Source organism: Oryx dammah, unplaced genomic scaffold, assembly GCF_014754425.2.
Source record: "Oryx dammah isolate SB20612 unplaced genomic scaffold, SCBI_Odam_1.1 HiC_scaffold_8, whole genome shotgun sequence".
In the NCBI taxonomy this organism is placed as follows: Eukaryota; Metazoa; Chordata; class Mammalia; order Artiodactyla; family Bovidae; genus Oryx; species Oryx dammah.
Genome location: NW_024070192.1, coordinates 6,257,171 through 6,323,882, shown reverse-complemented (window position 1 = coordinate 6,323,882; position 66,712 = coordinate 6,257,171). Strand labels below are relative to the sequence as shown.

The 66,712-nt window shown below is 50.9% G+C and overlaps 2 protein-coding genes across 3 annotated transcripts; one reads left to right on the top strand and one right to left on the bottom strand.

The window, feature by feature from the left end:
* The first annotated feature begins 7,453 nt into the window (after positions 1-7,453).
* On the top strand, positions 7,454-19,892 carry LOC120866703 (CMRF35-like molecule 7). Its single transcript, XM_040244485.1, has 4 exons — positions 7,454-7,595; positions 16,847-17,176; positions 18,553-18,640; positions 19,285-19,892. Exons 1-4 carry the CDS (start codon positions 7,556-7,558, stop codon positions 19,448-19,450), a joined length of 624 nt encoding a protein of 207 aa, XP_040100419.1. The 5' UTR covers positions 7,454-7,555; the 3' UTR covers positions 19,451-19,892.
* Positions 19,893-39,094: 19,202 nt separating this feature from the next.
* On the bottom strand, positions 39,095-60,172 carry CD300A (CD300a molecule). Of its 2 annotated transcripts, none has more exons than XM_040244480.1 (7): positions 59,713-60,172; positions 53,985-54,314; positions 53,106-53,271; positions 49,460-49,554; positions 44,245-44,282; positions 43,703-43,810; positions 39,095-41,687 (listed from the first exon to the last, which is right to left on the bottom strand). In XM_040244480.1, exons 1-7 carry the CDS (start codon positions 59,771-59,773, stop codon positions 41,568-41,570), a joined length of 918 nt encoding a protein of 305 aa, XP_040100414.1. In that variant the 5' UTR covers positions 59,774-60,172; the 3' UTR covers positions 39,095-41,567. The 2 variants fall into 2 exon arrangements, with proteins under 2 accessions (XP_040100414.1, XP_040100415.1); XM_040244481.1 differs by having other exon boundaries at positions 53,106-53,265.
* Positions 60,173-66,712: the final 6,540 nt, after the last annotated feature.

Below are 66,712 nucleotides of genomic sequence, written 5' to 3'. Positions count from 1 at the left end.
GGGGAGCTGGCTGTGGGTGGTGTCTTGGGCCCATGTTCGTTTGCACACAGGCGCATCTCTGTCTCTGGCTGGGGCCACCCTAGAGCTACACGGGGACACCATCAAGGTGGGCGTCTTCCTGCTTCACGGGCTGGCGGGCATCCTGCTCTGGGGTCCAGGCTGCCTGTTCTCCTCACAAGGGCACATCCACTCTCAAGGGGCCCGTGTCTCTTTCTGGCCTGTGCAGGGTCCTGCCTACGGGGGGTGCACTCTCACAAGGCCCCACTGCATACAGGCTGGCCTTGACCTTGGGGCCCTGAGGACCTGAGACAGGCCTGCCCCTGAGCCCAGGGGTGGGACCTGCTCCAGAGCCCGCACCTGCACCGGGCTTCTCCACCACGATCCCTGCGTCCAGTACCCGCCCTGCCCTTGTGCTGGCCCAGAGGCCACCAGTGGCCCTACAGTGTTCTGGAAGGACATCCTGGCGTTCTGGGGGTTTCTCTTGTAATCCCAAGGAAAGCTTATAAAGGAGCCCCTACTCTGTCCCTCGGGACTTGCCCTTCCCTGCCAGGCTGACCCTGTCTGCCCCTCTTGCTTTCCACTTGGCATTGACAGTGCCCACCTGGCCAGGGTGCATCTGGAGGGGTGGGGGCGGGGTTCCCAGGGTGCTGGAGGCCTGGGTGAGGCCATGGGGGGCGGTGGACACGCACATCTGACCAGATGGCCTGAGTGACCTTGACTGTGTGAGTCACAGCCACACGGGGACGGAGTGTGGGACCCGGGGAAGGAAACGGGGCCTGCCTTGTGATTCTCCCGCAGCCCCTGCTGCAGCCACCGGCCCCGAGAGGTCCACAGGCTCCCCAGCCTCTCCCACGACCCTGCCAGTGCCCACCCGGAGCACCGCTTCTGGTCAGGAGACCCCTGACCCCGGCCAACCTCTGCGGTAAGGGGCCCACGTCCCAGGACATTGGCCCCTGGGTGGTTCCTCCTCTGGGTGAGGGGACAGGTGGGGGATTTGGGTCTCCCGTCTCTGGGCCCCTCATTTATTCCCACGCCTGACTGTGAAGGCCCTACTACGTGCCTGGTGCTCTGCTGTGGATGCAGGTAAGACCACCCAGACAGGATCCAGCTCTGCTGAGAGTTGTGCTGTAAGGGGGAAGTCACGCCGTGGACGAGTCCACACAGAGCTCCTATGTAAATATAGTGGATTGTGATGGGTACTACGGAGAGATACCAGTCACTGGGGTTTTGGTGAGAGTGTGTGTGGGAAGGTGATTAGATTTGTTATCTGATACATGATAATCAGGGATGCCTGGCTGAATCCTTTGAGGGGAGACCTGCAGGATCTGGGGAGCCTGGCATTCAGGTTTCTGCAGAAATAAGGCTCCAGGTAGAGAGAAAAGTGAGTGCAAATGTCCCAAAAAAGGAAGCTTCAGGACCCGGTCCAGGGCAGAGCAGGTGGCAGAAGCTCTGGGCATCAGTGGCCCCTGCACTGTGGCCCCTGCCCCCCACAAGCTCTGGTCAGACGAGTTATCCTGTCGAAGAACCCCAGCCGCCAGGGGCGGAGAGAGCTCAGGAGCCATTCATTCATCCATCAGCTACTACCATCACTTTTTTTTTAACGTTCACCATGACTTTTTTAAATTTAATTTTTATTTCATGTTAGAGTATGAACGTTTTTTTAACGTGAACGTTGAAAAAAAAAAGTGACGGTAGCAGTTGATGAATGAGTGAGTGACTCCTGAGCTCTCTCTGCCCCGCATATATGCCGTATATATGTTAGAGGACACAGCAGATATTTAAAGGCTGATCTTCAGAGGTATCAGGCTGGTACGAGTTTCTCCCTGAATAGAACAGTTCCTTCCTTCATGGAAAACGCTGTTTGTAGGAGAGGAGACACGACTGATTACTGTACCCCGGATAGGGTAGTCCCACGCATGGAGGGCCTTGGAAGGAATCCTCCTGCCCAGATCCCGCCGGGATCCCTGGTCTCCCTCACGTGATTCTCGCCCTCATGCTCACAGGCCTAATTCTCAAACGGATTGTTAAGCAGAGAGAAGGGGAGCAGAGGGCCTTAGAGGGGGGGCTTCCCTGTCCAGGGGTGATCTTCGTGTGGATTGCCGTGGCCTCAGCTCGGGGGGGCGGGGGTGGAGAGACCAGGGCGTTTCTCTAAGGATGTGGTGCACTGTCCCCGTGTCCCGCACAGGCCCCCGCTGGGCAGCGCCCACTTCCTGCTGCTGGTCTTCCTGAAGGTGCCCCTGCCCCTGGGCATGCTCGGTGCGGCCCTCTGGGTCCGCAGGCCCTCGAGAAGCTGAGAACCAGTGACATCTGTTGCTATGCCTGTCCAGGGTCACAGCCCCCTCTGGTGGATGGAAATGACTCCTGACCAATAAATTCAGTGCCAGCTCACTCTCAGAACACTCAGTGAACTTTTGGGAAACTTTTTCTTGCAATATATCATACAAACAAAAGAATATACCTAATAAATGCCTACTCTTTAAACCAGGAATACTCTAAAACTCTTGAGTGTATACCTTGCAGCTTAAGTAAGAGACATCATTAAAACTTTTGAAGCCCTAACGAAGTTCCTCCTTTAACTCTGGATTTTACATTCATCTCCTTTCTTCATGGTTTTACCATATATACGCACATGATTTTCCAGAGTGTGTATGTATACACACATACAGGTTTGTCAACCCAGCACTTTCTTTGTCAATTTAATTTACTGTTTGTTTTATAATGGAATAGAGTTGATTTACAATGTTGTGTTAACTTTAGGTGTATAGTAAAATGATTCTGTTATACATATATATCAGTTCAGTTCTCAGTTCAGTCGCTCAGTCGTGTCCGACTCTTTGTGACCCCATGAATCACAGCATGCCAGGCCTCCCTGTCCATCACCAACTCCCAGAGTTCACCCAAACTCACGTCCATCAAGTTGGTGATGCCATCCAGCCATCTCATCCTCTGTCATCCCCTTCTCCTCCTGCCCCCAATTCCTCCCAGCATCAGAGTCTTTTCCAATGAGTCAACTCTTCACATGAGGTGGCCAAAGTATTGGAGTTTCAGCTTTAGCATCAGTCCTTCCAATGCAGAGTTCCAAAGAATAGCAAGGAGAGATAAGAAAGTTTTCCTCAGCAATCAATGCAATACATACATATACATATATCCAATTTTTAGATTCTTCTCCCATAGAGGTTGTTCCAGAGTATTGACTAGAGGTCCCTGTGCTCTGCAGTAGGTCCTTGTCGATTAACTATTTTATTCAATATATATATAGTAATATGTATATGTTAACCTGAAGCTCCTAATTTATCCTCCCCTCAAAACATTCATATATTTTAACAGTCCCCAAGATTACTTTATTTTCATTTTTTCCAGATATTTTTAGATATAACTGGTGTATAGCATCAATTTCTCCGTGTGTGCACACCATGCCTTCTTCATCTCTTCATCTGCTGTTATTGCAGTGAACACGGGTGTGTGGCTATTCTTTGAGATCCTGGTTTCACTTCCTTCTGATACACACCTAGAAGCGGGGTGACCAGGTGATATGGTAGTTCTTCTCTTCAGGTTTTGAGGAGCCTCCATACTTTTTTCCATAGTGGTAACAATGCCCAGCGATTCCCTTTTCTCCACACTCTTGCCAGCACTTGTTGACTGTCGTCTTCTTGGTGATTGCCATTCTACAGGCGTGAAGCGATTTGCATTTCCCTGGTGGTTAGTGATGTTGACTATCTTCTCATGGACCTGTTGGCCATGGAATAGACACTTTGGAAAACTGTCTACTCGATTTCTCTGCCATTTTTCTTTTTGGCCACACCTCTTGGCTTGTGGGATCTTAGTTCCCCAAGCAGGAATTGAACCCATGCCCTAGGCAGTGAAAGGGTGGCATGCTCATCACTGGGCTGCAGAGACGGAATTCCTCACTGCAATTTTTAAATTGGATTTTTTTTTCGTGTTGAGTTGTATGATTTCTTTATGTATTTGAGATATTACCCCTTATCCCGAAGTATGGTTTGCAAATTTTTTCTCCCATTCTGTAAGTTTCCTTTTCATTTTTGTTGATTGCCTCTTTACTGTGCATAAGCTTTAAAATTTGAAGCAGTCCCACTTAATAATTTTTGCTTTTATTGATTATACTTTGGGTGTTATATTAAAAAAATCATTGCCAAGACCAATGTCACAGAGCTTTTTCCCTACGTTTGATTTTTGTGCATTCTTGGACTTTTTTCCTAGACTCTTTATCCTGTTTTATTTGTCTAATTGACTCTGAAAACTGGTACAGCATTGTTACAGCTTTATTAAAATTCTTGTTATCTGATAGGACATTACTGCACATGGTTGTCTGACATTAGGAGTCTTTGCAAATATTGGCCATTCCCTCGTCCATATAAATTTTACAATTAATCAAATTTAAAAGGAAGAATAAACTATGTTGAGAAAAAAAAACCCACAAGATCATTTCAATTGAAGCAGAAAAAATATTTGATAAAAGTTAGCACCTTTTCATCATGAAAAACACTCACAAAACTAGAAATAAAAAGAGAAACTACAGTATATAGCAGCCCTGCTAAAACCTGACTTGCTCCTTCTGGCTTTATGTGTAGACAATCAAATCACCTATAATAATTTGAAATTTGGTTTCTTCGTTTCCTGTTCTCATTTCGTTTCTTGTTCTGTTTATTCCATGAGCCAATCAAAGCCTTGCGTTGAAGTCATCCTTATGAACACCCTGGTCTTCCTCCTGCTTTTAAAGGGAAGCCTTTTCACGGTTTGTCTTTTTTTCCTTTGGCCGTGCCCTGAGGCTTGTGGGACTTCCCTCGTGGCTCAGCTGGTAAAGAATCTGCCTGCAGTGCGGGAGACCTGGGTTTGATCCCTGGGTTGGGAAGATCCCCTGGAGGAGGAAACGGCTACCCACTCCAGTATTCTGGCCTGGAGAATTCCACAGACTATATAGTCCACAGGGTTGCAAAGAGCTGGACATGACTGAGCGACTTTCACTTTTGGCATTGAAAGTGTAGATTCCTACCTACTCGATCCCCAGGGAAGTCCCTACCACTGGTTTTAATGTTTGCAGAATGTTTCCTTATAGATATCTTTTCATTCCTAGCTTATCATGAAAAGTACTGGATTTTTATATAATGCTTTGCATGTTGTTCAGTCATCCAGTCGTGTCCAACTCTTTACGACTCCATGGACTGCAGCACACCAGGCCTCCTTGTCCCTCACCACCTCCTGGAGTTCACCCAAGTTCATGTCCATTGAATTGGTGATGCCATCCAACCATCTCATCCTCTGTCACCCCCTTCTCCTGCCCTCAACCTTTCCCAGCATCATGGTCTTTTCCAGTGAGTTGGCTCTTTGCATCAGGTGGCCAGAGTATTGGAGCTTCAACTTCAGCATCAGTCCTTCCAATGAGTATTCAGGGTAATGTGGTTTCTCTCCTTTATTACATTCAGTTCAGTTCCGCTCAGTCCCTCAGTTGTGTCCGACTTCTTTGCAACCCCATGAACCGCAGCACACCAGGCCTCCCTGTCCATCACCAGCTCCTGGAATCCACCCAAACCCATGTCCATTGAGTCAGTGATGCCATCCAACCATCTCATCCTCTGTTGTCCCCTTCTCCTCCTGCCCCCAATCCCTCCCAGCATCAGAGTCTTTTCCAATGAGTCAACTCTTCTCATGAAGAGTACTGGAGTTTCAGCTTTAGCATCAGTCCTTCCAAAGAAATCCCAGGGCTGATCTCCTTCAGAATGGACTGGTTGGATCTCCTTGCAGTCCAAGAGGCTCTCAAGAGTCTTCTCCAAAACTACAGTTCAAAAGCATCAGTTCTTAGGGGCTCAGCCTTCTTCACAGTCAAACTCTCACATCCATACATGACTACTGGAAAAACCAAAGATTTGACCAGATGGACCTTTGCTGGCAAAGTAATGTCTCTGCTTCTTAATATGCTGTCTAGATTGATCATAACTTTTCTTCCAAGTAGCAAGCGTCTTTTAATTTCATGGCTGCAATCACCATCTGCAGTGATTTTGGAGCCCCCCCCCGCCCCCACCAAAATAAAGTCTCTCACTGTTTCCATTGTTTCCCCATCTATTTGCCATGAAGTGATGGGATCACATGCCATGATCTTAGTTTTCTGAATGTTGAGTTTGAAGCCAAGTTTTTCACTCTGCTCTTTCACTTTCATCAAGAGGCTCTTTAGTTCTTCCTCGCTTTCTTCCATAAGAGTGATGTCATCTGCGTATCCAAGGGAACTCCCTAAATTTTTTATACTAGCAACAGACTTGCTCCACCTTCCCAGAGAAGTGAAGATGCTGGGGCAGTGAACTGACTGATTGTGAGAAAACTGGGGAGACTCATATCCCAAACCCTTTCCTACTTCCCATCACTTTCTTGGTGCCCATTGCGCCCTGGTACGTGACTAAGGTCCTTTTACTCCTCCCAGCACTTCTGAACATGTGCTGAGCCACCAAAGCACAGGCCTTCCAGGGACAGCTCCCCGTCCAGTTTGGGTCCAGACACCTGGGAAGAAATACCCACACCTGCCTCTCAGAACTGCTCTTGAAGAGTTTTACACCTGGGTTATATATATTGTGATGTGAATTAAATGATATCTGGTTAAGATTAGAATTTGTCCTATTATTAGTGAGGAAACCCAGTCTACTGGCTTCTTCTCAACCTCTTGTCCTGGGCTTTTTTCTTTTTTGGCTACACCCTGTGGCATGCAGGATCTTAGTTCCTGGACCAGGGATGGAGCCCAAGCCCCCTGCAGTGGGAGCACAGAGTCTTAAGCCCTGGACCGCCAGGGAAGCCCCTGTCCTGTGCTTATTTTAATCATACTCTTCATCTAGTGTCTGAAGTCTTGCCCAGGGTACGAATAAGCACACTGTGCTAACCATAGGCCAGAACTCTGGTTTTGGAACTTCTCATACATTTCCTCATTAAATTCTCATAACAACTCTTACTAGTCCATTTTACAGATATAAACACAGAGGCTCAGAAAGATTAAGTAAATTGTCCATAGTTATATGGCTTATATGTGGTGCTTATGGGGTTAGAGCCCTGGTTTGTCTCACTTCGTACCGGCACATTTATGCGCTTGGTTGTAACACCTGGACAGAGGCATCAGCAGGTGTGCCAGCATGGACACCCGACATGCGAGTTGGAGAGTTTCCTGATGCTGGGACCCATTGCTGTTATGGAGAATCATTTCTGGAGCAGACACCAGATCCAAGGCCTGCTAGGTCAGATATGCGCTCCTCTGACCCTTCTGCAGACACAGGCCCCCTTTCTCCCTTGCACAGCTTCCTAGCTTCCTCTTTCTTACCTAGTGCGGACTCTCATGCCCTGTGACCCAGCCCCGCCAAGCAAGAGCACTGCTTATGCTGAATAATTAAAAGCAGGAAACACTCACTCTATAAAAGGAAGCGAATGAGTAAGAAACTCAAAGGCGGTCTGGACCGGCAGAGGGCACCAGCCTGCCTGTGCCCAGAGCTTTGAGAGTCAGCTGGCACCTGGACATGCTTCCCAGTTTGTGAGTCAGCGGGGAGAAGAACCCGGAGGCAGGACCATGTGGCTGCCCCCAGCTTTGCTTCTTCTCATTCTCCCAGGTGAGCAGGCTGGGGCCCTGCAGGGGGTGACAGGGTAGAGGGTCTGTCCCAGATATGTCTGCATGCTACGTCACTAAGTCGTGTCCAACTCTTTGCTACCCCGTAGACTATCCCACCAGGCTCCTCTGTCCATGGGGTTCTCCAGGCAAGAATACTGGAGTGGGTTGCCATGCCCTCCTCCAGAGCGTCTTCCTGACCCAGGATTCGAATCCACATCTCTTGCATCTCCTGCCTTGGCAGGCGGGTTCTTTACCACTGTGCCACCTGAGATGCCCTTGTCCCAGGTACAAGGAAGAATATCCTGGGGAAGTGAGAGGTGGCTTTGTTAATTCATCCAGCGAAAGCTCACTAGGTTCCTCTTTGTACCAGGCAGGCATCTGGCCCTGAGGAAGGAAAAAGAGAAATAGGACTAACCGTTAAAAAGAGGAGCTGGGAGTTCCCTGGAGGCCCAGTTGTTAGGACCCTGCACTTTCACTGCTGAGGGCCCGAGTTCAATTCCTGGTCAGGGAACTAAGTTCTCACAAGCTGAGCAGAACAGTCTCGTGGCAACCATCCATCTGATGAGCCTGGGAGAATGTGAGGATCAGCTCTTCACATGGAGAAGAGGGACCTCAGAGAGGGAACTGCATGCCCAGGGTTGGAGGCTTGAGAAAGGATGCTGGAGTCACGAAGAGGGAGCTCTGAATTCTCAGAGAGCCTTGGGGTGACTGGTTGGAACTGAGGCTGGGAGCGCCACAGGCAGGGATACCCTGCCCAGGAACGGAGGCTTTCAAAGAGGAAACTGCTGGGTGACTGGAGGGGCTTCTCTTCTATGGAAAACCACTGCCCTAGTGTCCAGGAATCAGTGTGGAAGCTTGCACAATGTAGGCAGTAGGTGTGGGTCACAGTGCTCTCTCTCCAGGCCTGGGGACTGACCATGTGATGCTCACAGACCACTCTGTAGAGGGGCCACAGGAAGGAGCACGGCCAAGGAGTCTGGAGAGCCGAGTTCCAGTCCCCTGTTGGATTTCCAGTGGGATGGGAGTCCTTGAGCCCTTTCTAGCTCTAATGATGTAGGACTTTGCCAATCAGATGGTAGGGCTGTGGGCATCCCCAAATTCTCACTGCCATTGTTGATGGTACTGATGCTGAAGAAGCCTTCCAATGATACCTGTGGACAGCTTGTGGACTGGCTTGTCTGTGACGGCCACTTTCACTAACAGTGACCCCAGATGGCCCAGACTCCCAAAGGACAGCTGCTCAGAATGTCTGCATCTCCCCCTGGGCTCCAGCTTTCCATCTGAGTCCCAAGCCCAGCCCTCCATCTCCTCTCTCTCTTAACCTCAACGTCCAGCTCACTGGGAGGCCAAGGAGAAGGGCATGGGTGGACTGTGCTGGGATCACATGCTCTTACACGCATGTACACAACACACTCACCCATACATACCTATGGAATCACATGCCAGTTCACGTCTATATTCTCACACGCTCATAATACACACACACACTCGTATAGACACACAGACACACATGTATATTCACTCACAGGGACACAGAATAACACACACACTTGCACAGCTACACACACACTCAGGCTGATCGGTGGGTTGCGGGGAGGGTTGGCCTTGAGAGAGGGGATGGGTCCCTCCTCTTCCACTTCTGAATGAACTTGGGCATGAAGTTAGTCAAGGATGAAACAAAAGCAAGCCAGTCAAGTTTTCACCTCCAGACACCATCAGCTGCCCTGGGTTTCCTCTGTGAAAGGCAGGAGAGAAGGTGGACATGGTGAAGTCACAACGACCCAGCTTCCGGTTGGATATTCATCTGCTTGGTATCCTGACCCCCAACAACCCCAAGAATGGAATAAGAGATTTCTGTTCTCCAAAGAGCAAAGTGTTGCAAGAATAGCCAGGGGCCCAGATCTGCACCCCAGAAACTATTTCTCTTAGCTTGGGCTGGCATGATGTCTGGGGAACACCAGCCCAGACCCCCAGCCCCATAAGTGCAAACTAAGACAGGATCAAACCCCACTGCACAACTCACGTTCCCCAGGACCTCTGCTCTGAGCCCCCCTTGGGTGAATTTGACTCATTTTTATGTCTCATTTGTCCCTCGTTATCAGCCTAGATGTGGAGATTAACCATGATCTCGATTTTGAGACAGGACTGTCCACCCAAGAGTTTTGCACAGAGGGAAAACTTTCCTGAAAGATTGACATGGAAAAGAAAGTTTATATCTCAAATTCACGAAAGCAAAAAAAAAAAAAAATGAAATTCAAACAGCCAGGCTCCTCTGTCCATGAAGTTCTCCAGGCAAGAATACCGGATTGGGTAGCCATTCCCTTCTCCTGGGGATCTTCTCGATGGATGCACGGATCAGACCTGGGTCTCCCGCATTGCAGGCAGATTATTTACTGTCTGAACCACCAGGGAAGCCCCAAACAAGCTTAGGCTTTTAAAACCCATCAGCTACGTTTCTCAGAGTTCTGCTCCCAGGTCAGAAGTACTGTCGTATCATTTTTCTCTCTTCCTTCAGACCAGTTCTTGGGGGACTTCCCTGGAGGTTCGGTAGTTAGGACTTCTCGCTTTCACTGCTGGGCCCCGGAGGTTCAATCCCTGGTCAGGAGCTAAGATCTTGCAAGCTGCAGTGGGATGGCCAAAAATCAACAATGACAAAAAAACTCTTGAAAATACACATAGGTCTAATGAACAGTTTATTATCCATCATAATCTCTGTTTATACCCCCCCCATGTATTTTTAAAAAACAAGCCCCATCACATTATGAGTTCTTGACCATTCTGTTAAATTCCCTACCCTGGGGTGGGTGGCATTTCTGTTTCCAAGTATCCACACCTGTTTTCTGTTGTTTATGATCACCAGCAGATAGAATCTATTCATTGTGCTTTTGCTTCCTACTATGCTGCTGCTTCTGCTTCTAAGTTGCTTCAGTCGTGTCCGACTCTGTGCGACCCCATAGACAGCAGCCCACCAGGCTCCCCTGTCCCTGGGATTCTCCAGGCAAGAACACTGGAGTGGGTTGCCATTTCCTTCTCCAATGCATGAAAGTGAAAAGTGAAAGTGAAGTTGCTCAGTCGTGTCCGACTCTTAGCGACCCCATGGACTGCAGCCTACCGGGGTCCTCTGTCCGTGGGATTTTCCAGGCAAGAGTACTGGAGTGGGCTGCCATTGCCTTCTCCACTTCCTACTATAGCTGTGTTATTTATTTTTAAGGGGAAAAAAATGACCCTTTCTGCTGACTCTTACATTAGATTTTAATTTACATCAATTCCTGTCTTTTTTAGCAATTCTCTTAATTGACTCCTTTTAATGGAAAAAAAGCTGTTAATTATGTTCATTATTATTATCAGTTAATTATGTTTTTTAAGATTTTGACAAAATAGAAATGTATGACTTAGAAAGTGAAATTCCCACTCAAAAACCTCAAACTCAACACTAATCACTTATTAAAGATTGATTATTCCCCCCACGCATGGGCAATCAAAATACTAAGGAAGTGGAATCACACACTCTCTGTCCGGAAACTTGTTTTAACCTAATAGCAATATATCTGGGACGTCTTTCCCATCATTATGATCTGTCTTTTCTTTTAACGTGTATGTAGTTATTTGGTCGCACTGGGTATTAGCTGCAGCGTGTGGGATCTAGTTCCCTGACTGGGGATTGAACCTGGGCCACCTGCTTTGGGAGTGGGGAATCAGCCACTGGACCACCAGCGAAGTCCCTGTCTCTTTCTTGTAACCATGTGTTGGATAGATCACAGTCTATTAGCCCAGCCTCCCACTGGTGGCGTTTGATTTGTTTCCAGTGTCCACTGTTTGGTTAGCAATGCAGCTAGCACGCTTACACTTCATTTCTCATTGGAGTGGAAACTATAGTTGATCCTAGACTTGGATGAGTCTGTCTGAGATCACAATGACCAGCTTCTTTTCAAAATTAATCATAAACTTCAACAGTACCAATCAGGATCCAGACACTGTGTGAGTCACATGGGCTGGGGCTGGAGCTGGGAAGAGAGAAAAAAAAAAAAAAAAAAAAACCAAGTTCTGTGCTCCTTGGAACAGAGCATCCTAGCAAGGGAGGCAGAGAGAGAGACTGCTAAGGATGGTAAAACCCCAGGGCAGCATTCAGCTTCCTGTAAAGGGTTGTGGAGCAGTGGCGGGAAGAGGAGGAAGGCTGCAGAGGAGGCTGAACCTTGAAGGAGACCTGGAGAATGACCAGGAGACAGGCAGGGCTGGGAGCAGGGGTTTCTAGCTGGAAGGAAGGAGAAGGGCAGTGACGCAGCCTCTTAGGAGGCAGCGTCAGAGTCAGGGAAAGAGGAAAGTGGGGGTGGGCAGAGTGGGAGGCAGGGAGCCACAGGAAGCGGCAGTGGACAGAGAAGGGGGGTCAAGAGTGTAAAAGACCTAAGGACCACACTGAGCCATTAAAAAAACCTTTATCTTGTTTTGGAGCAGAGCAGATTACCAGTGTTGTAACAGTTTCACATGAACAGAGAAGCGACTCAGCCATACACACAATGTATCCATTCTCGCCCAAGCTCTCCTCCCATCCAGGCTGCCCGGTAACATGGAGCAGAGTTCCTTGTGCTGGACAGTAGGTCTTTGCGTATCCATTTTAAGTATAGCGAGCTCAGGCATTTAAAATTCCAAGGCAGTGGGAAGTGGCTGTAGGAGAGGCCCTGAAAGATTTTAAGTGCTCATGGCAAGTGTCCTTGAGGAGGATCTGGGGACAGTTTTGGTACAATACTCCAGTGGCGATGTGCAGAGGAGACAGGAGGAGGGGTGCGGTGGGGGCTGGGGGAAGCCCGCGGGGTGCTGCTGCTGTGACCCAGGCAGCAGAGCAGGGCTGCGGCCAGGCTACCGCTGATGGGGCAACTCCTGAGTGTTGAGGGCTGCACACATCCCCAAGAAGAACCTGCAAGGTGGAAAGCAGCTAGCCAGTTTACAAACACTGAAGCAAGGCTCAGAGATGAAGCAACCCGAAGTCTCCCAACTAGTCTGTGGCCGGCAGGTCTTTCTGGGTCCAAAGCTCAGTCTCTTTCTAGCATGTCAGGCTGTCCCCGTGGATCTTGACAGCAGAGGAAACAAAACAATCATTTGGATAAGCATTTTTGAGGTGTCCTGTGCTAAGTCGCTCAATCCTGTCTGACTCTGTGACACGGTGGATTGTAGCCCGCCAGGCTCCTCTGTCCATGGGATTTCCCAGGTAAGAATACTGGAGTGGGTTGACAATTTCTTCTCCAGAAGTCTTCCTGGCCCAGGGATCAAACCCGAGTCCCCTGCATTGGCAGGTGGATTCTTTCCCACTGAGCCACCAGGGAAGCCCCCGTTTTTGAGGGAGAGCTGACTAATTGGTTACCCGTTAGTTGTGGAGGGGGAGAGAGGGGACAGGGCAATGAAGGTGCCAGGGTCTCCAGTTAGAGGTGCTCGTGGTAGTGCTGGTTTGAGGAGAGAGTAGCATTAGTTCTGCTGATTGAAATCTACATTACTTTCTTATTATAACTGAAAGCAGGGTCAGGCTGCTCGCTGCTCAAAAGCCATTAAAGACACCAGGTTGGTGGAAAGTTTGCTTTAGTTTGGATGCCAGCAACGGGGCAGGGTGGGTGCTGGGCATGGATGCCTGTCAAAAGGCTGACCCGCCTCCCACTGGCAGTCAAGAGGCCAGAGCTTTTATAGACTGGAGGGGGCTCCATGCAGAAACAGCACAGTCTGCTCTGACAGTCAACTTGAAGTTGGTCATCAGTGGTCTGACCAGCATCATTGTATTATTTTAAGTACAGTTAGTCTTCAGTTCCAGGGTCGGGTTGTTCCCATTTCCCTGAGGCCAGTTCTTGGAACTGTAGTAGCTTCAATTCAGTTCAGTTCAGTCACTCAGTCGTGTCTGACTCTTTGTGACCCCATGGACTGCAGCACGCCAGGCTTCCCTGTCCATCACCAACTCCTGGAGTTCACCCAAACTCATGTCCATCGAGTCAGTGATGCCATCCAGCCATCTCATCCTCTGTCATCCCCTTCTCCTCCTGCCCCCAATCTCTCCCAGCATCAGAGTCTTTTCCAATGAGTCAACTCTTCGCATGAGGTGGCCAAAGTACTGGAGTTTCAGCTTCAGCATCAGTCCTTTCAAAAAACACCCAGGACTGATCTTTAGAATGGACTGGTTGGATCTCCTTGCAGTCCAAGGGACTCTCAAGAGTCTTCTCCAACACTACAGTTCAAAAGCATCAATTCTTAGTGCTCAACTTTCTTCACAGTCCAACTCTTACATCCATACATGACCACTGGAAAAACCATAGCCTTGACTAGACAGACCTTTGTTTGCAAGGTAATGTCTCTGCTTTTGAATATACTATCTAGGTTGGTCATAACTTTCCTTCCAAGGAGTAAGCGTCTTTTAATTTCATGGCTGCAATCACCATCTGCAGTGATTTTGGAGCCCAAAAAATAAAGTCTGACACTGTTTCCACTGTTTCCCCATCTATTTCCCATGAAGTGATGGGACCAGATGCCATGATCTTCATTTTCTGAATGTTGAGTTTTAAGCCAACTTTTCACTCTCTACTTTCACTTTCATCAAGAGGCTTTTTAGTTCTTCTTTACTTTTTGCCATAAGGGTGGTGTCATCTGCATATCTGAGGTTATTGATATTTCTCCCAGCAATCTCGATTCCAGCTTGTGCTTCTTCCAGCCCAGCGTTTCTCATGATGTACTCTGCATATAAGTTAAATAAGCAGGGTAACAATATACAGCCTTGACGTACATCATGGCTATAATCTGGTCATCTGTAATTAACTTTTCCACCTGGCGAGGGGCTCATCATAAGATTGCTCACAGAGCACAGCTCAGAATGGTATCTATAGCCCTTGGGAAGGAACTGAAGGTCTCTGACTGTGCTTAAGGACGGCATCACGATCATCTGGTCTCTCCTGACGGTTTCTCTTGGCTTCTGCGTATTCTCACTTCTCTAATGAAACTTATTCATGGCCTAAAGTTTTTCCACAGATGAAAGGCAGGCAGAGGATATGAGGGGCAGGCACCACAGGGTTCCGCTCCACTTCACTGTGGCTGCTGTAACAAATTACCACAAGCCTCAGGGGCTTGCAAGGACACAAATTTATTTTCTTACAGTTCTGAAGGTCAGAAGTCCAAAATGGTCTTACTGGCTTGCACGCAGGAGGTCAGCAAGATTTCATTCCTTCCAGATGCCCTACAGAAGAACCTGTCTGCTCACGTTTCCCAGTTTCTAGAAGCCGCCCACATTCCTTGGCTCGAGAGCCCCTTCTCTGTCTTCAAATCTCTGATGCTGATACCACCTCTCCTTCAGCTCTTTCACTTTTTTTTTTTCTTTTTTGATCACGTGGCTGGTGGGAATCTGTGTTCCCTGACCAGGGATTGAACCCGGGGGTGCAGTGGAAGCGTGGAGTCCTGGCCACTGAGCGCCCGGGAAGTCCCTTCTGCTTTCACTTTTAAGGACCCTTGTGATTACAACGGACGCAGCTGGATAACCCAGGATAAGCTTGCCCTCTTGAGAGCCTTGTTTCAGTCACATCTGTGAATTCCTGGCAATTAGGATGCGTGCTTAGTCGCTCAGTGAATCTGACTCTTTGTGACCCCATGGACTGTAGCCCAACAGGTTCCTCTGTCCATGGGATTTTCTAGGCAAGATTATTGAAGTAGGTTACCATTTCCTACTCCAGGGGATCTTCCTGGCCCAGGAATCAAACTTGCGTCTCTGATATCACCTGCATCGCAGGCGGATTCTCTGCCACAGAACCATAGGGGAAGCCCAGGACGTGAGCGTCTTGGGAGGGAATTATTCTGCTTCCATAAGTGCAAACCCCAAGTAACTAAAATAGTTCCAGGGAGAAGGTCTGAGGTGTGAGAGGTGACACCTGGTGCAACGCACCTGACTGCTTCCTTCCTGCACAGACCCCAGCCCTCGCCCTGGCCCTGGGGCTCTGGGGCCGTGGGATGGGCAAGAGGGGCTTCCCGTGAGCCTCTCTTGGTGTATCGCCCCGCAGTCAGTGCACAAATGGTCCTGGCACAGAGTGTGTGTGTATCTGAACACAGTGAGTTTAAACGCTCAGTTCACAGAAAACAGAACACCTAGTTCCACTCCCAGCAGACCCTCGCTGGTTCCTCCACGCCCACCCTCCACGAGAGAGAGGAAGTGTCAAAGGAGAGTGGGTCCAGATGGAAGAAGCGACGCATTCGGTTCTGTGACTGTCGGGACGGCCCTTGTGGCCCAGGCGTTGGGACTCTGTGCTTTCACTACTGGGGCCCAGGTTCAGTCCCTGGTCGGGGAACTGAGATCCCCAAACCTGTGCGCCGCAGCTCCCCTCAAAAGCGTCATAGCTCTGTAACTAGGCTGGGGCCGGGGCTTCCCAGGTGGCACTAGTGGTAAAGAAATCTGCCTGCAATGCAGGAGACGTAAGAGATGTAGCTTCCATCCCTGGGTCGAGACGACCCCCTGGAGGAGGGCATGGCAACCCACTCCAGTATTCTTGTCTGGAGAATCCTACGGACAGAGGAGCTTGGCAGGCTACAGTCCATGGGGTCACAAAGAGTTGGACAGGACCGAAGTGACTTAGCATGCGCACAGGCAGGCTGCGGCCAAGGGGAGAGCTGGGGCTACAAACGTGGATTTGGGAATCATCAGCATATAGACAAGAACTGAAACCAAAGGAACGGAGAGTCACTCTCTGGGGGCGTAATACAGTGAGACAAGATAAAGGCTGGAGGGGGGACCCTGGCTCCTCCTCGGGAGAGCTGGCTCAGACTGGGGATGCCTCTTCCCACCTCAGTGCCCAGTGACGTCACGTGGGTAGCCTGACGTCAGCCACGGGAATATTTACACTCTGGAAATTGGAAAGCACTCCAAACCGGAGATTATTTTTACCCCCCGAGGATGGGTTGTTAGGTATTTACCAACACAGCGACACTGTTGACACCAAGATTTAAAGAGGAAGGGAGGGAAGAGAACCCATAGAGGCCTTGGGGACTGGGTGGTTGGAGAAGAGGAGGAGCCGGTTGAGAACAGTGTTGAGAGTACACGGGAAGAAAGTGCCAGAAAAGCAGATGCGGTGAGCGGGTGTAGGGACACGGGGACCAAAGAGACCAAGGCAGCTGGTGGGGAGAAGAAGGTGGACTTGAGGCATCAGCTGGGGGGTTCTGGGAGGGCCGGGCACCCGGGTGCAAGCTCGGACATCAGTCTGGCCCAGCTCTGGCAGGAGCTGGATTCTGGGTTCTGTTTTCCAGGCTGTTTGTCCCTCCGAGGCCCAGCGTCCGTTTGGGGCCGGGAGTGGGAGTCGGTGAGCGTGCAGTGTCACTACAACTCTGGATGGGAGACCCATAGGAAGTGGTGGTGCCGGGGAGCACAGTGGACCTCATGCCAGATCCTCGTGCAAACCCAGGGATCAGAGCGAGAAGAGAGCGGAGCCCGTGTGTCCATCAAGGACGATCAGAGAAACCACTCGTTCACAGTGACCATGCAGGAACTCAGGCAGGACGATGCAGACACTTACTGGTGCAGGATTGAGAACCCTGGAGCCAACCTGGGGACGCAAATTAAAGTGACTGTTGCTCCAAGTAAGACCAAGGGACAGACGGATGGGGAGGAAGGGGAAGAGACCAAGGCAGAGCATCACTTCCCAGCCCGGCTGCCCACCGCCTCCCCGAGGTCTCTCCCAGGCCCCTGCAGTGATGTCCCAGAGCATCACTCTAGGGAGCGGCCAACCTCTGGTCATCACACCCGGGACCTGTCATTACGCAGAGGGGCACAGAGGGACATCTGGGGTGACCCAGCACATCCCAGGGCCACCCAGTGTGCTCTGGGGCCTCTGCTCTCTGGAGACCGGGCTGCTCACAATAAATCATCTCCATAGTTTCTCATAATGAGATATATATCTCCTTCATCACTGTCACTGTTCACTATTTCACTGGAAGGGGTCCTCTTATCCACCAGCCTTCCAGAATCCCCCTCGCTCATTTCCATGCCAGTAACTAGATGCCCTGTTTCCAGAACTGTATGTTCTTGAGCCCTGTTTGCTTGGGCATTATTGAGCAGAAAGGACCAGGGATTCCCACCACCTTCATCCAAAAAGTTCCACTTGAGATGTGATTCTTCTCTCTCCCCAGAATAAAACGCAGTGCTTACTTTTATTTCATTTTCTCTTGGATTCTGTTTTAATCAGAATGTAATTTTTTTTCATCTTAAAAATTTATTTTTTTTGAAGCACAGTTGATTTGTGGAAGCGTTAGTTGTTCAGTCATGCCCCAACTCTGCAGCCCCACGGACTATAGCCCGCTCTGCCCTTGGGATTCTCCAGGCAAGAATACAGAAGTGGGCAGCCGTGCCCTCCTCCAGGGGATCTTCCCAACCCAGGGATCCAACTCCATGGTTGATTTACAGTGCTGTGTTAATTTCCACTGTGCAGCAAAGGGATTCAGCTGGTCATATATTAATATATACATCCTTTTTCTTCTTTTAAATTTCTAATTGGAGGATACTTGCTTTACAATGTTGTGTTGGTTTCTTCTGTACAGTGAAGTAAATCAACCATATGCATACAATTTCCCATCCCTTCTGAACCTCCTTCTCATCACCCCCTCTTCCCATGTCATCACAGAGCACCCATCTGAGCTCCCGGGGTTACATAGCAGCTTCCCACTAGCTATCTGTTTCACACACGGAGGATGGGACGAACTGGGAGACTGGGATTGACATATTTGATTTTATTCCTTTTGGCCACACCTGGAAACGAGTGGGGAGATGACTGTGTATTGTGGTTCAGATGACTTGGTAGAAAGGGGAGAAACCAGAGGGACTGCAGCCAGAGAGAGGAAGCCCCCTGGACCAGGGGAAGGGGGTCTCCTGAGAGGGCTGAGCACGGTAGGGCATGGCGAGGGGAGCACGCACACCAGGTCTGTGCTGATGACTCTGGGGCGACTTTGCCTGTGTGTAGGGGAAGCTGCTCTGACTGTAGTAGGAAGCCAGGTCTCCAGGAGGACGACCACCAGCCGTCTAGCCGCGTCCTCCCGTCCCCACAGCAGGTAAGTAGCTGTGGTCCTTTCTCCTGCAGCCTCTCCTGTGGGGCCGTCAACCCTCATGCAGTCAGTCACCTTATCCTGGAGCCCACCATGGTCAGAGCCAAGGCCCCAAGCCCACCCACCGTGCCCCTCCGCCCAGGCCCCTCCTCATCCTCTATCTTCCCATTCGAGCCCCGGCCAGACGTCTGCTCTGCAGACTCCTCCTCTATTAGCTTCCCTGCTGGAGGGGAGGTCGCAGGTCCTCTGCCCATTCAACAAAACAGCACAGATGACTTTTGAATGCGGAGGGAGACGAGACACCAACCTCCAGGTTTAGCAGCATGGAGCTGGCAGTCGTAGCAGCGGTGAGAACACAGAGCCAGCCTGCCTTGGGTGACCGGCAGGTGCATCTCCTGCGCTGAGATGTGCTTCAGGCAAAGGTGAAATTGGAGAGGGAAGTGGGCACAATACAGAGCAAAGTGCAAAGCTGAGCTATTCCAAGGGGCCCTCAGGACTGAGCCGTGAAGCCGGTCCCTGGGAGTCTTCAGACGGGGCTGCCGAGCGCAGGGCCACAGGCGTTGCTCCCCGTAAGGCTCCCCGGTGTCCGAGTTCTGGGCGGGTGGGCATGGAGGGGCCCGGGGCTCTGACTGCTCTGCGCCCCCTCCCAGGACCCACTACGTGCTCCTGGTGTTCCTGAAGGTGCCTTTCTTGCTCGGCTTGGTCGGTGCTGTGCTCTGGTTGGAGGAACGTCAGAGGGACCCTGCGGCACAGTGGGAAGAGTCCATCTATGCGAACTTGTCCTCTGAGCTTCTGACCAAGGACGCCCCCGTTTAGACAGTCGGATGAGCAGAGCCTGCCAACACCGCACTCCATTTCCAGAGGAAACGCCGCTATGGAAGAAACACCCCAGAGTCCCAGGAGGCATCCGCCCCGCCCCGCCCTGCCCGGCTCAGGGCCACCGCTCCTGATGTGCGGTCCCCACCTGGAGGGCCAGCATCTTGTTCCTGCTTCTCCGGGTCGGAAGTGCCCTGCCTGGACCCACACTTGGGGTTCAGGGTTCTCAGTTGGGAGCTGCTGGGCTAGAGCCCAAGTTCAGGCCATTGTGCCCCCACTGCTGGAAGAACTGGGGTGCAGGGCCTGGGACCAAAGTCCAGAGAGAAGCCACAGGGGTGCAGGAAAGGGGAGGGGCCCTCCTTCCTGAGACCAGCTCAGCGCGCTCCTGTACTGGGCTTCCGACATATGGGATTTTGTAGTCTTTAAAAGCTAGTTGAGCTGGGGTTTTTTTTTAATTAGTTTTTTAAGCTTAAGCTTAAAAAAGCTAGTTGAGCTGGGTTTTTTTTAATTTATTTTTTAATTGAAGGATAATTGCTTTACAGAATTTTGTTGTTTTCTGTCAAACATCAACATGAATCTCAAGCTGGGTTTTGATGGCTCGTGACCATCACTTGACTTGATGCACTCACGCGCACACACATGTGTGTGTGATTCTGGGGAGAGTCCTGGTTCTGGACCTTGACAGGTTGATGTCCGCTCTGCCCAGGGAGGACACTGCTCTGTGTCCAGGGGCCTGAGGAGGGGCCCTGGGGCTGGCCTTTCTCTTCCCCTTCATCCTCTCCTCCCCTCCCCTTCTTCCCCCTCCTCCTCCCCTCCCCTTCATCCTCCCCCTTCATCCTCCACCTCCCCACTCTGCTCTGGCTCCCCAAGCCCCCTGCCCCCCATCTCTCAGGGGCTGCGCTCCCCCAGGGGCTGAGCCCAGCCTTCACTTCCTCCCGTCAGCAGGACCGCAGGGTCTCCATGGGGCCGCGGGGCCTCAGAAACCACCTCAAGGTCAGGGAGGGTGATATAAAAGCTGTCTTAGGGAAGGGGTGGAGTCTCTTTTAGACAACGTGTGCGTCAGGTTAATGAAAGTTGTCTGAGGGAGATCTTGTTGCCTCTCTGAGGTGTTGTCCTTCAGGGACTTCCCTGCTGGCTCAGAACTCTGAGCTCCCACTGCAGGGGCCGTGGGTTCGAGCCCTGGTTGGGAAACTAGGATCCCACATGTTGTGTGGCTCAAAAGTTAAAAAAAAAAAGTTATATGCTTTAAAGTCATCATAATAATTTAAATGTCTGAGGGAAAGTCGCCTCTTTGAAGCTCCTCACGTGCGTCAAGGACGCTCTGGGATTCGGTCTCTCTGTGTCACGGGTCACAGTCCTCACACCAACGGCAGCCTCACTTCACTGAGGAGAAGCAGCTCCACCTGAGATGTGTCCCTCCACACCTAGACAGGCAAGCACGAGGGTAGACACACGTTTGGAATGTTCCCTTTGGCTGTTCCCCCAGCTTTACTGGACTTCCCTGGGGGCTCAGTGGTAAAGAACCTGCCTGCCAATGCAGGAGACACAGGTTCGATCCCTGGGTCGGGAAGATCCCCTGGAGAAGGACATGGCAACCCACTCCAGTATTCTTGCCTGGAGAATCCCATGGACAGAGGAGCCTGGCGGGCTGCAGTCCATGGGGTCCCAAAGAGTTGGATACGACCAAGCATATTCAAAAGCAGAGATATTACTTTGCCGACTTGTCAAGGCTATGGTTTTTCCAGTGGTCGTGTATGGATGTGAGAGTTGGACTGTGAAGAAGGCTGAGCGCCGAAGAATTGATGCTTTTGAATTGTGGTGTTGGAGAAGACTCTTGAGAGTCCCTTGGACTGCAAGGAGATCCAACCAGTCCATTCTAAAGGAGATCAGCCGTGGGATTTCTTTGGAAGGACTGATGCTAAAGCTGAAACTCCAGTACTTTGGCCACATCATGCGAAGAGTTGACTCATTGGGAAAGACTTTGATGCTGGGAGGGATTGGGGGCAGGAGGATAAGGGGATGACAGAGGATGAGATGGCTGGATGGTATCACGGACTCGAAGGAGGTGAGTCTGAGTGAACTCCGGGAGTTGGTGATGGACAGGGAGGCCGGCGTGCTGCAGTCCATGGGGTCGCAAAGAGTCGGACACGACTGAGCGACTGAACTGAACTGAACTGAAGCAACTCAACAGCGACATATAAAAACTGTATATTTAAGGTGTGAATGTGATTTTTTTTAAAAGGTGCACAATGTGCTAATTTAATATACATATACACTGTGAAATGAGTATCCCAATCAAGTTAACACAGTCACCACTTTACACACTTATTTTTTTAAACCAGTTTTAATATTTTTTGTGCAATGAGAACATGAGCTCTACCCTCTTACAAATCCCCGGGATACAGCACAGTCTGATGAGCTGAAGTCCTCACACTCTTGGAGCCCAGATTTACTCATCTCAGACCTGGAAGTCTGTGTCCTTTGGTCAGCCTCTCCCATTCCTCCCCATCCCCTCCAGCCCCTTCCCACCGCCAACCACGTTCCATTCCCTGGTTCTACATGGAATATTTCTTTCTGAATGCCTGTGAAGACCCAGCAATCCTGCCCTTTGTCCTAATAGGTGGGCCCTGGTTCTCAGCCCCGAGAGGCCACTGGAAGATGCCTCACCTGAGGGTAAAGGAGAAGGGAATCTTCCCTGTCCCAGTAAGGTGGCTGGGACCTCCCCTCTCCCACCTCCCCAGGGGTACTGTAATCCCCTCTCTTTGTCCTTTGGCCAGTGAGAAACCTTCTCCCTCTTTGCACTTGGTTTAGGGTTCTGGTCAGTGATGGGCCTGCAAGTTCCCAGAAAGAACAGAATTTGAGCCAGAGTTGGTGATGGACAGGGAGGCCTGGCGTGCTGCAGTCCATGGGGTCGCAAAGAGTCAGACACAACTGAGAGACTGAACTGAGCTGACTGAAGACTCTCCAAGTCACCCTGTTGGGAACCCACAGTCTACCAGCTCCCGAGTCCCCCCCTCTGTGAATATGTCCTGGATCCAGCCTTCCGAAGATCCAACCAGATAGATTCAGGTAACATAGCAGCTCTGCTCTGCAGGAGGCAAAGCCAGAGTCCAGCTGCCTCATCGGCTCCGGTGGCTGAGGGGCCATCGGCAGTTGTCAACCTGGTGACAGTGATTTTCCCACAGTTCTTTGCAGCTGATATTCGCTTAGCCCCTGATTTCTATGGAGAAACTGTGGATGAGTTGTTACTCACACAGTGTCATCAAAGAAAATCCACCAGAGTAGGCATCCCCTGTCTGTCCTGAACCCCATCTCTGCCACACACACACACACACACACATACAATCACACACACACTCACACACACACTCACGCTTCTAGCAATTGCCTCTTGGGTGCCGATGAAAGCTGTCAGGCAACACTTGACTAAGACGCCCACTCTCCAGGGCAGGGAGAGAGACAGAAATGAAGGAGGTCAGCACTACAGCTGGGATGGTATTTTCCAGCCAGTGTGTTTCTAGCAGGGGCCTGGTACCCAAGCCCTCATGCCCTCCAATAGCTGGAGACTCAGATGGTTTCTCGTGTGTGGTTTTAGCAGGTTCTGTAACCAAGTGTTGGCTGAGGTAGAGAGGGCGGATGCGGATTGCTCTTTAGAGGAAAGCACAACTTCTTCTGCCCTGTGAGTTCCTACTCATGGGCCTTTACTTCTGAGCATCTGTGCAACCGCAGAGGAAGCTCACCGAGAGCAGAGAGAAATGAGTCAGGGGCGGGAGAAGTAACAGGAACCCAAGCCAGGACTCGGGGAGCTTTCTTCTTGACGACGGATGCGTCCTGAATGATGTTTTCCTAATGAGTGTGTGTTAAGTTGCTTCAGTTGCGTCCGACTCTGTGTGACCCCATGGACTGTAGCCCACCAGGCTCCTCTGTCCATGGGATTCTCTAGGCAAGAATACTGGAGCGGGTAGCCATGCCCGTCTCCAGGGGGTCTTCCTGACCCAGGGATGGAACGCGGGTATCCTGCATTGCAGGCAGATTCTTTATCATCTGAGCCACTAGGGAAGCCCTGTCTTCTTAATAAATGAGGCGAAAGGAGTAAGTTTTCAGCACTTCGCGCACCTATTCTCTGCAACTCTGTTCTCCACAGCTGGCTTGTCCGCCTGGCTTTGCTCCACCTGCCCCAAACTTCCCAGATCCTCATGGCTGCCTTTGCTTCTGTCCTTATCTGGGGACCCTGCCTCCTGTGAAGCTGGGAGTCAAGGTTCCTCCCAGAAGGGGAGCCCAGATGCACCTCTAGGGGCTTTCCTGAGCTCCCCCTACACTCACGCTGGGAGAGTTAGCAGGGAGGGGACCTGGAACCTGGGTCCCTCTGGGCAGCCCTCTCCCACCCGCTTGCTGCTGGGCACTACCTTCCTCCTCGCTCCTCCTATGCCAGTCATCTCTGTTGCTCCGCAACATGTGGGCTCTTAGTTCCCAGACCAGAGATCGAACTGCCATACCTTTGCAATGCAAGGCCATTCTTAACCACTGGACCACCAGGGAAGTTCCAAACTAATCTCAATAAAGCAAATGTGGGAAGGAAAAAAAAAATCCAACACTAATCATACCCTAGTCCTCAAACCAGAAAGATGGGTAGAATCTTCGCTTTGAAGACTTCTATTTAGGGCATTGCCCTGACCACAGAGAGAAAAAGTGGGAACCTTGGAGGGGAAGGGCAGCTGGCCAGAGGCAGGAGGGGGCTGTGATGGGGCGTCAGGAGGATGGACACTGTCTGTAGTTGAAACACAACTCTGCATGCATTCTGCTTATTCCATTACCAAGACAAAAGCTCGTAGTCTGGTTTGCATCAGGCTCTCAACCCTGTACGCGGAGTTTTCTGTCACCGCTGCATCTTTTAATATTTGAAATTAAGACACAGCTGGAGGAGGTGGGAGAAGAAACTAGAGGAAAGAGAAACACCAAGGAGATCTGGGTTGGAGGTTTGGGAGCCAGGTAACCAGCATCCAGACCAATATGGCGGCCACAGGACGCATGTGGCTACCAAGCTCGTGAGGTTGCGGCTGGTCTGCCTTGAGGTGCGCTGCAAGAGTCAAATGCACACTAGCTGCTGAAGACTTGTGTGGAAAAAAGAATTGAAAATATCTCCAATGCCACTGAAATGATAATATTTTGAGTCTATCGAGTCAGTTCAGTTCCATTTAGTCGCTTAGTCATGTCTGACTCTTCGCAACCTCATGGACTGCAGCATACCAGGCCTCCCTGTCCAACACTAACTCCTGGAGTCCACCCAAACCCATGTCCCTCGAGTCGGTGATGCCATCCAACCATCTCATCCTCTGTCATCCCCTTCTCCTCCTGCCCTCAATCTTTCCCAGCATCAGGGTCTTTTCAAATGAGTCAGCTCTTTGCACCAGGTGGCCAAAGTATTGGAGTTTCAGCTTCAACATCAGTCCTTCCAATGAACACCCAGCACTGATCTCCTTTAGGATGGACTGGTTGGATCTCCTTGCAGTCCAAGGGACTCTCAAGAGTCTTCTCCAGTGTATTGGGTAATACTACTAAAATTAATTTCAACTTTTTAAAAGTGTTTTTAAGGTGGCCAATAGAAAAAATTTTAATGGCACTGGAGTAAAATCCACATAAGATTGAGATTTGCTACTGTTTTTATATCAAGACACGCAAGAGCTGGAAAGGGAGAATTCTGAGTCTGCCCCCAGCCCTGCTTGGGGAAATGGAGAAGGGTGGGCTTCTCAGGATGGTGGGAAGATGGGACATGAGACTAGGGACAGGGCTGGGTCAGAGAGTTAAGATGATCAAACATCATACTGAGATGCCAAGAATTTCTGAGGATAAATCAGGATGGATCCTGTAAGGATTTTCTAGTCTCTCCTCTCCTGGGTAACTCTTTTTGGCCCTTTCAGATTACAAAATAAAGATTTTAGACTTAAAAAAAAAACACCTTGGATTTGCACATCATTTGCTAAGCCTGGGTTCCTAAGGTGCCCTGAGAAAGCCTGGGGGTTGATCTTATTGGAACAAACACATCCAGTCCTGAATAATGAGTGCCAAGAAGCACGGAGCGATTTCCTTGGCGCTCCAGTGGTTAAGAATCTACCTGCCAATGCAGGGGAGCCACGTTTGATCCCTGGTCAGGAAGCTAAGATCCCACATGCCTTGGGGCAACTAATCCCACTCGCTGCAACTGCTGAGTCCACGAGTCACGGCTAGAGAGAAGCCCGAGCGCTGAAACAAAGATCCCGCATGTGGCAAGCAAGACTTGGCACAGTCAAAAACGAATAAATATTTTTAAAAAGAGAGAGCGTTGCAGCGGGATCAGGATGTGTGCACTGTGGTCCTTGTGCTGCGTGACCTTCTGCCTCTGGTTTCCCCGCCCCTCTCCTCCTAATGTCCCGTGTGCAGTGAAGATATAGACACAGTGTCTCCTGACAGCTTTTTCATCTTAAACTTCGAGAAAGCTTGAGCCCTCTCTCTGCACAGCAGGCACCCGCATATGCTTGTTCTCCGTGCTGATGAGCAGAATGAGGAAGAGGAAAGCCATGAAGCAGGAACCGTGCTTATCACATCTATTTCTCCATCCCCAGTGTGGACACCACCTGGTATCTAGTAAATAGTTAATAAATAACAGGAATGAGGAAATGACAATGTGGGGGGTGTCAGTATGAGAGTAGGGGCCTGCCCCTGTGAGGAGGAGTTCATTTAAAATAAAACTCAGTGTTGGGCAGTAGGGAGGGGGAGTTTAGAAAGACACATGGAATGTTTGCCAGGCTCAAAAGACCAATGTCATGATCTGACTTCACTTTTATTTTTTCTGAACAAACCTCACGGCTTGTGGGGCCCTTAGTTCCCTGACCAGGGATCGAACCCAGGCCCCCTGCAGTGGAAGCATGAAGTCTTAACCAGGGAAGTCTCAACTTCAAACTTTAATAAGTCAAGCAAAGCCTTTAAACCAGAAGTTTTCAACCGGAGACAATAAGGGGACATCTGTCAATGTCCGAGATGCTTTTGGTTGTCACGACAGGTCCAGTGGTTAAGAATCCACACCTCCTATGCAAGGAGCAGGGATTCGATCCCTGGTCATGGAACTAAGATCCTGCATGCTGCATGGTGTGGCCAAAAAAAAAAAAAAAAAGGAAGAAAAGAAAGGGTCGGGGAGAAGAGATGGGAGAATACGAAGAAGAAGGTAAAGAAAAAAGAATTCATGATAATAAAAGTAGGAAAAAACAAAAGAAAAATAATAAAAATCTAGCTAAGAAAGGCTAACCCCGGGAGACAGATTAAAAAATGAATCACTCCAAGGAAATAAACAGAGCCAAGGTTGATAAACTCTATTTGAACAAAGAACATGATGCCAACTGCAGAATATTTGGAACACAAAAAAAGACAGAGACAATGAGGGCCACTCGAGGCCAGCCTGGCTGCCGAAGGAGATGCACCAGCAGAGTGATGCCGGTTCTGACCCAGGCTTATGAACTACCTTCCGCCTATTTCATGATTTAGGCAACCCCCCAGATGACTGAGACCACAAAACTGGAGAGGGGCCCTGAAGCCTGCCTGGAGGCGTGGGGTCAAGACATTCAGGTTCTGGAAGGGACTGTCCCCCAAAGGAATCCTTTGAACTGAGCCGTGGTGGAGTCTGAGCATCTCTGCTTGTCTGGCTGGAGTCTGGGTTCTAGATTTGCAAGGATGAGGATCAGGCCTGGGTAAATTCACCCAAGGGATGTAACACGAGGAGGCCTCCACACCGTCTTCTACATCCATCCTCTTCAGACGCACGTGGGGAGATTAGTCCAGTCAGACATAACCCCAGGGTCCCTGTGGCCCACTTCATGAGGCAGAGCGATCCCAAGGGGACCGGTGCTTCCTTCTGTCTGCTGGGTCTGGATCCTCAAGCTGCTCACATCATTCTCCTTAATCTCATCTCAGCATCACTCCCACACTCCCCACTTAAATTGCTGTCAGTTCAGTTCAGGCAGTCACTCATGTCCAACTCTTTGCAACCCCATGGACTGCAGCACACCAGGCTTCCCTGTCCATTACCAACTGCCGGAGCTTACTCAAACTCATGTCCATCGCGTTGGTGATGCCATCCAACCATCTCATCCTCTGTCATCCCCTTCTCCTCCTGCCTTCAATCTTTCCCAGCATCAGGGTCTTTTCCAGTGAGTCTGTTCTTCATATCAGGTGGCCAAAGTATTGGAGCTTCAGCTTCAGCATCAGTCCTTCCAATGAATATTCAGAATCAACTTCCTTTAGGATGGACTGGTTGGATCTCCTTGCAGTCCAAGGGACTCTCAAGAGTCTTCAACACCACAGTTCAAAAGCATCAATTCTTTGGCACTCAGATTTCTTTATAGTCCCAACTCTCACATCCATACATGACCACTGGAAAAACCATAGCTTTGACCAGACAGACCTTTGACTAGATGGACCTAAATTGCTGTACTAAGCCTAAAATTCAGCAGCAAGGAGAAAATTTCATGGAGGGAGGTCAGAGAACATCCACCCCGCAGATCAGTGGTGGGAAGGGAACTTACATCACAGGTCAGTGATAGCGTATTGTCACACACCCACACACACATACACACTGTGTGTGCAAACAGTGCAAACCCCATTTTACAACAACCACCCTCCCCATTTTTCTCAATAACTCTGGCTGCTGGGCAAGTCCAGTCTCCACCCCACTTCATAGGTGAAGGAATTCAGTTTACTGTCCACCAGAAATGAACACAACATTGTAAATCAACCGTATTTCAATTAAAGAAAAAAAAAAAAAAAAAGAATAGACTCAAGTCTCTTTAGAGCCTGGTCCAGGATCCAGGCTCTGTGCAAACAGTGCAGGCTTGGGTGCATCCCTTCACCTCCTTGGGCCTCAGTTTTAACATCTGTGAAATGGATGACGCATGATCTATCCCACCCCGGCCAGCCCCGACTTCCCATATGACACTGAGCCAGGAGAGGAGGCCCGTTTCCTGACACCTGGTCTGGGCCTCTCTAATCACTGATCAGGCTGTGTTGCCTCCGCCAGGCGAGAATTTGGAGTTGGAGGACTTAGTACCTCAGACATCAATGGGTAGAGAGTAGTTCCTTCTGAGCTCAACCCCCTGGAGCTCTGTACCCAGGAAGAAAGATCAGTGACAAGGGTGGGGGCGGACGTTGGTCCCTAAGCCGGAGCCCCAGGAAGGCAAGAAGTCCTGTGATCGTCACTCTTTCCTGGCCAGGTTTCATCTGGAGCTCCCGATGGAGACTGTGGACTGTTTCCTCGGGCACGTGAACTTGGGCTGTGCTCCCTGCATGCATGGGTCTGCCACCCCAGAGCAGGGTGCAAAGACCACAGGAAAAGAAAATAACAAGGTCACTACACGGGAAAATGGATTTGACATCACTCCTAAGTACCGGAATGCAAATTGATACTATTATCTCCAATCACGCGAAAATTAAAATAGAGAATTGAAAATATCCAAGATGGGCAAGAGTAAAGGGAAATGGGCTCTGCTGGGTATTCTTAATGGGAAAGTAGAGGGCAAGGCCTTTTGAAGGGCAACCTGTCAATATCTATCAAAATAAACAGTTTCCAGGGACTTCTGTGCTGGTCCAATAATTAAGGCTTTACCTTCCAATGCAGGGTGTGCAGGCTGGATCCCTGGTCGGGGAGCTAGGATCTCACATACCTCACAGCCCAAAACCCTAAGTATAAAACAGAGGCAATATTGTAGCACATTCAGTAAAGACTTAAAAAAAAAAAGTTTCACTAATGGGATTTTTTTCAACAACTACAATCACAGATATATTTTATACACATGTATAAAGCATGGCCTATGATGGCCAAGGATGGATGGATGGAATTTTGATCTCTCCCATCTTGAACCTGTGTGTGTGTGTGTCTCTCTCTCTGTCTCTCTGTCTCTCTGTCTGTCTGTCTCTCTCTCTCTCACACACACACACACCCACACACACACCCCCATCAAATTGCTCCTAAGATGCTGAGTGTCCAGCTCTGGTCTTAGTGAGGATGATACTGTTTCAACTTCACTTGTGACATGAATAGAAAGCCCTAGAGCTCTTTCTCTGACATCTGTAGAGAATTTTATGCAGCCCTTTCTCCTGACCCCACATCCTTCGGGTCAGCTGACAGTGCACGAATTTGATGATCTGGGGAGTGTAGTCCGTGTCTGACCCTCCCCACTCTGTGAAGATGATTCTGCTTCTGCAGAAGTGAAGAGCTGCTTAGTCAACTGACCATCCGCAGTGACTTCCTTTTTAGGGAGTATAGTTGATATACAATGTTATACGTTATGCAATATAGCAACTCACAAGTTTCTTTTCAAAAATCATTCATTTATTTATGCATTTTTGGCTGTGCTGGGTCTTCGTTGCTGTGCGGGCTCTTTTCTCAGCTGTGGCGAGCGGGGGCCACCCTGTGCTTGCGGCGTTTGGGCTCCTCATTGTAGTGGCTTCTCTTGCTGCAGGGCACAGGCTCGATAGTTGTGCTATAACGGGCTTGGTTGCTCTCCAGTCTGTGGGATCTTCCTGGATCAGGGATTGAACCTGAGTCTCCTGCATTGGCAGACATTCTTTACCACTGAGCCACCAGGGAAACCGTGACTCACAAGTTTTAAAGGTTAACTCCATTTATAGTTATTATAAAATGGTGGCTCTGTTCTCTGTGCTGTACAATATATCTTTGTAGCTTATTTATTTTATACATAGAAGTTTGTATCTCTTAATCCCCTGCCCTTATCTTGCCCCTCCCTCTCCCCTCTCCCTACTGGCAGCCACTTATTTGTTCTCTGCATCTATGTGTCTTGATGGTGACTTTCACCTTGAATTCAGTTTACTGAGTGTTAGATGCTTAGAGACTCTCGTCAATCCAAGCTCCCTGCTCCTTTATAACCTTCATTTCTCCTCTTCACTTGCCTTCCAGATTTCGCCACCTGCACACACTAACGATGACAAACAGATGGGGAAACAATGGAAACAGTGAGGGATTTTATTTTTCCAAAAATCACTGCAGATGGTGACTGAAGCCATGAAATTAAAAGACGCTTGCTCCTTGAAAGAAAAGCTATGACCAGCCTAGACAGCATATTAGAAAGCAGAGACGTTACTTTGCTGACAAAGGTCCATGCAGTCAAGGCTACGGTTTTTCCAGTGGTCATGTATGGATGTAAGAGTTGGACTATAAAGCAAGCTGAGCCCCGAAAAATTGATGCTTTTGAACTGTGGTGTTGGAGAAGACTCTTGAGAGCCCCTTGGACTGCAAGGAGATCCAACCAGTCCATCCTAAAGGAAGTTGATTCTGAATATTCATTGGACGGGCTGATGCTGAAGCTGAAACTCCAATACTTTGGCCACCTGAAGTGAAGAACTGACTCATTGGAAAAGACCCTGATGCTGGGAAAGATTGAAGGTGGGAGGAGAAGAGGATGACAGAGGATGAGATGGCTGGATGGCATCACCGACTCGATGGACATGAGTTTGAGTGAACTCCAGGAGTTGGTGATGGACAGGGAGGCCTGGCGTGCTGCAGTCCATGGGGTTACAGAGTTGGACACGTCTGAGCAACTGAACTGACACACTAACGAACCGAAGCCAACATCGGTTATTAAACAGTTCACTTCACTTACTAAACAGTTAGTTGCCTGGCTGGTGCAGCCAGCATCCTTACACTTGTTTTAATGTGTTACTTGTAAATACACGTTATTACAGCTTGCATAAGGCAGCTGAGGTTGACTGGGCTGTTTCATCACAGAAATCAACCAACCTGGGCTGTTGGGTTTTACCTTTTAAGGGTGACTAGCTATGCTCCCGCCTGTAACTATTAAAATAAAGATCTTGGCCTTGCAGATTTGCTTAACAATTACTGATAAAGAGAAAGGAAGGGAAGGGATGGAGGGAAGGAGGAAGAAAGAAAGAGAAAGGAAGACAGAAGGAAGAAAGGCAGGGAGGAAAGGGAGAGGGAGGAAGGTAAGTCTTTTACAGGGAGAATGTTCTTTGGTTCAAGGCCTCTATTTGGTGGGTCCATGTGACGACTAAACAATTTTGAGAGCACTGTCATTTGCTTTTTACACTTTTCCTCCAGTCACATGGGAACCCAGGGTCTGCCCTTGGCCCGGGCTTTAGGGTGTGTTATGGACTCATTTGCTCCAAGTGGCCCAGATTCGCAGCCTATAAGGAGAGGGCAAGAGTCCTGAGGGTCAAATTCAAAGGTTCTGTGAAGAGTGTTATAGCAAAGAAATGGCAGCAAGTGACTTTCAGACAAGTAACTCAGGCAAGGCTATGGTCTTCCCAGTGGTCACGTACGGTTGTGAGAGCTGGACCGGAAAGAAGGCAGAAAGCCAAAGAATTGATGCCTTTGAACTGTGGTGCTGGAAAAGACTCCTGAAAGTCCCTTGGACAGCAAGGAGATCAAGCCAGTCAATCTTGCTGCTGCTGCTGCTAAGTCACTTCAGTCGTGTCCGACTCTGTGCGACCCCATAGACGGCAGCCCACCAGGCCCTGCTGCCCCTGGGATTCTCCAGGCAAGAGTACTGGAGTGGGTTGCCACTGGAGTGGGTTGCCATTTCCTTCTCCAATGCATGACAGTGAAAAGTGAAAGTGAAGTCGCTCAGTCATGTCTGACTCTTCGAGACCCCATGGACGGAAGCCTACCAGGCTCCTCTGTCCGTGGGATTTTCCAGGCAAGAGCACTGGAGTGGGGTGCCATTGCCTTCTCCAAGTCAATCTTAAGGGAGATCAACCCTGAATATTCACTGGAAGGACTGAGGCTGAAGCTGAAGCTCCAGTATTTTGGGCATCTGATGTGAAAAGATGACTCATTGGAAAAGTCCCTGATGCCGGAAAAGATTGGGGCGGAAGGAGAAGAGGGCATCAGAGGATGAGATGGTTGGATGGCATCCCCGATGCAATGGAAATGAACCTGGGCAAACTCCGGGAGATGGTGAGGGACAGGGAGGCCTGGCGTGCTGCAGTCCATGGGGTCGCAAAGAGTCGGACACAACTGGGCAACTGAACAACAATTGAGACACTGAGAATCCAGGTCAAGGCCGCCTGGAGGGAGTCTCAGAGGCAACCAAACAAAGTGAATGGCAGACGGGCAGGGCGGAAGGAGCCTTTAAGAACTTGCTGGGACTTCCCGGCCGTCCAATGGCTGAGACTCCATCTTCCAAATCAGGAGACGCAGGATCGATCTCTGGTCTGGGGACTAAAATCCTTCATGCTACTGTGAAGACAGAACCCAGCCATAAATAAATAGTTATTATTTAAAAAGAAAAAAGCTTGCTTCTGAGCCTGGTGAGGCTGAAAGCCCTAAAGGGCCACTGGGCCGTTGCTGGATGAGAAAACAGTCTCAGTGACCTTGGGGGACAGTCGCAGATCCTGGAGCGGGTCTGGGCAGAGGTGAGACCTAAGACTTGCTCTGTCTGACCCCAGACCCATCAGCCACAGGAGGTGTGACTGCCCTTCCCTGTGACCTGCTGAAGTCAGCCTGGGGACAATCCAGGGACTGGGAGAAGGCAGCTGGGTACCAAACGAGAGAAGCCGAAGTTGAGGAATCGATTTTGCTTTCAGCACAGTGACATCCAAGGGATGGGAGTGGCAATGGAGTCATTGCAAAGCTGAGTGGGAGTCGTCCTGTCCTGTCTCCTCCTTCAAGCCTTGCCCCTTCTCAGCTGCACTGATCCGGAAAGTACAGAATTTCTTCTGCCTTGAAAGACTGGCTGGAGCAATGAAAATGGGCTTGGTGTGCAAAATGCGTGATTCCAAATATGGCCACAAGGTGGAGACAGACAGCTGTCCAGTCCTTCCTTGCTCCAGTGCTGAGGGTTTATGCAACCAACTTGCTGCCAAGTGAGATTTAAAAACATGTGGTTTGGGGGAGGGGGCGGGGGCAGGGAAACAGTTTTAAAGTCATTTTCTTAACCTTGAGTGAGTCAGCCCTGGGTCATCTTTCTAAAGGACTCTGGCTAATTTAGAGGTACCTTTCAGCCCCTTAGACCAGGTGTGAAGGTATGATTGTGCGCTAAGTGCCTTCAGTCATGTCTGATTGTTTGTGACCCTCTGGACTGCAGCTCGCCAGGCTCCTCTGTCCGTGCGATTCTCCAGGCAAGAACAGGGACTGGTCTCAGGTTTCCTGCATTGGCAGGCGGGCCCTTTACCACTGGCGCCACCTGAGAAGCCTGAATATATGATTAACCTAACATTATTTAATACTGCTTCCTTTCCCTTCCCTGCTGGCTCAAACGGTAAAGAATCTGCCTGCAATGCAGGAGACCCAGGTTCTATCCCTGGGTCAGGAAGATCCTCTGGAGAACGGAATGGCAACCCACTGCAGTATTCTTGCCCATGGAGTTGCGAAAAATCAGAAAATACCTGAACACTTTCACTCACATTTAATATTGCGAATATTTACCATGCAGGTAGCCCGTGCCAAACACAGTGCTGTATTCTGAAGGCGAATCTGAATTGTAAAACAAAGGCAAGACACAACTGGGGAAGGGCTTTATCGGACGCTACTGGGATCCCAAGACATGAGAAGAGCATCTGGCTGCAGCAGGCTTAGTCCAAAAGAGGTCATATAAGCAACCTACACACAGATGATTCAGGAAAATGTTACGTGTAAACGGAAGAACAAAACGGATGTGGCAAAATGGTTTTTTTTTTGAAGGGTGAATCTGGATAAAGGATATATAAGGGTGTTATGTACCATTTTCAGAATTTTTCCGTAAATTTGAAATTGTTTTAGGATAATAAAGGTTGTTTTTTTTTTTTCCTAAGCACTAAGATCCCAGGACGCAAGATTCAGATTTTCTGTTACCTATCGGAGTGGCATTTGTCATTTCGGGTTCACCTCTCTGGCCTGTGGCTCCGCTTCTCTGAAACAAAGAAGCCAGTTTGTTTCAATTCTGTAAAATGTTCCACCCTGTGAGTAATCCTCAGCTCACCCCTTGCTCTAGACACAAAGATGGAAGGGAAAGAAGCAAGTGAAACTGATTTTAGCAATATGTTTAAACACAGTATACCCCAATATTATCATTTCAAGATATGATCATTGTGTTATTAATGAGATATTCTAAATATACATCCTCTTACTCGTATCAAGTCTTCTTAGACTCACAGCTCGTCTTTATTTAGAACGAGCACGTTTCAAGAGCTCCTACCTCCCTGCCTCAGTGGGTCCGTAACTGCCTCAATTTAAACAGCAGAGCTGCTGGTTCTCTGGACAACCCCAAATCGGGGTCCCACCCTTGCCCCCGCCAAATCTTCCTTTTCCCACCCCCATCCAGACCTCCCTTCTCTGGTCTGAGGCTGGAAAGCTTTCCCTCCCTCCTCTCTCTCCCTCAGATCTATGGTCTGGGCACATTTTTTCCTCTTTCAACAAAGCCTTGATGGTTTTGGAAGCACAAAGGCAAGCAACCTTTATCCTCTGCTTTTTTTTGCGGTGCTCTGGCTTCCCTAAGGGCAGGAAACCCAGTGGATCTAATGGATTAGAAGGAAATGCCTGGAACGACAAGACTGCGTCAATTAGCATTTCAAAACTATTTTCCCACAGCGAACTTTTTTTTTTTCCTTTAATTTTGTTTTTTTCTGCGTCTTGGAGGCGGAGGCGGGAGCAGTGGTTGGCTCCCTTATGGATAAAGGATTCCCCCCCAGACTCCTCCAGTTCCCCCAGGAGGCAATGATGCAGGGTCAACGGAGTCCTCCTTTCAGGTCAAGGCTCTGCATCACTTGCTTGAAAGTAAGAAGGATGAGCAGAGGCCGGTTTAGGGGATGACGGTTTGTCTTGGAGGACTGGGGAGAAAGGGGTGACGGGACTAACTCTAGGGGCAGGGCTGGGGTTTATATCAGCTGCGTTGATTGCCGCCGTGTCATGTCATTTAGGCACCCTGCTCTTTCATTTTATCTCCACCACAAAGATTTCTAGGGCTATTTTCCATTTTACAGATAAGAAAACTGAACTGAAGTCAGACACATATGATCGTGTCATATATGCGTATATGTATGTCATACGTCATGGACTATATCATCCATACACATATTGCTGTTGTTTAGTTGCTCAGCTGTATCCAACTCTTTTGTGACCTCATGGACTACAGCCCACCAGGCTCCTCTGTCCATGGGATTTTCCAGGCAAGACTCCTGGAGTGGGTTGCATTTCCTTCTCCAGGGGCTCTTCCCGACCCAGGGATCGAACCCGTGTCTCTGCACTGCAGGCGGATTCTTTACCACTTCGGATGTGTGTTCTGTAATCAAAAGGGAAGAAATATAAGAAATACTAATGTTACTTCTGGATGACTAGAGACAGGAAGAATAAGGACCCTGATTTTCACTGTATATTCGCCTGTAAATTTTTAGTTTTTGATTGTATAATACGTTGCCTAATTTTTGACTAATACAACTTAAAATATGAAGGCCAGTCAAATGTCGGTTGAGGAATTTCTGAACACATCACCCTCAAGCAGATCTTTGTTCAGCGAAGAGTCACCAGGTTGCCACTCTTCCTGATGCAATTATGAGGAATGTACCCGTGGGGTCCCTGGAGGAAAGCTATAAAAGAAATTAGAAACATATCTGTCTTGCAGAGATTGCCTTTCCCTATGTCCTTTGGTATGCAGAGCTTCCTGGAAGGAAGTTGGGCAAATGTGTGTAGATTAACGAGACTCCTGGGGAAAGATGTGAAGAGGCAGCCCCTTCCCTGATGCTGTTAGACCTTCTCGGATGGTCTCGGCTGAGACCCACTGTCAGGAAGTGATACTAAGGGCTCCCGAGGGGTTGCCATCCCGATGGGCAGTCTACACTGGGAAAAGCATCCCTTAGAGATTCATGGGGTGGGGGCAGGGAGGGGGGACAGCGTGTGGCTACAACAGACACCATCTTAATCTGGCCCCCATGGCCACGCCACACAGTTTTACTGTTGTGATTGTGGTTGGTAGCTCAGCTGGAAAAGAATCTGCTTGCAATGAAAGAGATCCCAGTTCTATTCGTGGGTCGGGAAGATCCGCTGGAAAAGGGATAGGCTACCCACTCCAGTATTCTTGGGCTTCCCTGGTGGCTCAGCTGGTAAAAGAATCTGCCTGCAATGTGGGAGACCTGGGCTCGATCCCTGGGTTGGGAAGATGCCCTGGAGAAGGGAAAGGCTACCCACTCCAGTGTCCTGGCCTGGAGAATTCCATGGACTGTATAGTCCCAGTTCAGTTCAGTCGCTCAGTTGTGTCCAACGCTTTGCAGCCTCAAGGGCTGCAGAATGCCAGGCTTCCCTGTCCATCACCAACTCCTCGAGCTTGCTTAAATTCATGTCCACTAAGTCAGTGATGCCATCCAACCATCTCATTGGGCACCTACGGGGAGTTCATCTTTCAGTGTCCTATCTTTTTGTCTTTTCATACAGTTCATGGGGTTCTCAAGGCAAGAACACTGAAGTGGTTTACCATTCCCTTCTCCAGCGGACCACGTTTTGTCAGAACTTTCCGCCATGACCCGTGCATCTTGGGTGGCCGTACATGGCATGGCTCATGGTTTCATTGAGTTAGACAGGGCTGTGATCCATGTGATTGATTTGGTTAGTTTTCTGTGATTGTGGTTTTCATTCTGTCTGCCCTCTGATGGATAAAGATACTGTATAGTCCATGGGGTCGCAAAAAGTCGGACACGACTGAGCGACTTTCACTTTTGTGGCTGTTACAGCAGCTTGCCTCACTTCTTTTGACTGACACTCAGAGATTTGCCTCCTACAGAAGATTTCTGACTGGTGAAAACTCAGACTAAATAAACATTTTAAATTCACTCCACTTGAGGCTAAGTGAAAGTGGCTCAGTCGTGTACAACTTTTTGTGATCTGTGGACTGTAGCCCGCCAGGTTCCTCTGTCCATGGAATTCTCCAGGTAAGAATACTGGAGTGGGTAGCCATTTCCTTTTCCCGAGGATCTTCCCAACCCAGGGGATGAACCCAGGTCTCGTGCATTGCAGGCAGATTCTTTGCCGTCTGAGCCACCAGGGAAGCCCACTTGGGAAGAAAAAGTCCAGATAATCTCTTGGATCTTTGATTCTATCTTCTACCCTGTCCTTCTGTGTCTTAAACCACCCTGCAGGGGTCCCTCTGTGATTAGAAACGGAATGTCTCTAAGGGTTACTTTAGGTCCGGCTTGCAATATGACTGTACTGAATTCAGCTCACGTCAACAAGTGTTTCTGAGTGCTTACTCCATGACTGAACCCCTGTTCACATTACAGGGTCTCTCAGTACCCTTCAGGGCTTCCCAGGTGCCTCAGTGGTAAAGAATGCAGGAGACTCGGGTTCCATCCCTGGGTTGAGACGATCTTTCAGAGGAGGGCATGGCAACCCACTCCAGTATTCTTGCCTGGGACGTCCCGTGCACAGAGGAGCCTGGCAGGTACAGTCCACAGGGTTGCAAAGAGTCGGACACGACTGAGCGACTGGGCACTTGAGGACTGGTACAGCTTCCTCCACCTTTCAAGTCTCGTTGCCAGGAATGTTGCACAGCTTCAGGGAACACACCGGACTCTGTGTTGTACGAGAAGGGTTCCACCTACCGTGTGCCGTGCCCAGGCTTCACAGCTGCAGGAGGCCATCTGGCTGGTCCTCTGATCGTTTCATAATTTAATATCACTCCTGCGGGACTGCAAGCTCTCGGAGGGCAGGTATGATGTATCTTTTCCACCACTGTGTTTGCTGCTATAGTTTCACTGCTGCGTTTAGTAGGACCAGCAAGTAGTCAAGGGCTTCCCCGGTAGCTCAGACGGTAAAGACTCTGCCTGTCATGCAGGAGACCCAGGTTCGATCCCTGGGTCGGGAAGATCCCCTTGAGAAGGGAACGGTGACCCCTCCAGTATTCTTGCCTGGAGCATTCCATGGACAGAGGAGCCTGCTGGAGTACAGTCCACGGGGCCGCAGAGAGTCGGGCGTGACTGAGTGACTAACACCTTTTCATAAGGGTTCAGATAACTTTTGTTGAGCCAGTGACTAGGTGGATGTAAAAGGACTTGATCAGAACATACTGGAGGACTTCTAAACCAACATCCCTTCCATCTGGGTGAACGGTGAAGTTTTAGCAAACATCCCTGGCAGGAAATAGGAAAAGATTGTGAGCTAGAGCATTACGTCAGTTTGAAATGTAGCTTCCTGTAAGTAGCAGAAACTCCAACAAACTGTCAGCTAAAGACCTTCAGCTTTGTCTGTCTCATACAACATAAACGTGGGTATGTCGTAACAGCAAGAAGATACAGCAATTATACGTCATTTGGCACCTCGCAACAGACCATCAAAATACACAAAGCAAAAGCACAAGGAATCGAAGGGAGACACACGGTTCTACAATAACAGTTGGAACCTTCAATACCACACTCGCAGAAATGACCAGAGAGAAGATAAGTTAGGAAACAGAGAACTGAACAACGCGGTAAGCTAACTAGATCTCATGGACAGAAACAGAACACTCCAGCCCAACACACACATTCTTCGCAAGTACACATGGGACGTTTTCCAGGATAGACCAAAGATGAGGCCACAAACTAGGTCTTATTAGATTTTAAAAGACAGACATCATCATACAAAGTTTCTTCTTTGACCAGAACAGGTTGACGTTAGAAATAAATAACGAAAGTTAGACCGGATTCTCTTCACTGTTCTTTAATAGCATTTTATTCACATTGAGACGAGGAGAAGCCACGTCTAATGGTTGGTCCAGTTCATACTGTAAAGGCATTACTCAAGGCTTAAAAAGCTTTTTTTCTTACAAGACATTACATGGTATTATAAGATGGAATTTAAAAAACTAATCGACACTGACTATGTAACCAATCAATTTATGTTTATTCATCTTTCAATAAATACTCAAAAGGGGAAAAAATTAAAACTGGAAAATTCACAAACCTGTGGAAATGAAACAGCACACTCATACACAAACAATGGATCAAAGAAGAAATCATAAAGGGAATTAGAAAACACTTAAAGATAAATGGAAGCATAAACACAATCTACAAAACTCATGGAACACAATGAAAGCAGGGCTAAGTGGGTAATTTAAATGCTTACATTAAAAAGAAGGGCAAAGATCTCAAATAAAAAACCCTAACTGTACAACTTTAGGAGAAAAAGAAGGATAAACCCAAAACCAGTCTAAAAAGTTAGCTGCTGCTGCTGCTGCTGCTAAGCCACTTCAGTCGTGTCCGACTCTGTGCGACCCCACAGACGGCAGCCCACCAGGCTCCGCCGTCCCTGGGATTCTCCAGGCAAGAACACTGGAGTCGGGTACCATTTCCTTCTCCAATGCATGAAAGTGAAAAGTGAAAGTGAGTCACTCAGTCATGTGTGACTCTTCGCGACCCCACGGACTGCAGCCTACCAGGCTCTTCCGTCCATGGGATTTTCTGGGCAAGAGTACTGGAGTAGGGGTGCCATTGCCTTCTCCAAAAGCTAGTCAGACCTAAAACTATTAAACTCCTAGAATAAAGCAAAGGACAAAATCTTCAGAATCTCAGATTTGACAATGATTTCCTGAATATGACGTAAACGGCCCAGGCAGCAGAAACAACAAAGTGGACAAATTAAGCTTCATGAAATGCCAACATTTTTGTCCTCAAAAGACACCTCAACAGAGTAAACATTTGGCCCACAAAATGAGAGACAATACTTGCAGATTATATATCTGATAAGACTGAATATCCAGAATACAAAGACAACTCAATAACGACAAAGAAATCGATTTGAAAATGGGCAACAGGACTGAATAGACATGTCTTCAGTGAAGATACACAGGTGGCCAGTAAGCGCATGAACAGTGCTCGACCTCACTAATCACTATTGCTGCTGAGTCGCTTCAGTCATGTCCGACTCTGTGCGACCCCATAGACGGCAGCCCACCAGGCTCCCCGTCCCTGGGATTCTCCAGGCAAGAACACTGGAGTGGGTTGCCATTTCCTTCTCCAATGCATGAAAGTGAAAAGTGAAAGTGAAGTCGCTCAGTCGCGTCTGACTCTTAGTGACCCCATGGACTGCAGCCCACCAGGCTCCTCCATCCGTGGGATTTTCCAGGCAAGAGTGCTGGAGTAGGGTGCCATTGCTTTCTCCGCCCTAATCATTGGGGAAATGCAAATCAAAATTGCAATGAGACACCACCTCACATGCATTAGGTTTGCTACTATTAAAAAAAAAAAAAAGTGCTGGAAAGCATGTGAGGAAGTGGGAGACCCATGGTGGGAACGTAATGTGGTACAGCTCCTGCCGATAAGAGTATCGCAGTTCCTCAAAGATTAAAAATAGGTTATCACATGATTCAGCAATTCCTCTTCTGGGTGTATACCCAAAGGAATTGAAAGCAGAGTCTCCAAGGGACACTTGTACACCAAGCTCATAACTTGGATTTTTCACAAGAACTAAAATATAGAAGCATTCCATTGACAGATGGATAAGGATGATGTGATATATACATCAGTGAAATATTATTCGGCTTCAAAAGAAAGGACTTTTCATACAATATTGCAGAGATACAGCTGCAAAGTTTAAATAATTTTTTTCTGCTCTCTTAAGATACTTTCAATGGTTATTAATATCTCTTGGATTAACAATAATTCTGAGAGTCCAGAGAAGTGTGCCCCTCGTTCTGGAGCTGTGGGCAAACCTCTCCTCTCCCTGGGTCTTGGTCTCCTTGTCCGTAAGAAGAGAGGGACCCAGTCTTCAATGCCTTTGAGTTCTCCTGGCTCCTCACCAGTTCTCCCCACTTCCCAGCAACCCCAGACATTTCCACGGGGCTGTGGTTTACAAAGCCATTCGTAGGTACGATACTACGAGAGTCACACCTTTGCCTGGAGCCACCTGGAGCTGGGATGAAGCAGAGAAGAGAGGAGAGAGACCTCGAGAGCCAGTGGGATGGAAGGTTTCCCATCGGACCATCCAGAACTACATTCCCGGACATCCTCAGTGAAGCCAGCCTGGCTGATGGCACAAGACAGGCAGCCTTGGGGAGCCCAGCTGCCTTGCCAGTCACCACAAGGGGAGTAGGTGGAGGGGGGCTCACGGGTGAAGGCTGAGGCCTGGGCCTCCTGTGACCCACAGAGTCCTCCAGTTGGTAAGGCTGGAAACACGAGCTTATGTCTTCTTAACCACGCTGTACACTGGCGTCTCGGAGGGAATCCTGTCGGCCTTGGAATCCTGGCTCCGGGAGTCAAACACTATCGAGGTGTAGTGAAGATCGTCACTGGGCGGGCCCTGCAGAGACGGAGACCAGACGCTCAGGGAGAGGCTGGGGACGTGGGAATCCCAGGTTAGGGAGGAGACATCAGAGGGGCGCCCTGAGGGAGGTTCCACTGGAGGGGGATGGTGGAGGCTCCACTGGTCCTCACCGTCCTGGCCACTTTCTCTGGCAAAGGCGGGTCTCCAAAATCCCATCCACCCACCTGCTCTGCCCCCACCTGGTCAAGATGAGACACGCCAGACCTGAGACACTTTGCTGCAGGGCTTGCACCTGGACAAACGTCTCCTCGAGCAACAAAATCCAAAGAAACTCTAAGGGGCTAAACATAAGTGCATGTATGCACAGCTGGGGCAAATTCTGGACTAGAGACACAAAAAGACCAGAAAACCCAGCTGCCGCTTTTGAGGAGCCTGGAGCAAAAGCAGGGTACTGCGCATGCCCCCTGCGTAGATCAACCCCCAAGAGGCAGGCAAAACACCTAACCCACCTCTCTAGCCCCACCCCAGACACACCCCTCCCCTCACCCCATATAAGGAACCACCAGCCCCCAAGCAAGGAAGACTGTTGCTTGTTCTTGCTCCCTCCTGCTGCAGCAGGGGCCCCAACAGAGCCTTGCCTGACTTTCTTGTCTGGCCTCTGATCAATTTCTATTGGTTGGGAAAGGCCAGGAGCCCTGATCACTACTGAAGACACAGCACAAAGTCCAAGCATCAGAGCTGGGGGAGCGCCTGCGGTCTGCTTTGGGGTCTGCTTTGGGGTCATTAGTCACCAAGCTAGAAAAGCTAGGATGTTGCTACTCCCGGGCCACGTGTCTGACGCTCAAACCTCCATCTCATCTCCTCTAACAACTAATCCCTCAACCTCTGCCTAAACCCTTTCCACTCAAGGGTGAGTTATGACCCTGCACAGGGTGGGGACGGGAGGCAATCTCTTGCATTATTCCACTTTTCAATGCTGTGTCTACGGCTTGACCCACAGGGGCTCATTGGTAAAAATCTAAAAAGCAGAGTTCATACCAAAGACACGATGGGACCAAAACAGTGAAAAACCACCGGCTTTAACATGGAGTGTATGGTACGTGAGTGTGCATGCCTGCTAAGTCGCTTCAGTCGTGTCCGACTCTATGCGACCCCATGGACTGCAGCCCGCCAGGCTCCTCTGTCCATGGGATTCTCCAGGCAAGAATACTGGAGTGGGTTGCCACGCCCTCCCCCAGGGGATCTTCCCACCCCAGGGATGGAACCCGTGTCTCTCATGTCTACAGCACTGCAGCAGATTCTTTACCACTAGCGCCGCCAGGGAAGCCCGTATAGTACGTAAAAGTGAAGTGAAGTCGCTCAGTCGTGTCCAACTCTTTGCGACCCCATGGACTGTAGCCCACCAGGCTCCTCTGTCCATGGGATTTTCCAGGCAAGAGTACTGGAGTGGATTGCCATTTCCTTCCCCAGGGGATCTTCCCGACCCAGGGATCAAACCAGGGTCTCCTGCATTATAGATAGATTCTTCTACCGTCTGAGCCACGGGGAAGTCCATATGGTACATAGTAGGTGCTTAATAAATGCTGTACTTTATTGACTCTTGATTATCCACTGGCCATTCCAAAAGCCCCTTCATCTCCCCATGCGACCCCTCAGCCACAGAGACATCAAGGTCTGGCAAAATCTACACTTTCTTCATTTTCTTTTCTTTTCTAAGATTTTTTTGATGTGGACCTTTTTTAGTCCTTATTGAATTTATTACAATATTGCTTCTGTTTCACGTTTTGGTTTTCTAGCCAAGAGGCATGTGGGATCTCACCTCCCCAACCAGGGATCAAACCTGCACCCCCTGCATTGGAAGGCCAGGTCTTAGCCACTGGACCGCCAGAGACGTCCCTAACACTTGACTGGTTTTCTGTGTCTCCTCGTCCTTCAGAAGCACAAGGTGACCAGTTGAGCCTCTCTCCCCTCCCTGCCTGCCGGACCCCCCATGGCAATGCCTCTGCCACGACCCGTAGTCCGCAGGACGGGCGCTGGGCCCTCGCACTCACCACTGTGCTGTATTCCACCTCCACCCGCGTGGGTTGAACAGGCTTTCCCGAAAGGGGCCACGTCTGCAGCTCCAGATTCGCATAGCTGGGCTCAGTCTGCTCGGCAACCTGGGGTGGACAGGAGTGCAGGGTTTGGGTGGGTGTCCACAGGCCCCTCTGCAGTCCAGCCTAGACAGGCCCGTGTCCCTGCAAGCATCTGCCCTTCCCCTCTGCGCTCTGGGTGCCCCAGCCTTCCCATCCTGCCTTCCCCTTCCCGGACTCAGGGCCTCTCTGGGGAGTGTTTGAATGGTCAGGTCAACAGCTGGGCTGGAGGGCCTTCCGCCCCTCCCCCTCGCCTGGAAGGGAACAGGCTGGCCAGAGCTCACGGTGACCCAGCCACCAGACCTCCAAGGCGTTGTTCTTCCAGCTCTAAGTGATCACCTCACTCTATCTGTGTGGGACCCACATGGACCTCCACCAGCTAACGGGACAGACTGGGTCCCTAGCATCCCCTGCGTGCCTCCCTGCCACCCTGACACGCCTCCTGCTGGAACCCTCCTTACCTGACTGCAGCTCGGAGGCGGCTCTGGTTTCTCTCCAGCTAAAGAGGCAAGAGAAGAGGAAGGAGACTGAATCCTAGAATGAGGCAGGATGCGGATCCCTGTGGTCCACCTGGAGGAAAGCCTTTCCCTAGAGACTTCAGCCCGGGGGACCTATCGCTTCAGGCCAGCAGCACAGGGAGAACTCAAGGGCTTGTTGAGTGGGTGAATTAGTGAATGAGGAAATGAGTGAATGAAGAAGCAGGAAGGCTCCAGCTGGGGGAGTAGGGATCAAACGAAGGTGGTTCCCAGAACAGCCACTCGTAAAAACGTTGCTTAGGGACTTCCCTGGGGATCCAGTGGTTCAGACTCCACGCTTCCAGGTGAGGGAGATGAGAAAGGAAGGGCACTCATCTAACAGGGAGTGTCTGTATGATGAACAAGATCCAGAGGCTTCTTTTGCAACAATATAAACACCCTTGACACTACCAAACTGTAAACTTAGAAATGGTTAAGATGACAAATTTGATAAGTTTTTTTTTTTTTTTACCAATTAAAAAAATGCAGTTTTGCAGGCCCCACCACAGCCATACTGAATTATCAACATTGGGGATGAAGTCCAGCTGTGTTTTAACAAACCCTAATCAATCACCTCAGATGCGCAGATGATACCACCCTTATGGCAGAAAGTGAAGAGGAACTAAAAAGTCTCTTGATGAAAGTAAAAGAGGAAGTGGAAGAGTTGGCTTAAAGCTCAACATTCAGAAAACGAAGATCGTGGCATCCGATCCCATCACTTCATGGGAAATAGATGGGGAAACAGTGGAAACAGTGTCAGACTTTATTTTGGGGCTCCAAAATCACTGCAGATGGTGACTGCAGCCATGAAATTAAAAGACACTTACTCCTTGGAAAGAAAGTTATGACCAACCTAGATAGCATATTGAAAAGCAGAGACATTACTTTGCAAACAAAGGTCCGTCTAGTCAAGGCTACGGTTTTTCCAGTAGTCATGTATGGATGTGAGAGCTGGACTGTGAAGAAAGCTGAGTGCCGAAGAATTGAGGCTTTTGAACTGTGGTGTTGGAGAAGACTCTTGAGAGTCCCTTGGACTGCAAGGAGATCCAACCAGTCCATCCTAAGGAGATCAGTCCCGGGTATTCATTGGAAAGACTGATGCTAAAGCTGAAAATCCAGTACTTTGGCCACCTCATGCGAAGAGCTGACTCATTGGAAAAGACCCTGATGTTGGGAGGGATTGGGGGCAGGAGAAGAAGGGGACAACAGAGGATGAGATGGCTGGATGGCATCACCGACTCGATGGACATGAGTTTGAGTGAACTCTGGGAGTCGGTGATGGACAGGGAGGCCTGGCGTGCTGTGATTCACGGGGTCACAAGGAGTCGGACATGACTGAGTGACTGCCCTGAACTGAACTGAAATTTTTTTTTAATAAAATAATAAAAAGGAAGTGACCTTGCAGAGACCTAGAGAATCAAACCATACAAAGACTCCAGGTTTATCTGCTCTGATCCCCTGGCCTGGGGGTCAGGCCCTCCCAGACAGGAAGCCCTGTCTGCTCTGAGGGATCCCAGCTCAGGTCACACAGCCTCTTGTTTCTGGCACCTGCAACGTGGTGTCCGGGGTCCTGCCTCTGGGCGCGGCTCTGCGCTTCCCTGGTGCTTTCAACCCGGGGCCCCGGGAGCTGAGGGGGGGCAGGTGATGCCCACGCAGCAGAGCACCCTTGATCTAGGATCTCTGCCAGGCAGCTCCAGAGCCCGCTGGGGGCTGCAGGGAGAGACGCTGTCCAGCCTCAGGGAGGGAGTCCCAAAGTCAGCGGTGAGATTCCCAGAGTCAGGAGACACAAGGTCACGGACGACAGAGGTGTCTGGTGAACCTCACCAGTTGGCTCGATGGGGCATGCATCCAGGGGCTCTGAAGTATGAACACATGCTGTGCGTGCTAAGTCACTTCAGTCCTGTCAGACTCTGTATGACCCTGTGGACTGTAGACAGAGCGTGCAACCCGGGCTCTGAGGTATGAACAAGTGTGTATGTTCCAAGTCACGTCAGTCGTGTCCGACTCTGTGTGACCCTGTAGACTGTATCCTGCCAGGCTCCTCTGTTCATGGGATTTTCCAGGCAAGAATACTGGAGTGGGTAGCCTCTCCCTTCTCCTGGGGATCTTCCCGACCCAGGGATCGAACTCGCGTCTCTTATGTCTCCTGCATTGACAGGTGGATTCTTTACCACTAGCGCCACTTGAGGTATGAACATATTTTGTTTCAGATGCTGTGGGCCGGCTCCCTACCATCCTCTGTATCTTCAACTCAGACGGATTTGATGGGAAGGAGTGAAAAGGCTGGTGAGGAAGAGATGGGAGTCCACCCCTGGGAAGGAAGGTGACATGGAGAGAGTTGGGTGGCAGACAGCTGAACAGGGAGCATGCTGAAGGCGGACCCAGTCTACCCTGGTCACGACAGGGTCCTCAAGAGCCCAGCACAGGGCCTGGCGCACAGCAGGTGCTCAGGACAGCTTTGCTGTGTGATTGAGTGAATGAATAAGTGAATGACAAGAGTGGGCTCAGGGGAGGAACCACGAGTGAGCACAGGGCAGGCGTCAGGCTGGGGCCAGCAGGGCCACCAAGGGTCACTAACCCTAACCTCTCCGAGAGGTAGCTGGGAGACAGGCGCTGAGATGCCAAGCAGGGGAGAGACAGAGGCTACATGAACACAAAGCCTTTCTCCCGTTAAACAAAGAACCCTTGACGAGGTGTGATCCACTCACACGAGTCAACTCTGCACTCAGGGATTTGGAGATTAGCAGCAGGGAAAACCATACAGTATGTTAAGGTTGAAAAGTGGAATTACAGGACTTCCCTGGTGGTCCAGTGGTTAGGAATCCACTTGCCAATGCAGGGGACACAGATGGGTTCGATCCCTGGTCCTGGAAGATCCCACATGTTGCTGGGCAACTGAGCTGACGTGGGACAACTACTGAGCCCGTGTTCTCCAACAAGAGAAACCAGCACAGCGAGAAGCTCATGCACCACCGCTGGAGAAGGCCGCACGCAGCAACGGAGACCCAGCACAACCAAAAACAAGCCAACAACAAAACATAATTTTAATTTAAAAAATGAAAGTGGAATTACATACGGAGCAAACATTTTAAGAAGTCAGATTTGCAAGAGCCCGTAAGGATGTGGCCCAACCGTCTGTGGTTGGTTTTCTCTGGGCGGTGCAAGTTCTTCTTTTTATTTATTAGGGTGAATTTCTTTCCCTCTCTGTGTTTTCCTTCTTTTTCCAATTTTCTACAGCAATCACATACCCCGTTTTTAAAGGGGAGGGATGCTTTTTAGGTGAAAGGGCACCCTGGAGATCACTGGGACCCATAGATCTGAGGCAACCCAGGCTGGGAAAACCCCCATGTGGTAAAGCAGTATGGGCTAAAGTTTCAGGCGATGGTTCCCAGAAGCGATATGGGAAGAGTGGATGGGGAAGAGGAAGTGGTTTTGTTTCCATCCATCAAGCATATGTATGTTGAGGCTGATTTCACTGCTAAAGGCCTGAGATGTGCTGGAGGGAGGGGCTGGACCCCACGGGGATGCTGGAGGTGAGAGAGTAAGGCGGGGTCTCCCCTTTTGCTCCCAGTAAGAACCAACTCCCAGTTTAGCACTGCAGGTGTAGGGCAGAGCCACCAGAGTTTCCCTGCAGCCCTGAAAGGCTCAGCATCGGTCACTCTGAACAAACATCCCCTCTGCCCAGGTACTCTGTGCACATGGAATTAAGAACTCTTAGTCTAGGAAGGAACCTTAAGGCTCACACCCATCTCAGGCAGAAAGCTGCTCTCCTACAGGAGTCAAGTACAAACGGCACTTGCCCTGGGCGCCTGCCATCTGCCTCTGCAAAGATCAAATCAGGTGCTGATGCAGCTGCTTCAACACCCCCTAAAAGGAGTCCAGGGTGGAGGGCAGGAGTGAGGCATCTGAGCGCGGTCTTCAGATAGTCAGATATTCTCAGGGGCTGGTTTTTTATGAGCCCAATCCTTACATCTCCCCAGATCTAGAAAAGCACGAGCATCCTTCATGGTGACGACTGTTCCCTGTGACTAGCAGAAGATTCTCGAGACCAATAGAAACCTCCTGGAAAAATGTGTACTTGATGGCCTGTGTTCCTCCCCCTTCACCAAAATCACAGATACGCTGACCTTTCCCCGCCCTCTGAATCTTTGGAGCAGTTTCTCAGAGCTAGCTAAGGTGCTGTCTCCCAGGCTACAGTCCTCATTTTGCCCCAGATAAAACCTAGCTGATAACTCTCACGCTGTGGATTTTTTTTAAGTTGACACAGATAAAACTTGGGCCACCCACCAGCAAGAAGGTCACAGCGTCACCGGTTCCTCTGTTCTTCTATGTATTTAATTTGCTCAAGTGTTTACTGAGCCCCTCCTTACTGAGCACCAGACAGGATGCTGGGGGCATCTTATTTTCTCTTTTAATCTGAGCTCAGAGGGGAGTGGCTGGACCACAGGCTCCCTGGGTGCCACTGTGATAATATTAAATAATATTAAATAATACTTTCGCTCAACACATACTGCTCCTGTACCTTCTTGGGTAAGGGTCTCTGATCTTAAGGAGCTGCATGCGTTGGTGGGGAGGCAGCCTAGGAAGCAGGTGTGACAAATTGGTGGGACAGGGGCTTTGATGGCGGAAGAACAGAGGCTCACCCTGAAGGGGCCCCTGACCTGCCCTCTGGGGGCCAGGAAGAGGGCCTAGAGGAAAGAAAGCGGAGAACAGCACTCAGGGCATAAGGAGTGAGCCGGTGGGGAACAGGGCAGGCCCCCCCAGGTGCCCAGAGCAAACACGGAGGAAGTTGAGAAACCACTGCCTTCCAGAGTGTGAGGACGGGCAGATTGCCAAGGGCCTTGACCATGCTGGGCAGGCCTGGACTTTGGAGGCTGTAGGAGGTCACGGAAGGGTTTAGACGGAAGAGGGACGTTGCTTCACGAGCGCCTACCCCGGCCCTGCCGTGGGAAAGGCCTCTTGCCTTAAAGTCACCTCCTCTCAGCCACACACTTCCTTCCGGGCCTGCCCTCTAGGGTCACCCGGGCCATGAGGTCCCAGGGGAGATACAGCTGATGACCCTTCTGGAAACCCAGACGCATTTCCTCTAAGACCAGAAGGTGTGGGCGGGGCTGGCCCTCCCTGGGGGTGGGGTGCGGGCTGGTGTGGGGAGCTCACTCACCTTTGACCCGTCTCTGAACCATCCTCCAGGCGAGCAGCGAGATGCCCCCCAACAGGAGCAGCAGCACAGCCAACGAGATCAGCAGCATGTGGAGCCTGAGAGGAGACAGGGTGGGCTGGGTGGGGCAGGGGGTCCCGCCTTCCCTCGCTTGTTCAGTAGATAAGCGCCCACTGAAAAAAAGGCAGACAGCGTAAAGCCTCCTTTTCAACCCCCGTCTACCTAAATCCCCCCAACAGACTCACATGGTACACCTAAGAGCCTTCCAGAGCCTCTTTATTCAATGCAAGAAAATACGAATATACATTATTTTTGTATACGTCCTTTTTTCACATAAAAGAGGCATAGTATAGACCATGGGTCCCCAACCCCTGGGCATGGACCAGTACCCACCAGAAGACTGTTAGGAACCTGGCCACACAGCAGGAGGTGAGCACCTCCCCTTTCACCCCCCACCCCCCAAATCTCTATTACTGCCTGAACCATCCACTCCCACCCCCGTCTGTGGAAAGGCTGTCTTCCACAAAACTGGTCCCTGGTGCCAAAAAGGTTGGGGACTGCTGGTATAAACACTGTTGTTCAGCTGCTCAGCCGTGTCCGACTCTGTGACCCCATGGACTGCAGCATGCCAGGCTTCCCTGTCTTTCACCATCTCCTGGAGCTTGCTCAAACTCACGTCCATTGAGTCAGTGAAAAACACTAGTTTTTTACTTCACAATGCATCTTGAAGATCTTTCCATGTCACTACTTACAGAAGTTCCCTGCGGGGGTTTTTTTAACAGCTACATAGTATTCCATTGCGTGGACAGACCCTAAATTGTTTAACCCTTCCCTCTCCATTGGCATTTCTTTTGCCCAGTCTTTTGCAATTACAAACCTGACTGCAAAAACATCACCTTGGAACTCTACTGCTTCACACTTGGACAGCAGCAGCTGCTTTCCTGGAAAACTGTCACAGCTTGGGCTCTGCCCCTCCCTTGCTTGGGCCCCTTCTTTTATGCCTAACTGGCATCCATGATGTTCTAGTCTTTTTTTCTTAAAGATGCACCCCCCTCCCCTGAGAACTGTACAAGCTTCAGCTATACAAAACCCAACTCTGGGGCTTCCCTAGCAGCTCAGTGGTGAAGAATCCACCTGCCAATGCAGAGGAGACAAACAGGTTTGGTCCCTGGTCCAGGAAGATCCCACAAGCTGCGGAGGGAGGAAGCCCAGGCTCCACAGCTACCGAGCCTGTGCTCCATGACTCGAGAAGCCACTGCAGTGAGAAGGCCGAGCAGAGAAACTGGAGGGTAAGTGCCACTCTCTGCAGCTAGAGAAAGCCTGTGCAGCCACACAGACCCAGCACAGGAAAAAATAAATAAAGAGGCAAATAGACAAATGAACAGATAAAATTATTGTTTAAAAAACCCGCTCCCTTCCCCAGGCGTGCATCTGCAGGTCATTTCTGAAGGTGGCATGTTTGGGGCCTGAATCCCACCTTACCTGACATAAAGCTTGTCACCTGGATTGTCAGGAAGCCAGTGGAGGGGTCTTGGGGTGTCATATAGTAAAGAATCTGACTGGTCTTTGCCTCTGGCTCATGGAAGGGAGGCTCTAAATCCTTGAGGTTTTCCTAGTAATAGGAGCACCTTTGTGATTCACAAGCCCCTTGGATCTCCCTGGCATTTTGCCTGACTCAGGCTGGGAGCTGGTCACCAGAAGGGCCAGCCATGTGATGAGAGATTTGGGACTCTGAGCCAGCCTGACCTTCAGGGAAGTGGAAAGGGGTGTTGGGAGTTGAGGTCAGTCATGTGGGCAATGATTCAATTAGTCATATCTGTGCAATGAAACCCAAGTAAAAACTATGGCACCACGACTTGAAAGAACTTCCTGGTTGGTAAAGACATCAAAGTCCTGGGAGGGTGACGCTCCCCAACTCCACTGGGAAAGGGCACAGAAATTTTGCAGTCAGGACCCTCCCAGACCTTGCCCTACATGTCTCTTCATTGACTGGTCCTGACCTTTATGCGTGTGTGCTGGGTCATCTCAGTCGTGTCTGACTCTGCAACCCCACGGACTGTAGCCTGCAGCCATAGGCTGGGCCCCATGGACTGTAGCCTTCATGGTTAGGCTCATCTGCCCATGGGGATTCTCCAGGCAAGAATACCAGAGTGGGTTGCCATGCCCTCCTCCAGGGGATCTTCCCAACCCAGGGATTGAACCCAGGTCTCTTGTGTCTCCTGCATTGGCAGGTGGGTTCTTTACCACCAGCGCCTCCTGGGAAGCGCCCTGCCCTTTATACTTTATAATAAAACTATATGCATAACACTTCTCTACATTCTGTGAATTACCTAAGCAATTACCAAACCCAAGGGGGTCATGTGTCCAACTGATCAGAAATGTGATGATCTGAACATCCCCAAAGAGCTCTGGCATCTGAAGTCAGGCCGTCTTACAAGACTGAGCCTCACAAGCCTCACAGGATGCTGGAGTCTGTGCTGACTCCCAGGTGGCCAGTTCTGGAATCGACTTGCAGAGCTCCAGGTAGTGTCAGAATAGGGAGTCTCGGGCTTCCCTGGTGGTCCAGTGGTTAAGAATCTGCCTGACAATGCAGGGGACACAGGTTCAATCCCTGGTCCAGGAAGATCCCACATGCCACGGGGCAACTAAGCCCGTGCACCGCAACTCAGGTGGCGCTAGTGGCAAAGAACCTGCCGGCCAACCCAGAAGACACGGGAGACGCAGGTTCAATCCCTGGGTAGGGAACATCCCTGGAGAAGGGCATGGCAACCCAATCCAGTGTTCTTGCCTAGAGAATCCCATGGACAGAGGAGCCTGGCGGGCCAGAGTCCATGGGATCGAAAAGAGTTGGACATGACTGAGCAACTAACACATACCGCAGCTACTGAGCTCATGCTCCAGGGCCCATGCTCTGCAACAAGAGAAGCCACCTCAATGAGAAGCCCTCGCGCCGGAACTAGAGAGTAGCCTCCATTACTGCAACTAGAGAAAGCCCCAGTGCAGCCATGAAGACCCCACACAGCCAAAACTGAAAATTAATTGATTACTTTTTTAAAAAGGGAGTCTGTGAATCCCAGAAATGATTTCAGACAGTATGCATATTTCCAGGGAGAGAAACTATAAATGTTGTCAGATTCTCCAGGGATTTTTTTTTTACCTCCCCCTGCCAGAAAAAGGTCGAGAATCACAAATTTGGAAGAAGGAACCTAAAACTTCGGAATCATATAAACTTGGCCTGGGAGGCAGCCTGCCTCCGTGACTGTATTACCCACTCAGTCACTTAACCTCTCAGAGCCTGTTTACTCATCCATAAACTGAGGGTGATGGTGGTGACGGATTGTAAGGAGCAGATGATGACACCCAGGTGGGGCACTGAGTGTGCGTCTGGCAGGATATCGTCACACCAGCTCTCATTAAATGTCACTTTCCCTCCCTCTACCCCCAGCTTCTGCCCAGCCTGAGCCCTCTCTCAGAGCCAGGGGCAGGTCAAGTGTGGCCCCTACAGCCCAAGCTAAGAGACGCAGACCGGCTTCCAGCCTGGGTGCAAAGTGAGCCAGAGGCCCCCCATCAATGGGGACAGGGCTCCTGACCAAATAGACCCCAAGGCAGAGGAGGCCTGCTTCCAGGACACGGGCCTAGGGCATCTTACCTCCAGTTCTGCGTGGAATCGTATTCCTCCTGGCTGCTGGCGCTGTGGGTGGCCCCCTCTGTGGTCAGGGCGGTGAACGACACAGTTGAAACTTTGGCTGTGATTGTCGAGGTCTTGGCTGTAACAGTCGGTTGGGTTGGCCTTGGTGTTGGTGATGCCGCTGGTGCTGAAATACAAATCAGACTCAGGGAGCCCCGCTGACTCTCCCACCACCCCCCGATACCTTTCTCGGTTGATTTCACACAAAATAATCACTCAGGAAGAGGGTAGGATGGAGGACCCCGCGGCCAGGACCCTCCCGGGGCCAAGTGACTGTTTCCGAACAGGACATGGGTACCATCCCCAACAGCCCTGATTCCATCCCCATGATGAGGTCAGGGTCCTCCGGAGGCCCCAGAGTCACTCCCACCCCGAGTCTTGCTCCCCGCCCCCGACCAAGTCACAGCCACCTGAGCCTGCCAGAGACTGCCTGCAGATCTTGTCAGCGCTCCCACTGTGTTCAGCATCTTTACCCTGCCTGCCACCTCTCCACTCATCTCCCCACCTTCCCCCACACAGCTTCCCGGGTTTCTGAGGGGAGGCCCACGGCACCTTCCTCTCTCAGCTGCATACCCACCTCTCTGCTGCCCCTTCCCCGACAAGCACCTCATCACTCAAGACCAAGGAGATGTGCCAACGTCCTGACTGTCTCTCTGTCTCACACACACATGCACACGTGTGCACACACACACATACACACAATATACACACATACACCTACACACACACACACACAGAGTTTGCTCTCTGATGTGATTTCTGCCTTGGCTATTCCAACCTGAGACTTTTCAGATGACCCTGTTGCTGCTACAGAGGGAGGTAGGGGTGTGCATGGCTCACCTGGGATCACAGACACCTCCACCTCGAAGGTGGGGTCAATTGAAAGTGGCACATTGATCCCACACTTGTACCTTCCTGCATCCTCCTCTCTGAGGCTCTTCAAGGTCAGTGTGAAGGTGAGGTTTGCAGGATGGTCTCTGATGGACACGCGGCCCCTCGTCACTTCTCTCTCTGACTCTGTGGTCTCCACAATCTTCAGTGGTAACAAACAGAAGGGTTTGCACCAGTATTTGTTATTGCTTATGAATTTCTTCTGGTACCGACACTCCATGCTCAGGGATCTCCCCACGATGCCTGTCACTCTGCTGGGGCCGCTCAGGGATAAACAGCCTGGAAGACACAACCAAGTCCAACTCCATCAGGTGGGCCTGAGTCAGGACACCCTGGGGGTCACCCCAAAAAGTTCCCCCATCTCTTGCTAGCTGCCCCGCATCAGCCAGAATATACCTTGAGAGTCTGCCCCTTCTACTCTGTCAGCCCTAAGACCACAGCTGCCCTTTCCTCCCGACCCCAACTTTCTTTCCTCTGCCCTTCCCACCTCTCACCCACCAGGGACCTCCCACCTCCCAGCTTGTCAGGATGCCCCCAGCCCAGAGCAGCTCAGTCACCTGAAGACCCGCTCGCAGCCAACGTGTTCCCACCAAGGGGCTGTGCCCCGAGGCAGAGGGAGGGCTGCCAGATGGTTCACAGAAGCACCGGACACAGCTGGCAAATTTCATGCATGAAAAATCACCCCCACACACAGTTTACTGACAGCCTTCATCTCACCCTGGGTCTTACTTCAGTTTGCCCAGCTCCTGTTGACTTAATTTTCAAGGAAGCTCATGTTTTATTTCTGAGATTGGCGTCTGCCATTGTCCCAGACAGTCCTCTGCTACAGAGCTGGGGGACTAAGGTGATGTGTGTGACATTAATGCTGGCCACCAAGCTGAGGACATGTCCCCCCCGCCCTGGCCCCTGTGGATACGGCTCCTCACCAGCCCTGTAATTCTGTGACGGGGCCCCCCCGCAGTGGTAGGGGGTGTGGCTTGCTGTCTTTTGCTAGAGTTAGACGTCTTTAATTTGACTTGGCTTTTCAGGCTCTTAAATCACTTGAAGACACTTGAATGTAAGCCCCTGGGGCCTTCTTCTTATATCTTAAAGGTCTACACATGTCTAGCACATAGTAGGCCCTCAGCAAACACTTGGGTGTGAGCACCTCCTCCAGACCACACAGTTCTCTGTTCAAAGCTGCCCAAAGCTGACCACAAGCTCCCACCCTCCCACTCCTGGGAGCCCGTCAGGGGTCCTATTCTGGCCTGGGTGGCAGACGCCCCGCAGAGATGCCTTCTCCAGCCCCATTGCAGGTGTGATGTGTCCTGAGATGCTCGGTAGCCAGTGCCACGGTGGCGTGGAAAGGGCATCAGAAGAATCTGAGTTTTAGTCTCAGTTCTATGACGAGTCTGCTGTGTGTTCTGGGACAAGTTACTTAACCTCTCTGAGCTTCAGAGGCCTCACTGGTAACATGGTGATGACTGGTAAGCCTCGCAGGACATTTGGGAGTATTGGATGAGATAATGGGCACCAAATGCCTGGAGAATAACATCAAGTTGAACCACACAAAGCTGCCGGCATCCCTCTGTGTCTGGCCAAGAAAGCCGACATTTCAGAAAATTCAGTCTAATGAGCATGGATAACGCTCTGAGAACCAAGACCTCACAAGCCGCGCAGTACAGCCAAAACAAGAAAAAAAGGCTTCTCTCCAGGCGAGCGTGTGAATCTGGATGAGCGTGTGATTTTCTAGAAAACAACAGATCAGTAAGATAGACACACACTGAGTGCTTAACAGATAAATGTTTCAGCCCTTCCTTGGTTTAAGACGTTGCTTCTGCGCCCCACATCCAGACTCCACGCCCTGTGTCCCCTCGACTGTGAATTGTCATCTTTCCTGGCCTGGCTCCCGGCTCCCCTGCCTGGTCTGGGCCCCCCTTTATCACCACTCACGGGACCCAGCCCTCTGTGTCTGGGGCCTGCCTTCCCCTTGCACCGTCTGTCTCCCTCTGTCTCTCTCTGTGTGTCTCTGTCTCTCTGTGTCTTTGTCTGTCTCTCCTTCTCTCTCTCTCTCTGTCCTTCTCACTTTCCTTCTGTCTCTCATCTTCCGTCTCTCTGTCTCTCTGGGTCTCATCGTCTCTCTCTGTCCCTCTCTCTGCGTGGCTATCTCTGTCTGTCTGTCCCTCTGTCTGCATGCCTATCTCTGTCTGTCCCTTTGTCTGCGTGCCTGTCTCTGTCTGTCTGCCTCTTCTAACAGGGTGTCCCTCTGTTTTCCTAATGTTTTACTTCAGAATCACAAAATCTCATCCCACTAAATCCCGATAAACATGTGAGCCATCCAGCACAAGAAGTGGAGAAGAACCGGCGTGTTCACACCCCACCCAGGAGAGAGAGTAGAGCCAGAGCGGAAGTTAGTGAATCAGGAAACAAAGAACACTGCGACTAGTGTACACGCAGAAGAGCTGACTTTCAACTGGGAGAAACAGTCAACAAAATAGACGTTCTTGTGTGTAACCAGATCCAGAAAAAATAAAAAGAGGACACACGTAAACCATTAAAAAGAAAAATAGGGTAAACCACAAGCCTCTACAAAAATGTCTGCACACTTGGACAAAACTGGTGATTTTCTCTTCATTTTGTAAAAACATGTATTTATTTGTTTAGTTGAGCTGGGTCTTAGTTGCCACACTTGGGATCTTTAGCTGTCGCATGTGGGATCTAGTTCCCTGACCAGGAATAGAACCTGGGCCTCTGGCGTTGGGAGCACAGAGTCTTAGCCACCGGACTACCAAGGAAGTCTCCTAAACTGGTGATTTTCTAGGAAAGTATACATTACCGATATTAATCCAGAACAGATTTTTTTTTTTTAATGTAGACCAGTAACTATAAGTGTTAGCAAGGAGTCCTTTCCCAAAGATAACTATGTGAAGTGATAGATAATTATTTCATGGTGTATACATGTATCAAAACATCACTGTAATTGTACACCATATATACACACAGTTTTTACTTGTTAATTATGCCTCAGTAAAACTGGAGAGAAAAGAGAAGAAAGAAGTTCTTTTTTCTTTCCGTTCCAAAAATTGACGAGTAAAACTCAGTTTCAAAGTTAATTCTCTCAAAACTTTCAAAGACCAGACAATCCCAATTTTATTTAAACATCTACAGAGAATAAGAAAACAAGAAAAACTTCCTAATTCTTATCATACGTGCTTAGTCACTCAGCTGTATCCGACTCTTTGTGACCCTATGGACTATAGCCTGCCGGGTTCCTCTGTCAATGCGATTTTCCAGGCAGGAATACTGCAGGGGGTAGCCATTCCCTTCTCTCAGGGATCAAACCCCGGTCTCCTGCATTGCAGACAAATTCTTCACCCTTTGAGTCTTCAGGGAAGCCCAATTCTTATCATGAAGTCAGTATAACATATATCAGCTCACACCCAAGGGTTTGCTGAGGGCCTACAATGTGCCAGACATGTGTAGACCTTTAAGATATAAGAAGAAGGCCCCAGGTGCTGACATTCTCTTCAAGGGATTTAAGAGCCTGACAAGCCAAGTCAAACTAAAATCCGGCCAAATATCTTAATATAATCACCACTTGAATAGTTCAAAGGAAAGAAACTATAGGCGTGCTGTGGCAGTACTGGGGATTTGGTTCCAGACAACTGTGCGCGCTCAGTCACTTCAGTTGTGCCTGACTCTGCGACCCCCCGGACTGGAGCCCACCAGGCTCCTCTGTCCGTGGGATTCTCCGGGCAAGAATACTGGAGCGGGTTGCCATTTCCTCCTCCATCCAGACCACCATAGTGAAGCAAATATTGCAATAAAGAAAGTCACAAGAAGCTTTTAGCTCCCAGCACATATAAAAGCTATGTTTGGGAGTCCCCTGGTGGTTAACGGGGAAGACTCCATGCTTTAATGCGTGGGGTGTGGGTTTGACCCGTGGTTGGGGAACTGAGATCCCACGTGCTGCACAGCCGAAAGAAAAAAGCGATGCTTACGTTATACTCCGGCCTATGAAGTGTGCAACAAATAGCATTACGTCTTACAGACAATTTACATACCTTAATTTAAAAATACTATACTCTATCGCTAAAAAATGCTATGCATCATCTGAGCCTTCAGTGAGTCGTAATCTTTTTCTGGTGGAGAGTCTGAAATTTTGCAGGAATTACCAAAAAGTGACAGAGACACGAGAGGAGGAAATGCTGTTGGAAAAATGGAGCCAAGAGACTTGCTCACAGTAGGGTTACCACAGATGTTCAACTGGAAAAAGGCAATGTCTGTGAAACCCCACAAAGCAAAGCGCAAGACGAGGTGTGACCGTCTCGGTGCCGCGCTGTGTGTGCTCAGCCGCTCGGTCATGTCCGCCTCTCTACGACCCCGTGGACTGTAGGACCCCAGGCTCCTCTGTCTGTGGGATTCTTCAGGCAAGAATACTGGAGTGGGTTGCCATGCCCTCCTCCAGCGGATCTTCCCAACCTAGGGCTCGAACCCAGGTCTCCCACATTGCAGGCGGATTCTTTCCCTGGAGGCTCAGACAGTAAAGAATCATCTCAATAGATCATGAAAAAGCACCTGACTCCTGACGCTGCTGTTTTTAAAAACACCGGCAGTGCCCCCTTTACACTAAATGGAAACACGGCTCACCTGCCCAGTCAGGGGCCAGGCAGGCACGACCACTGCCACCTCGGCCCTGGGCATCGTGGGACGAGCCCGTGACCAGTGAGAGAGGAAACCAGAGAAACAGCGAAACCTCCACCCAGGCAGATCCTGCGAACACACAAGAACCCCCTAGAGGGACAGTGGAAAAATGAGTCATGAGCAGGTGGCCAGTTTCTCAGTGGTAATGAATCTGCCTGCAAAGCAGGAGACGCAGCGGACAGGGGTTCAGTCCCTGGGTCGGGAAGATCCCCTGGAGGAGGAAATGGCAACGACCAGCTCCAGTATTCTTGTCTGGAGGATCCCCATGGACAGAGGAGCCTGGCGGGCTACAGTCCTCGGGATCCAAAGGGTCAGGCACGACTGAGTGACTGAACACACAAGGATGAAACTAGCGAGAGCGCAGGAGCTGTCTGAGAGCCGTGAACACCCCTGGAGGCCCAGGAGAGAAATCACACAAGGAAGCCCTCTCCTCCAGGGAGCAAGCCTCCTCCTCCCTTCCCTGAAGCTGCTCTGCCCTCCCCCTTCCCTGCCCCCTCCCTCTCGCCTTCCCCAATGGGATGGGAATCTCCATCTCCCTTCCTTGGAGACCACCAGTCCCCTGAGGTCCCGGCCCCTCGAGCCACCCTGGCTGCTCATTCACCTCTGTGACCCTGAGACCAGGGCTGGCCCCAGCCTGGTCCCCACGCTTCCTCCACCCCCTGGACCCGTGACCCAGAGGGCACCTCCTGTCAACGAGCACGTCCTGGGTGTGCCCGGCGGTCACCCTGCCACCCACTCTGGTACGCCCTGCCTTTTGCCCTCCTTCCTCTAGTAATTCATCCCCAGACCTTTGGCAAAGCCCCTCCTCTGTGTCCCTCTGTGGCCCCTGCAAGGCCAGACAGATGCAGAAGGGGAGATGGACCCTCACCCCGCCCTCCGAGGATGGGGTCCATCTTAAGCAGTGCGCAGACCATGCCCCAGTCTGAGTCACCCTCCCCCATTCCATCCCCACCCTCCACCCTTCCCCTCACCCCCCTCCCCTGGCAGCCCCCACCTGGGACCCAGAGAAGCAGCAGAGCCGGGGGCAGCCACGTAGCTCGGTGCGGCTGGGCCATCGCTCCAGCACAGACGTCGCCTGCAACAGCGCCAGGCCAGCCGGTCCTGAGGTCTCAGGCCCCTTCCAGGAGGAGTCAGTCCTGCAGGCTCCCACTTCTGCTTTTCTTCAAGCCTTGCTGCTTCCTTGTTTGGCTTCTTTTCAGTTTTGTTCCTGGAGCTGGTGAGAAGATCGCCGAGGAGCAAGCCTACCGGTGGTTCCCGAGACCCCCTGGCCACGTTCTGTAGGTACTTCCGGTGAGGAGCTCTCCCAAGCCCCCAGCTTACCTCCCCTTTCCTCCCACCCCCAAACCACAGGCTGACGTTCCCGTCTAGCCCAGCCAGTAGCTCCTTGGTTTCCCTGTGGTCGGGGTGAGAGCCCCGGGGAGGAGCAAGGGCCCTGGGTGTGTCCTACAGTGTGATCACCCCGGGGAGCAGCCCTTCCACGAGCCCCCCCGGCTCAAGGTCTGCACCCCCAAGGTGGCACCATGACCCCAGAATCCCTGAGTGATTTCTCATCTTGGAAACCTGTCTTCCACTTGGCCTGAAGCTCCTCGGCAGTGACCTTCTTTCCCAGGCAGCCCCCACCGGACCCAGCTCAGGGCCGAGCACAGAGCGGGACTCAGCAAGCCTGTGTGGACCGCTCCTTCCCCAATCCACACGGAGCTCAGGCTCCAAATATACACACACATGAGCCTTGTGACACGTGCCCCTAGGTTGCACAGAACAGCCTCACGAGCATCGGAAACCAGTCCTAACGTGCCACCTGAGAGCCTACAAAGAGTTAACTCTAAATGCCCCCATCCGGAGTCCCCTGAATGCCCTTCCCTTCCTGCTCTGCCTATAACATTTCCAGAAACGTATATTTTTCAACCACCAAAAGTCAAGGTCTTGAATGTCAAGGTCAAGAGCGGGGAGGCACCAGCTGGAGAAGAAGCAGGAGGCTGGGTTGTGGCTCATACACAACCACCCTTTGGGCCACTGGTGTGACCTTGACCCAAACCCGAAGCTCCATAAAATGTCAGTAACAACAGCTAATCGGAGGCGATAGAATAGTATCATAATTACACAAACACTTGAAGATGAGATAATAGTGTCCTCAAGTCAGTCTTTTCCCCAAGGAAATATATCTTTCCTCTAATGAAAGGCAATAGGAAAATAGGATTTTTAAAAATTTATTTTGGCCCCTGCCATGCACATGTGGGATCTTTGTTCCCTGACTAAGGATCAAACCCAAGTCCCCTGCCGTGGAAGCATGGCATCTTCACCACTGGAGAATCAGGGGTGTCCCAGAAAATAGGGTTTGATAGGAAGACATATGCTTTACAAATAGTCTGCCAGACGCACCTGTCCTTAGAAACCTAAACACTTAAACTATAGCAAAGAGGAAGTTCAGTCCAGTTGCTCAGTCACGTCCGACTCTTTGCGACCCCATGGACTGCAGCACGCCAGGCTTCTCTGCATCACCAACTCCCGGAGCTTGCCCAAACTCATGTCCACTGAGTCAGCAATGCCGTCCAGCCATCTCATCCTCTGTCGTCCCCTCCTCCTCCTGCCAGCAAAGAGGAAAGGCCAGGGCAATTGATCCCCGACACCCGCATCCTGTTCACCCTAACCTGCCCACAAACCCTAAGAAAGAAACAGGTTGATGCAAAATTACCCCATGATGTCAGAAAATTAAGAAAGAGGTACTTTCCCCACTGGCCTTCATAGACTATCAGTGCATGAGATGTAGAGGAAAATGAAACCTGCCAGCTGCTGGCCTGAACACCCTCCTTGGAGCAGGGGGTCCTGCAACCACAGAGCCCCTCATCGTAGGCTCTGGTGGTCTCTTCCCAGGCTCTTGGATCTTCTTCCCAGTGTGGACGCCAGGGCTCAGAGGCCAGTGGGCAGGGATGACGTGGTGGTGATGGGTAGGGGGTTCATGGGCAGACCCGCAGCCGCCCGTTGAGCTCTGAGAACCCAGATTTGGGGGTGGGGCCCTGCCGAACTTCCCTCCCTGGGGCATCACAACCTTAGAGCCACCACCCTCGCCCCAGGGAGGTGAGGCTCCCTCAGCCCAGCTTCTTCCTCCTCCTGCCAGGAAGGAAAGCCAAGTGGGCCTCAGAGAGGGTGTGTCTCACCCACAGTGGGTCAGGTGTGTCTGAGAGGCTGAACTGAGAAGCAGGAAGCAGCTGGTGTCTGTGGCGGGAGATGAGGAGAGCTGGACATCTCAGCGAGCTGGTAGTGGGGCACGGGGCTGGGGGCAATGCCTCTGACGGCCACTGAACACCTACTCTGCTCAGGAGGTGTGTGTGGTGGTGGGATGCACCACCCGGGGGGTTCATCACCACAGGATCCACAGGGCAAGGGGAGGGACTCCGAATGAGGAACAGCCAGGAGAGGGGCGGCAGGGAGGGACAGACGGCGGGCTGGGAGCATCTGGTTTCCCTTTGGCCAGAGCCTGGGTGAGACCAGCGTCTGCTGACTCCACAGCTTCCTTCTGGAGGACCGGGAGGACAGACAGAAGACAGGGAGGACAGACGGAGGACTGGGAGGATGGACGGGGGCCGAAAGGACGGACGGGGGCCTGGGGGGACAGACAGAGGGCCAGGAGGACGGACGGGCAGGGGCTGGGAGGACGGACAGGGGCGAGGACGGACGGGGGGGCCGGGGGGACGGACAGAGGGCCGGGAGGATGGATGGGCGGGGGCGGGAGGGACAGACAGGGGGCCAGGAAGGATGGATGGATGGGGGCTGGGAGGACTGATCGGGGGGAGGATGGATGCGGGGCCGGGGCGAAGGATGGATGGCTGGGCGGCCGGGAGGCACAGACGGAAGGCCAGGAAGATGAACGGACGGGGGCCCGGGAGGGACGGACGGGGACTGGAGGACGGACAGGGGGGAGGAGCGACCGGGGGCGGGGGGGACGGACAGTTGGAGGGCTGGGAGGGACAGATGGAGGGCCGGGAGGACTGACAGACAAGGGGCCGGGAGGACGGAGGGGGGACCGGAAGCATCTGGTTTCCCCTCGGCCAGAGCCTGGGTGAGACCAGCGTCTGCTGACTCCACGATTTTTGCCTGGCCCGGCCAGCGTCCCCGGGGCCGCCACACCTCGCCTTCCTGCCCCTCTCTAGGGAAACTCCCTCCGTGTGACCTGACGCTCTGAGGACCCAGGCAGCTTGACCAGCCCATGTTCCGGGGCCAACGACCACGGCCAACCTGAGGGCCGCCAACATGCTCTCCTGACTGGGTCTGGATGCGCTGTGGTCCTGACCGAGAGAAAGAGGAAGCTGCGGGCGGGCAGACGGGCGGGTGACCATGCCAGCCGAGGCCTGAGAGCCCTCACAGCCCCCGAGGGGTCCTCCAGGCTCCCTCTCATGTGCAGAGCCACTGCTCATGGGGCCTGGCCCCAGGGACACTCTCTCCACCCCGGGGAGGGAGCTGGGGCTGGCACCTGATCCAGCGGGGGCCTGGGGAGCTCACCCGGCACCCACGGTTGGGGTTGGGGTGGTCAGCAGAGGGGCGTCCACCTGCGGCCTCTCCTGCCTCTCTGCAAGGTGGTCAAGCGCTCCCCAGGATCGGACACACGGATGGGGCTCCTCGAGCAGGAGGGCTGTGGCTGGCTCTTCACGGACGTTACTTCATCCTCAGACCCCTCTCCCCACCATGCCTGTCACTCACTCTCCCCCAGACAGGCTCAGCTACCTTCTCAGAAGACCCCCTCCTTCTCCCGGCCCCTCTGAGCCCCACAATGCCTCTTTCCGATGAGATCACCTCTGCCCAGGTGTCACCGGGTGCCCTCTGTTTTATGGAAAGGCTGAAGATCTCACAAAAGCAGGGACCACCAGCAGCTCCAGGCTTACACACACCCGCACCCCTCCTCTGCACTTCCCAGGGAAGGAAACCAGATTGGAGACGTGTCCAGAGAAGGCCAGGCCACCGAGGTCTCTCCTGTCTTCTTGCCAAACAGCACCGCCAGGGAGAAGAAAGGGACAGAACTTAAAATGGTGCGAGCCTGTTAAATCTGTCCAACCGAGCTCGTAAGGCGTGTGCGTGTCACCTAAGTCACATCGCAAACGAGGTTCAAGCAGAGGCCAGCGGCCTGACACCAGGAAGAGGGACTGACCACCAATGCCTCCCAAGCACCCAGGACCACTGAGCGGCTGGTGTCTAAGTAGGCAGTCTTCTCCTGGCTCTGGCCTCCAGCATCTCTGCTGAATCACCTAAGATCTCTGCAGGGAGCCGGGCTGAGGGTGAGGGGTGGGAGAGGGGAACTGGCTTCCCCAGGACCCTGGATTGTGACGATAGGGGGGAGGGTCCAGCCTTTGTGTCGGGGACCTGAGCGGCTTTCCGGCTTTTTGTGCGTCCTTGTTCAGTCAGCTTCTCCTTCCGTGAAAGGGGGACCCTACTCCTCACCCTGCCTCCTTGGCGGGAAGGCATAAAATGAGATCCGAGATGTGAATCCATCTTCCTCAACATCTGTGTACCTGTGTTCATTTCTACTCCGGGCAGGAAGATGAGACATCGCACTTGTCAGAACCCACATCCATCCGTGGTAAACCTGAAACTTCTGCCCACCAGCCCATGACTCAAAGGGCAATGAGCACACAGGCCACGGCAGGGAGAGGGTGCTTCCGGAAGGCGTGGAGGGAGCCCACACTGCTGACTCGGGAGCAGGGTGGGGAAGAGGGTGTTGCGGCCTCGGGAACCTAACTGACACTTTGCCAGGGCGTCCCTGCCCGCCCCGCCCCCATCATCACCACCTCCCTCTGTCTCCTTCTCTTTCTCGGGCCGCCCCAGGCAAAGGCACGCCTGCGCCTGCAAGGGAAGGCCAGGCTGCCAGACCAGGGACACCTTCCCTTGTGCTGGTGGGGGAGCAACCAGGAAGTGGTCCACTTACAAATGTCTATTCTTTGACTTTGAGAGGCACACTTTGCCTTGAGCTTGAATGTGTGAGTTTCGTGCTGAGGGTGACCCTAGCTCCCAAGGCTGACCTCGGGAAGGTCAGAAGCTTTCTCCTCACCCCCAGCACTCCTTTAAGCCTCCTGATCCTGGGCCTTCCCTGATGCTCCAGTGGCTAAGACTCCATGTTCCCAATGCCAGGGGCCCAGGTTCGATTCCTGGTCAGTGAGCTAGATCCCACAAGCCACAGCTAAAGATCCTGCATGATGCAATTCAGGCCCAGCACAGCCAAAGTAATTAATTAAAAATAAGTAAATATTTATTAAAAAAAAAAATACATCCTGACCCCATTGCTCATCTGTCTCACACCACAGCAGCCTTCCTGCAGACATTTTTCAGAAGCTGATAGAATGTGTATGTTTCAAAGGGCCAGTGCAGACTACAGGGCTTTGTAATAGGAGAGCACTAACTACAGAGATAGATGGCATCACCGACTCCATGGACTTGAGTTTGAGTAAACTACGGGAGTTGGTGATGGACAGGGAGGCCTAGTGTGCTGCAGTCCATGGGTCACAAAGAGTTGGACACGACTGAGCGACTGAACTGAACTGAACTGAACTATAGACAAGAGCTTCCCAGGTGGCGCAAGTGGTAAAACCTAACCCAGCTGCCAGTGTAAGAGCCCTAAGAGATGCAGGTTCAGTCCCTGGGTCGGGAAGATCCGCTGGAGGAGGGCATGGCAACCCACTCCAGTATTCTTGCCTAGAGAATCCCGGACAGAGGAACCTGGCAGGCTATACTCCATGGGGTCCCAGAGAGTCGGACACGACCAAAGCAACTTAGCAAAAACAAGAAGCAATTATAGACAAGGATGAGTCTCCATTCATGTTCCAAGGCATTGTGTTGAGTATTACACGTCCTGCCGGTTAGGCAAGAGCCAGCCGTGCTGACTTACCTGGCCCTGTGTCTTTTGTCTTCCCTTTATCTCTTTCTGGTTTCCTGTGCCACCCTGATACCCAGAGAAGTCTAGCCCACTTCTGTTTTCTGAGCCTGTTAGCATGTTACAAAATGAAGAGACACAAAAAAGGACCAGTGAAAACGAGGCATTTAACAAATCAGAGTTTTTGCAAAACACACAGAGCAAGAAATTGGACTATTCTTTAGATTTCTGCAAGATTTATAAAAATATTAATTCATGGTGCAGGCTGGTCATGGGCCCCAGGTGTAGAGTTATGGGAAAGGCTCCCTCACCCTCTCTTTTCTGGGAAGTCCCATAATTTCTGAGCCTTTATGGGGAAACTCACTGAAAATAATGTCAATACTAAGTTTGAGGAAATGTTCTGAAACTGGGTTCTGGTGATGGTTGTACAACTCTGTAAATGGACTAGACATTATTGAATTATACCGATACTTGTGGAGCTTCAGAGGCAAAGAATCCACCTGCCAAGCAGGAAATGTGGATTCAGTCTTCTGGGTCACGAAGATTCCCTGCAGAAGGACATGGCAACCCACTCCAATAGTCTTGCCCGGGAAATCCTGTGGACAGAGGAGCCTAGTGGGTTACAGTCCATGGAGTCGCAAAGAGTCAGACACACTGAGCAACTGAGCACGCACGCTCGCCTGCTTCATGCTGTGGACAGGTGGATTGCTGGAAGGAGAAAAACAGAAAAAGTGGAGTTGAAGCTGGTTATGAAGATGAACCAAAAGATCTCTCTCCACCCAACCCCACCCTATCCATCGTGCTGGGCCCTGCAGGTCTTTCTCCTTGAATTTTGTCCCCTCATCTGCCCCTCGCCACCAGACCCTTCCTGATCAAATGTCACTACACCAGAGGGCTGATTGCCTCCTTCCTGCAAAGGGGGAGGAAAACAGGGGAGGCTGACAGGCCGGGACAAAGTCATCAGAAACTTTCAGCAGAGGGGGTGGGTGTCTACCTGTCTCTCCCTGGGGAGCGGGGAATTAAGGGCTGCGGTGTGGGTGCCGCTTGTCAGCAGAGCTGAAAGCAAGATGGCTTGCTGCCCTGGCCTGGCGTCCACTCTGTGTGCCCAAAGCATGCCCATCTGCTCCATCACGCTCTG

What these genes read in the sequence shown, in the direction of transcription:
- LOC120866703 (XM_040244485.1), top strand. Translation starts at nt 7,556, where the DNA reads ATGTGGCTGCCCCCAGCTTTGCTTCTTCTCATTCTCCCAG. An exon ending in GCTTCTTCTCATTCTCCCAG is followed by an intron (nt 7,596 to 16,846) that starts GTGAGCAGGCTG and finishes TCTGTTTTCCAG; the next exon opens with GCTGTTTGTCCCTCCGAGGC. An exon ending in TAAAGTGACTGTTGCTCCAA is followed by an intron (nt 17,177 to 18,552) that starts GTAAGACCAAGG and finishes GCCTGTGTGTAG; the next exon opens with GGGAAGCTGCTCTGACTGTA.
- CD300A (XM_040244480.1), bottom strand. Translation starts at nt 59,773, where the DNA reads ATGGCCCAGCCGCACCGAGCTACGTGGCTGCCCCCGGCTCTGCTGCTT. An exon ending in GGAGGTGTCTGTGATCCCAG is followed by an intron (nt 53,272 to 53,984) that starts GTGAGCCATGCA and finishes TTTGTATTTCAG; the next exon opens with CACCAGCGGCATCACCAACA. An exon ending in GATTCCACGCAGAACTGGAG is followed by an intron (nt 49,555 to 53,105) that starts GTAAGATGCCCT and finishes GTCTCCTCTCAG; the next exon opens with GCTCCACATGCTGCTGATCT.